The sequence below is a fragment of the Bos taurus genome, chromosome 20 (assembly GCF_002263795.3).
Source record: "Bos taurus isolate L1 Dominette 01449 registration number 42190680 breed Hereford chromosome 20, ARS-UCD2.0, whole genome shotgun sequence".
NCBI classification, from domain to species: domain Eukaryota; kingdom Metazoa; phylum Chordata; class Mammalia; order Artiodactyla; family Bovidae; genus Bos; species Bos taurus.
Window position 1 is genome coordinate 285,611 of NC_037347.1, and position 66,251 is coordinate 351,861.

The 66,251-nt window shown below is 40.7% G+C and overlaps 1 protein-coding gene and 1 non-coding gene across 2 annotated transcripts; both read right to left on the reverse strand.

Moving 5' to 3' along the window:
- Positions 1-20,043: 20,043 nt before the first annotated feature.
- PANK3 (pantothenate kinase 3) lies at positions 20,044-41,857 on the reverse strand. Its single transcript, NM_001075463.1, has 7 exons — positions 41,515-41,857; positions 35,019-35,371; positions 30,610-30,863; positions 28,464-28,640; positions 27,377-27,500; positions 22,561-22,686; positions 20,044-21,188 (listed from the first exon to the last, which is right to left on the reverse strand). The coding sequence occupies exons 1-7, from the start codon at positions 41,540-41,542 to the stop codon at positions 21,138-21,140; spliced, it is 1,113 nt and encodes a 370-aa protein (NP_001068931.1). The 5' UTR covers positions 41,543-41,857; the 3' UTR covers positions 20,044-21,137.
- Positions 26,929-27,000, reverse strand: MIR103-1 (microRNA mir-103-1). Its single transcript, NR_031265.1, has one exon. It is a non-coding gene; the product is annotated as a microRNA mir-103-1 (primary transcript).
- Positions 41,858-66,251: the final 24,394 nt, after the last annotated feature.

Below are 66,251 nucleotides of genomic sequence, written 5' to 3' on the forward strand. Positions count from 1 at the left end.
CACCAGTTTATGTGTCATTATCACTCTAACAGCATTTCTATTGCCCCATAGTCTCACTTAAATTTAGTATTGTCAGACTTTTTAATTCAATGGTCATGTAATAGTACCTCATGGTGGTTTCAATTTGTATTTCCTGATTACTGAGTTTAGTTAACTTTTTGTTTGTTAGCCATTTGCATTTCGTTTTCATGAAGTGCCTATCTTTTGCTTCAGGTTATTGATATGTAGGAGTTCTTCATGTATTCTGAGCACTGTGATGATTATGAGTTGCAAATATTCTCTCTCACTCTGTGGTTTGGCTTTTTTACTTTTCTGCATTTCTTTTGCTGAACTGAAATTCTTAATTTCAATGTAGTCCAATTTATTAACCCTTTCCCTTTTAATTGTGTCTATGTTTTGTTTAAGAAGCCCTTACCTATATCATGGATAAAATTATTCTAAAGTGCTTTAATTTCTTGCTTTTTCACCTTTATTTCTCTAATCTCTCTGAATTGGATCTAGACAGAGATTCATCGGAGTATTGAGGTTGGTTGTGCAAGGATTCTGTAATTATGGATATGTTCATGTCCTTTTCCCATGTCTATGCTTTGAGGGTACTTTTAATCTAATAAGAAAACTATTAGAAGTTTTATATAAAAAAATAAAGATGATAGAATGAAAGAAGTATTGCACAAAGAAGGAAGTGATTCTGTATCCTAACTCATCTGGTTCCCAACTGCTCCTTTACAAGGTGGAGATAGTAATTTTCTTCTGGACCAAGGACCAATGCTCAAAGTTTCTCTGGCTGTCTCTGCTAAGGTCTTACTGCTCTCTGAGAAGTAGGAACAGATTAGATGAGACCATTCGAAACAAACCAGAAGCAAGCATGGCCAAAAAGGAAGAGAACAATAGCAAATAATCTAAATATAGAAGATGTCTGGAAGTTGGGATCATGGATATTTTGAAAGTAAAAAAGAAAGATAATTGTATATAAAGGAGAAAGGTGTACCAGGTCAAAGTGAAGTAGAGAAGTGAATTTATTGTCATCATACCATCATCATTATTATTCTTAAAATATTTTTCCATAAACCTGGTCAATGTAGAAAGTAATTTTTAAAATATGTCAACACAAGTAAAGGCCTCATACAAAGATTCATCATAGAAATGTCACAGTCAGTTGAGTGTTCTTTTCTAACAATTACAGTTTTCTCGGGGAAACCATGAACCACTAATCATATTTAACTGTCTTCTCTGAACAGGAAGGCACTCTGTACAGCATTTTAGTTGGCACTGGCCTGTTATGAAGCTTCATTCTGAGGAAGAAGGTGCTAATGTTTGCATTCTATTTTAAAGAATCTTTATTTAAGAGAAATGTACCATTTAGTGATTCTCAGACTTTTCTGAGGAAATATCATATTTTGCTTATTTATATCTTTATCTTTTTTCTTAATCTACCATATTAGTCTTTTCCAAACACTGGATTTGGGTTTGTTAATCTTGACTATTTTCTTTATCCCATCGCATGTCCTTGTCCTTATTCCATCTCCTTAAGGGATGTCCTTATTATTTCATCTCCATGTCCTTGTTTGGAGCCTATCCCCCACTTTTTAGTGATTTGTTCTGCTTTTTCAATTTCTTGAGTTGAATCCTTACTGTGTCTATTTTTAAATCTTCTTGTTTCCTCAAAAAACATATTAAAAGCTATAAATTTCCCTTTACAGACTATGGATGGAGATCATAGATATTCATAGGAAATGCTTTCATTATTATTAATTTTAACTTTAAAAATTATTTTTAAATTACTTCTTTTATAACTCAAACATTATTTTAAGCAAGGCAGTATATATACTGGTATGACACTAAGTTTTGTTTTTTAAATGATGCATAGATATCATACGATGTTTGTTAGTATGTTTGACATATTTCATAGGAAAAAACTTATAAGAAAAGAAAGAAAATATGCTTCTAGACCAGAAAATTTATTTATAGACCCTATAGAAATTCTTGCACATGAGCAAAAGTAGACTGTATGATATATAATATTCTTTGCAACTTTGAAATATTTTGGGAAATAAAACCTAATCTATTAGTGAAGAATAGATAAATTGGGCTATATTTATGAAAACTAATAATATATAAATTAAAATGAAGTAAATTTACATATATCAAGATGCAGAGACTTTTTTGGACATCTTTGGTCATAACTCTGGGCTGGTATCAATTATTATATCTAATCAAAAGAAGAACATTTTCTTATTCTAAGAATTTTAAATTACAAACTTTAATAAAACTAATTATCTAAAGTTTTATATATCAAATGAATATAGTATTTACACAATTATTTTCATAGCACTATCATTTTTTGTTGATTTTCTTATATATTTCTGTCAACAGTAAAATGCTATTTAATATTCTAACATATTTAAACTCAGTTTTTTAAAAGAGACAATTCTCTGAGGAAGAAAAGAGAGTGGCAATTTTAACCAGTCATTGTATTCCACATATATTGCTGTCACTTGTGACTAAATTTAGCTTTTCCAATAGTGTCTTTTGAACACACCATATTTAAAAAGAGGACATTACCACCTCAAGTAAATACACCCAAATGTGCCTATAGCCTTTTAAAATTAGGGTACAGGTATATTCAAGGGAAGCATTATATCTATAATGGCATTTTTTGGATCCCACACACTGCAATAAAGATCGAAGCTCCTGTGTGCCCAACAAAGATCCAGTGCAGCCAAATAAATAAATTTTAAGAAAAGAATAGGGACTTCTCTGGCAGTCCAGTGGTTTAGACTCCACACTACCACTACAGGAGGCCCAGTTTCAACCCTTGGTTGGGAAATTAAAATCCTGCATGCCTCGCAGAAAAATAAATAATTGGTTTATTTGAAATCTCTGTTTTCAAAAGATGAAACCTGTATTAAGTATAAAGAGAGAAAATTATTTCTAGGCTTTTTTTTTTTTTTTTCCATTTTTAAATTCCTAGGCTTTAAGGACTTTACCCTTTGGTTCATTAGCTATTTAGAGTTCATTTAGTACATCATGCAAAATGCCCCGCTGGATGAATCAAGATTCATTCACAAGCAGGAATCAAGATTGCTGGGAGAATATCAACAACCTCACATACGCAGATGACACCACCCTAATGGCAGAAAGCGAAGAGGAACTGAAGAGCCTCTTGATGAAAGTGAAAGAGGAGAGTGAAAAAGCTGACTTAAAACTCAACATTCAAAAAACTAAGATCATGGCATCTGGTTCCATCACCCCATGGCTAATACATGGAGAAAAAATGGAAATGGTGACAGACTTTATTTTCTTGGGCTCCAAAATCACTGCAGATGGTGACTGCAGCCATGAAATTAAAAGACACTTGCTCCTTGGAATAAAAGCTATGACAAACCTAGACAGTGTATTAAAAAGCAGACACAATACTTTGTCAACAAAGGACAGTCTAGTCAAAGTTATGGTTTTTCCTGTAGTCATATACGGATGTGAGAGTTGGACCATAAAGAAAGCTGAGCACCGAAGAATTGATGCTTTCAAACTGTGGTGCTGGAGAAGACTCTTGAGAGTTCCTTGGACTGCAAGATCAAACCAGTCAATCCTAAAGGAAATCAACCCTCAATATTCATTGGAAGGACTGATGCTGAAGCTCCAATACTTTGATAACCTGATGCAAAGAGCCTACTCATTGGAAAAGACCCTGATGCTGGGAAAGATTGAGGGCAGGAGAAGGGGGCAACAGAGGATGAGATGATGGGATGGCATCACCAATGGACATGAGCTTGGGGAGACTCTGGGAGATAGTGAAGGATAAGTTCTGCAGTCTTGGGGTTGCAAAGAGTTGGGCATGACTGAGTGAATGAACAACAGATTCATAAGGAGACCCTATTCAGATTTGAATTTTACTGACTGCATTGCTTATTTATGGTAATTATGGTTTTGAATTGGGATTTTTACAATGGATACTACCTGTGATTATTAGGTATTTAGATGAAAAATTGTGAAAACAAAATTAGACAGGATGTCTAATAACCTGGGGAACTGAATTAGAATTCAATGTGACCCTAAAAAATAGTACTAGTGAGGTGAAATTTATGTAAAATATACTTAACTGGAAAACTAAAACAGGAATAAGAATAGAGTAATTTGCTTACAGGGGCTTCCCTGGTAGCTCAGCTGGTAAAGAATCTGCCTGCAATGCAGGAGACCCTGGTTCAATTCCCAGGTCCAGAAGATCACCTGGACAAGGGCATGGCAACCCACTCCAGTACTCTTGCCTGAAAAATCCGCATGGACAGAGGAGCCTGGTGGGCTACAGTCCATGGGGTGGCAAAGAGTTGGACACAATTGAGCAGCAAAACACAAGAACAAGCACAATATGCTTCTGAAGGAAAAAAAGGTTTAGAGGGAAAAAATGAGGGGGAAATGCTATTGTATCACATCACTTGAAATATATTTTGGGTGATTCAGAGATCTTGTATAACCATGTTGAAGTAATGTGAAGTAAAAACCTATTTAATACTAAAAATATTGCTGTCATCATTCTAGATGCTAAGAACATAAGCCCAACAATATATCCATCATTCAAAAACAGCCACAATTAATGATGTAATATATTTCATCCCAATCTTTTTGTCTATTGATTTTATTTAAATAGCATAATACCATATATTCAACTTTTGGTTACCTGTGTATGATATATATTTTTTCTGTATTATATACAGAAAAAAATTATCACAGTTCATGTTTTCTTTCATAATAAGCTAAGCTGTTAATTGTTATTTATCAAAAACTATAAATAATTTTAATTTACTTATAAATTACCTACAATCTTGCTGTGGCTTCTCCTTTGTCTTTAGACGTGGGGTATCTTTTTTTGGTGGGTTCCACCATTCTCCTGTCGATGGTTGTTCCACAGCTAGTTGCGATTTTGGTGTTCTTGAAGGAGGAGGTGAGCATGTCCTCCTGCTCCACCATCTTGAACCAGCAGCAGACTGCCTGCTTTTGTTTTGTTTTGTTTGTTTATTTTTGGCTGTGCTGGGTCTTCATTGCTGTGCATGGGCTTTCTCTAGCTGTGGGGGGAGCTTCTCTTCATTGTGGTGCATGGCTTCTCTTTCTTGGCTCTAGGCACGAGGGCTTCAGCAGTTGCAGGACACGGGCTCAGTAGTTGTGGCACAAGGGCTTAGCTGGTCTGCATCATGCATGATCCTCCCAGTTGCTGTTATTGTTCAGTCATTCAGTCGTGTCCAATTTTGTGACCCCATGGACTGCAGCACACCAGGCTTCCCTATCCATCACCAACTCCCAGAGCTTGCTCAAACTCATGTCCATCGAATCAGTGATTCCATCCAACCATCTCATCTTCTGTCATCCCCTTTTCTTCCTGCCTTCAATCTTTCCCAGCATCAGGGTATTTCCCAATGAGTCAGTTCTTTGCATCAGGTAGCCAAAGTATTGGAGCTTCAGCTTCAGCATCAGACCTTCCAGGAATATTCAGGACTCTCTTGGTATCTGAGGGACTCTCAACAGCCTTCTCCAGCACCACAGTTAGAAAGCATCATTTCTTCAGTGCTCATCCTTCTTTATGGTCCAACTCTCACATCTGTACGTGACTACTGGAAAAACTGTAACTCTGATTGTACGGACCTTTGTCTGCAAATTAAGTATTAGTTGCTCAATTGTGTCTGACTCTTTGTGACCACTAGACTGTAGCCTGCTGGGCTCCTGCATCCATGGCAAGAACACTGGAGTGGGTTGCCAATACCTTCTCCAGGGGAACTTCCCGACACAGGGATCTAACCCAGATCTCCTGCATTGCAGGCAGACTCTACTGTCTGAGCCACCATGGAAGTTCTACAAAGTAATACCTCTGCTTTTTAATACGCTGTATAGGTTTGTCATAGCTTTTCTTCCAAGGAGCAAGCGTCTCTTAATTTCATAGCTGCAGTCATCATCTGCAGTGATTTTGGAGCCCAAGAAAATAAACTCTGCCACTGTTTCCATTTTTTTCCTCTATTTGCCATGGGGTGATGGAACCAGATGCCATGATCTTAATTTTTTGAATGTTGAGTTTTAAGCCAGCTTTTTCACTCTCCTCTTTCACTTTCATCAGGAGGTTCTTTAGTTCCTCTTTGCTTCTGTCATAAGGGTGGTGTCATCTGCATATCTGAGGTTGTTGATATTCTCCCAGAAATCTTGATTCCAGCTTGTGCTTCATCCAGCCTGGCATTTCTCATGATGTACTCTGCATATAAGTTAAAGAAGCAGGGTGACAATATACAGCCTTGACGTACTCCTTTCCCAATTTTAAAACAGTCCATTGTTCCATGTCTGGTTCTAATTGTTGCCTCTTGATTTGCATACAGGTTTCTCAGGAGGCAGCTAAGGTAGTCTGGTATTTCCATGTCTTTAAGAATTTTCGACAGTTTGTTGTGATCCACACAGTCAAAAGCTTCAGCATAGTCAATGAAGTAGATGTTTTTCTGGAATTATCTTGCTTTTTCTGTGGTCCAGTTGATGTTGGCAATGTGATCTGTGGCTCCTTTGCCTTTTCAAAATCCAATTTGTACATCTGGAAGTTCTCCATTCACATACTGTAGAAGCCTAGCTTGAAGGATTTTGAGCATTCTCTTGCTAGCATGTAAAATGAATGCAATTGTGTGGTAGTTTGAACATTCTTTGGCATTGCCCTTCTTTGGGATTGGAGTAAAAACTGACCTTAGAAGAAATGGAGTAGCCCCATTTGTCAACAAGAGTCTGAAATGCAGTACTTGGGTGCAATGTCAGAAATGACTGAGTGATCTTGGTTTGTTTCCAATGCAAACCATTGAGTGTCACGGTAATCCTAGTCTATGCCCCAACCAATAATGCCAAAGAAGCTGAAGTTGAATGGTTCTTTGAAGATCTACAAGACCTTTTAGAACTAACACCAAAAAAAGATGTCCTTTTCATCATAAGGGACTGGAATACAAAAGTAGGAAGTCAATAGATACCTGGTGAGTAAGGCAAGTTTGGCCTTTAGAGTACAAAGTGAAGCAGGGCACATGCTAACAGAGTTTTGCCAAGAGAATGCACTGGTCATAGCAAACATCCTCTTCCAACAACTCTCCCCATGGAAACTTTCTCTAAATCCACTTTATTTATTTATCCACATTATTCAGTTATAATGTTCTACCCAAAGTCTTAGTTTTCCTTAATTTATTGAAACTGAAACAGAAGTCTCCTACTAATCTATAGTCAGAAAGGCATGCACATTAAACTCTTCCGAAAGTAACTGGTGAAAAAGTGAGTTTTGCACAGCGACTTCCTTCCAAAGAATGAAAGGGTCAGAGGACAGTCACTTTCCAGTGGAGAAACCTGACTACAGTTTGATCCCTGCTCTGGGAGGATCATTTACCAGGGTCCAGCCCCGGCAGGATCCAGGGATACCCTCAGCAGGAACAGCATTGGTGAGAGAGGAAAGGTAAAGGGGAGAAAAAGAGGCTTGATCTTCCTTGGTTTACACAGAAAGCCAATAAAGTCCGTGACACGACTTGCTCTGTTCATGGAGGCCACAGGAGCCCTCTCGGTGGGGTGAAGACACAGGGCGTTCCCTCCCCTGAAGACGCTAGGCACCTTCCTGATCGAGTCTTAGAAGCCTGGGCAGATAAGTGAACTCAGAGAGCCTCTGTGCTCCAAAGAGTCATCCTGAAAAGAGAGAGAGAGAAAAAGAGAGAAAAGGGAAAAAAAGAATGACACGGAGAGACCAAGCTTCGGTGAGCAAGGCCCATAACTTTATTTTTAAAAGGAGCTTTTATACCCTCAGTTGTACATAGAGGATAATACAGAGTGTGGAGTCATGCAGGGTCAGCAGTCCTTGACCCTTATCGAGACCAGGCTTTCTTTCTGCAAACCTATCATATGCAAGAGGCTTTAGGTGATTTACATCATCTTCTGGCCAGGAGGCCTGTTAACATTTTTTCTCTGATAAAGGTTAGTTAGCCAAAAAACTTATTTTCTCTAAAGGTGATTTTTCTAAAGTTTGGCGCCACCCTCCAAAAGCACTAGATGAAGTTGCATTCCTATAGGACAAAGGTGCAGTGGGGGATAACAAGGAAAGAATTTATTAACTCAAGGGTCTAAGGTTAACATCAAGGCTACTACTTTTTTTCTCTATATACCAACTATATCAATTAATATACTCCCAGGGACACGGTAGGTAAGGGATATGGAAACTTGGCAGCAAGCATTGGCTCAACAATGAAATCCTTCACCAGTTCTATTCTAATAATTTTTAACTCCCTGAAAAGCTCTATATTGTTAGAATGTCTTAAGCTTTCCGTGCCTCTCGTGGTTGGGAGGCTGTAAACAATCACATGCTTAGTTGTAAGAGTCCGGATAAACCTGTCAGACAAGTTAGAAAGCCATCTGAGGGGTTTGAATTGGAACACTCCTATTATGCCCAGGAGACTTATTAACTAGAGCTCTAAGTTGATTTCCTTCAAAGAAAGACAGTCCGGGATAGCCCCTGTTAATGTCAGAAGAGTTGGTAAAAGGCATGATATAATAAACAGTAGACAGACAGATTTTGGTATCCGGGTAGATGCTCGAGCAGATCCAGGGAATCCCTCAAGTCCTGATCCGCCTTTGCCTGTCAGGTCTTCTCCGCATGACCTTTGTTATGGGTGGGATCTCCCGTGGTGGCTCCCGGCAATCATTCTTTGGCATTGCCCTTCTTTGGGATTGGAATGAAAACTGACTTCCCAGTCCTATGGCCATTGCTGAGCTTTCTAAATTTGTTGACATATTGAGTGCAACAGTTAAACAGCATCATCTTTTAGGATTTGAAATAGCTCAGCTGGAATTCCATCACCTCCACTAGCTTTCTTCATAGTAATGCTTCCTAAGGCCCACTTGACTTCACACTCCAGGATGTCTAGCTCTAGGTGAGTGATTATCTGGGTCATTAAGACTTTTCTTGTATAGTTCTTCTGTGCACTCTTGCCACTTCTTCTTAATATCTTCTGTTTCTGTTAGGTCCATACCACTTCTGTTCTTTATTGTGCCCATCTTTGCATGAAATGTTCCCTTGGTATCTCTGACTTTCTTGAACAGATTTCCAGTCTTTCTCATTCTATTGTTTTCCTCTATGTCTTTGCACTGTTCACTTAAGAAGCCTTTCTTATCTCTCCTTGCTATTCATTGGAACTGTGCGTTCAGATGGTATATCTTTTCTTTTCTCCCTTGCCTTTCACTTCTCTTTTCTCAGCTATTTGTAAGTCCTCCTCAGATAACCATTTGCCTTTTTGCATTTCTTTTCCTTGGGGATGGTTCTGATCACCACCTCCTATACAATGTTACGAATCTCCATCCATAGTTCTGGCACTCTATTAGATCTAATCCCTTGAATCTACTTGTCACTTCCATTGTATAATCATAAAGAATTTGATTTAGGTCATACCTTAATTGTCCAATGGTTTTCTCTACTTTCTTCAACTAAAGTTGGAATTTTCAATAAGGAGTTCATGATCTGAGCCACAGGCAGTTCCCAGTCTTGTTTTTGCTGGTTGTACAGAGCTTCTCCATCTTTGGCTGCAAAGAATATAATCAATCTTCTTTTGGTATTGATCATCTGGTGAAATTTATTGACTAATGCTATGGCCTATACATGATCAATTTTTGTACATGTTCCATGTGTGCTTGAGAATAATGTGCACTCTCATTGCTGGGTGCCAAATTCAGCTTAACCCTGCTGTTCAAGCCCATATTTCACTGATTTTCTGTTTTCTTGAACTAGCAATACTTGAGAGAGGTGTTGAAATCTCTCACCATGGTGACAGTCTCATGCCTGAAAGTTTCATCACTTTTACATTTATCTTCTATTTATTTAGCCATTTAATTACTTGCATATATATTTTAAACTGTGATTGTCTTCTTGGTTCACTTTATGGTTACATAATGAACTCATCCCCTCTGATGGCTTTTATAACTACATAAACTGAACCAATAACTTCCAGATGTTCAAGCTCGATTTAGAAAAGGCAGAAGAACCAGAGATCAAACTGCAAACATCTATTGGATCATGTAAAAAGCAAGAGAATTCCAGAAAAACATCTACTTCTGCTTTATTGACTATGCTAAATCCGTTGACTGTAAGGATCACAACAAACTGTGGAAAATGCAGACTACCTGACCTGCCTCCTAAGAAATCTGTATGCAGGTCAAGAAGCAACAGTTAGAACTGGACATGGAACCTGGACTGGCTCCAAATTGGGAAAGGAGTACATCAAGGCTGTATATTGTCACCTTGCCTATTTTACTTATATGCAGAGTACATCATGTGAAATGCCAGGCTGAATGAAGCAAAAGCTGGAATCAAGATTACCAGGAGAAATATCAATAACCTCAGATATAGAGATGACACCACCCTTATGGCAGAAAGCAACGAGAAACTAAAGAGCCTTTTGATGAAAGTGAAAGAGGAGAATGCAAAATCTGTCTTAAAACTCAACATTCAAAAACTGAAGATCATGGCATCTGGTCCCATCACTTCATGGTACATAGATGGGAAGTGACAGACTTTACTTTCTTGGGCTCCAAAATCACTGCAAACGGTAACTGCATGCATGAAATTAAAAGACGCTTGCTTCTTGGAAGAAAAACTATGACAAAACTAGACAGCATATTAAAAAGCAGAGACATTACTTTGCCAGCAAAGGACCGTCTAGACAAAGCTATGGTTTTTCCAGCAATGATGTATGGATATGAGAGTTGGACCATAAAGAAGGCCGAGCGCTGAAGAATTGATGCTTTTGAACTGTGGTGTTGGAAAAGACTCTTGAGAGTCGGAATGCAAGGAGATCAAACCAGTCAAATGTAAAGGAAATCAGTCCTGAATATTCATTGGAAGGTCATCACCTTCCAATGAGCTTCCACTGTAGGTGAAGCTCCAATACTTTGGCCACCTGATGTGAAGAACTGACTCATTGGAAAAAGACCCTGATGCTGGGAAAGATTGAAGGCGGGAGAAGGGGATGACAGAGGATGAGATGGTTTGGATGGCATCACCGACTCGATGGACATGACTTTCCACAAGCTCCAGTAATTGGTGAAGGACCGGGAAGCCACAAGTCAGATATGACTGAGCACCTGAATTGAAATGACTGAAGCTTTCTTTTGGTTAGTGTTTGCATTATTTATTTATTTACTTACCCTTTTGATTTCAAACTGTCCAGATCCTTTTACTAACATCTTTTACAAAAAGCTTACTGGTTTTACTTTTTTTTTTTTTTTTTTTGCAGCACCCCATAACTAATAGTATCTTAGTTCCCTGACCGATGGTCAAACCACACACCTTGCAGTGGAAGTGCAGAGCCCTAACCACTGGGGTCTGCCAAGGAATTCTCGCTATTGTTTCAGTTTCAAACCCAATCAATTTCTTTTAATTGGCAAACTTAGTCTGTTTATATTTGTTTAGGGAGATATTTATATTTTATCTGTGATTTTTCTAGAGTACTTACAGTTTTTCTATTTTGATTTCTCTTTGGATATTATAACCTAGTTATTTAAAATTTTTTATTTGTATAAAACTCTGCTGCTTGCCCAACAGGAAGAGGATTTTTTTTTTTTTTTAAAGCACTGTAATGGGATGAGAGACAGTTATGTTTTGGTTCTGCCAGGTACCTGTATGTGACATAGGACAGTCTGACTTCTCTGCACTTTATTTGTCCCTATAAAATCGTGAGCTTAAACCAACAGTCTGAAAGTCCTCCTAACTCTTGGATTCTCTATGCCCAAACTCAGCTCTTAGTGTATGAAAAGATTCTAGGACATCTCTAATCTGAATTTTGATGTTAGACTGCTTTTTAAAAAAAAAAAATTCCAGCTTTATTGAGTTATATCTGAGATGCAAGATAGCCTTCCTTTCTTCACAGCACTGGAAGATTTCAGATTAAAGTAGCATTATGGAAGAAACCCATGAAAGCACAGTAATGAGTTTTCTTAAGTGTCCAGAATTGGCTGAACTATAAATTTCATTGAGTCAGGAGAAGGAATAGGATATGTTGACATAGTGTGAATGGTTATTTTTTTCTAAAAGCCATTAGGAACATTTGTGATTCATGGCAAAGGCTCAAAATATCTACATTAACAGGAGTTTGGAAGTTGATTCCAATCCTCATGGATGACTTTGAGTGGTTCAAAACTTCAAGGGGTGGGGAGGGGAAGTAACTGCCAGTGTGTATAAACACCATGTGTGGAAAGAAGAGAAACAGAAGTGGAGCCTGGAGATGGGACTAAATCACTGAACTCTCATGATAAAATGTTGATGCAGAGTTGCTTCTTATGGATGAGGAAAAAGTGGTTTCCTTAGATAGAATCTATTCCTAGTGATTACTCAAACCACAACCAAGCATTCAGAATTATTACCTAGTTGATAAAGCAGTGGCAGGGCTTGAGAAGACTGATTCCAACTTTAAAGAAATTTCACCGTGGGCTTCCCTGATACTTCAGTTGGTAAAGAATCCACCTGCAAAGCAGGAGATCCTGGTTTGATTCCTGTGTCAGGAAGATCTGCTGAAGAAGGGATAGGCTACCCACTCCAGTATTCTTGGGCCTCCCTTGTGGCTCAGCTGGTAAAAAATCCGCCTGCAGTGTGGGAGACCTGGATTCAATCATTGGGTCGGGAAGATCCCCTGGAGAAGGGAAAGGCTACCTTCCTTCAGAATAGTCCAGTATTCTGGCCTGGAGAATTCCATGCACATGGAATTGCAAAGAGTCAGATTCGACTGAGCAACTTTCACTTTTCAGAGTGCTACCAAACTTCCGTTGTCTTATTTTAAGAAATTGCCAAGGCCAGCCCAACCTTCAGCAACCACCACACTGATCAGTCAGCAGCCATCAACATTGCAGCAAGACCCTCCACCAGCAGATTATGACTCAGTAAAGATGCAGATGACGATGGTTAGCATTTTTCAGCAATTAAGTATTCTAAAATTAAGGTATTCACACTTTTTTTTTTTGACATAATGCTACTGCACACGGCACTGGGGAAACAAAATTCATGTAACTTGCTGTGTTGCAGTTGCCTAGGAAGAACCTAAAATGTCTCTGAGGTCTGCCTGTAGTAGCTCTAGAAAGCCTTAGAGGTGGGAGGAATGGAGGACTGGGAAACGAAAAAAGGGTAAATACTGTACAAGCCCACTTACATGACAACTGTAGAGAAAATCAACTGAATCTAGTAACAGAGCAGATCAGTGGTTGGCAGGCGATGGGGTGGCAAAGGGACTGCCTAGGACAGAGGCCAAGAGAACTTTTTGGAATGATGGAAGTATCTTGGAGGGCTGGTTACGTGAGTACATAAACTTATCATATTCACTTAATCGTAAGAAGTGAAGTATTACTGTACTTCAGGAACTTCCCTGGTGGTCCAGGGAAGACTCTGCGTTCTAAATGGGAGAGGCCCAGTTGTAATCCCTGGTCAGGGAACCAGATCCCACATGTTGCAACTAAAGATCACACATGCTGGTATAGCCAAATAAACATTTATATATGCACACACATATATATTATTGTACTTAAAACCATATCTCAATAAACTTGATTACAAAAAAGAGATCAAAAACTAAACAAAAACCAGTAGTTTAAAATTCACTGAAATACATTTTTTGAGGTATTAAACAGTTGTCCTGAAAACCTGAAGAGGTGTCTAAGAAATCTGAAAACACAGGGGATCAGGACTCTTTATTAAAATTGTTAAAATACAGGAGTCAGGTTTTCCAAGTTTATTTTAGAAAACAAAACTTAAAAACTCCTATAACCAGAAGCATAGCAATATTTTAAAAGTTTATTAAGCTTTTTGCATAGGAGATTATCAAGACTTTTAGGTGCAGAAAAATTAACCATATTCAATACACAATACAAGCCTTTAAAGAACATGTCAACAGAAAAGAGATGTCTTCCTTTCAAAATGTATACAGCTATACATATAAAAGCCAACATAAGACCTTTCTTTCCCTCCTGGAATAAATTTATTTTGAATGAAACACTTAAAACTATGTATGTAGCCTTCAACTACAGATGATCTTTGTAGTTAATTTCAGTTAAAACCTTGTATTTAATTGAAGTAGAAATGTGGGAGTAAAATACCTAAAATAAAGAAACAAAAAGATAACATGGTAAATAACTTAGAGAATTTATTTGCCAAGTAGGAAATAAAAAGCATGATTTTAACATTTATTTAGAATATGAACAATACTAGAAAAAGTTAAACTATAGAAAAGAAGGTAGAGAGTACTTAAGTTGGCCAATTAATACAACAAGCAAAACCCAAGTTTCCTTCATGCAGATAAGACTTAAGGAAAAGAAAAAGGGAATGTTTAAAGAACAGATCACAACAAATATTTTAAATTTTTACATAAACTGTACATAAATGAAAAAATAAATTAGATGATTTACAAGAAATGTTTTATAGGTTACAATAGGCTATAACTTAGTTTATTATGAATAAAATTTGTAGCACATCATACATTTTTACATCACAGGTTCAGTGTTAGAATAATTTCAACATAACAGAGGTTAGACTTGGCAAGAACAATGCAATAGACAGAATAAGGCAACTGAAATGGAAATGGCTTGTATAATTAAACATATTCTAGGTATGATTCGACTCTGTAAGTGGACAGAATTAAGACAAGTACCATTCAACTTCAGTTAAAAAGTCAAATCATTATATCATTTCACTTTAGTTCAAATAAAAAGTCAGAGCACACAATGTATTTTTAAAAAATGACAAAACATCTTAACCTGACTTACATCCATATTCCATTAATTACGTTTGGGACAAGGAGACCAGAATATGATGTTAGGTCTATATAGTTATCTTTTGTTTCTAAATGTTAACTAAAAAGGGCACCTCAGAAAAAAGCAGCAGATTTCAAAATGGCTTAAAACCTGTGCTGACTACCTACTTTGCTAGGAATGAGATCCATGATTCAGATACGATGTATAGCTAAAATAATCTCAGACGATCTGCATTACTGATGTACATTCCACAAACTATACAAAACTGAAATGTTTTCTCTGAAAGCTACTGAAAACTGTAAGCACTGCAATGTATGGAAGATGTTAAGAAATAGAAAAAAAAAAAAAAAAACAGCAAATCTTGAAACATAGTTGCATATTTATACAATTCAAAATCTTGAATTTTAACTTTATTCACTCCTTTGAAAAATATATTCCTCATTAGTTCTTTAAACACAAAATTAACGGCAGCTACAGCAAAAAAAGACTGAAAATCTAAAAAGAGAGATAACCTCTTGACTACAGAAAGAGCCAGAATGTTAAGACTTAGGGGGTTTTCTTAAGGAAAAAAAAAATTGACTTCCTCTCAAACACATCATTCAGTACCAATTGTAGTACCTGAAGTCCCAAAATCAACTCACTGCTAAATTTATTAAGCTGGAAATGTCAGATACACGCCCAGTCTGATTATTCTCAGGTAATCCAAAAGATAAAGGTATTTTAGGTCTTTATCAGATTTGATGTAGATAACTATAATCCATTATATTTCAACTCACAGGTTATTAACATTGCGTTTTATAAATCCCACTATGAATTGTGTTTGACAAAAGCAATAAATAATTCTAGGAGGGGTTTATCCCACATCTGTATCCACTCAAAATGATCAAAAATCTGGTGGCTCAGATGGTAAAGAATCTGCCTACAATGCAGGAGACTTGGGTTTGATTCCTGGGTCGGGAAGATCCTCTGGAAAAGGGAATAACAGCCCACTCCAGTATGAATCCCATGGACAGAGAGGAGCCTAGTGGGCTATAGTCCAGGGGGTTGACACTAAAGAAAAGGATTACTGAAGAAAATCCCAAATGTATTTAACATTCAAACATCCATAAATTTAGTGGTATGTTTCTTTTTGTACAATGTAAAAGTTCTAATAATGCCCATATAATTTTGAAGTTATAGCACAATAAAATCCTAGATAGCTTTACAGATTAAAGCACACACACACACACATATACACACGTTTATATATATATATATATATATATATATATATATATATATAAAACCCCTTGATAGTACTTTAAGGTGTATCTATTACTTGGCCATTACAGGCAATAACAAAACTAATACCATTCTGTTAGTGAGAATCCAAAAGTTAGTATCTCTTAACAGATACAAATAAAACAAACTTTATAAAACATGATGCCACATAGCTGAACAATCTCAAATGCTGTCATCTCAAATGCTTCCATGAATGGAGCAACTATCTTTCTCAGGATCCTGATGATTATCCAGTCATTCCCCAGTGTTAACAAATTAAACCTTCATTTCACAAATAAGATAACATTCAAAGACGTTACATCAGCTCCTGGTGCTATTTCTAATACAATGCCAAGTTATGATCCCACACCCACTGAAGACACGAGATAGATAACGCATTTAAACTTGTGGAAGTGGAACTCACTGAACATGTATATGTGTCTGACGTGTACCCCAATGTTCATCGCAGCACTGTTTATAATAGCCAGGGCATGGGAGCAACCTAGATGCCCATAAGCAGACAAATGGATAAGAAAGCTGTGGTACATACACACAATGGAGTATTACTCAGCCATTAAAAAGAATACATTTGAATCAGTTCTAATGAGGTGGATGAAACTGGAGCCGATTATACAGAGTGAAGTAAGCCAGAAAGAAAAACACCAATACACTATACTAACGCATATATATGGAATTTAGAAAGATGGTAATGATCACCCTGTATGTGAGACAGCAAAAGAGACACAGATGTAAAGAAGAGTCTTTTGGACTCTGTGGGATAAGGTGAGGGTGGGATGATTTGGGAGAATAGCATTTAAACATGTATATTACCATATGTGAAACAGATCGCCAGTCCAGGTTCAATGCATGAGACAGGGTGCTCAGGGCTGGTGCACTGGGATGACCCCGAGGGATGGGATGGGGAGGGAGGTGGGAGGTGGCATCACGATGGGGGACACATGTACACCTGTGGTGGATTCAAGTCAATGTATGGCAAAAAACACCATAATATTGTAAAGTAATTAGCCTCCAATTACAATAAATTAAAACAAAATTATATGTCTGAAAAGATGGAGTGGTTTACTTTTCATGGAACCATTATTTTCAATAGGTTATTAAAATATCTTTAAAAAAATTACTCATTTTTTGAGGCCTTTGCTAATCTTTTACTAGGCTCAGTAGAAATATAAAGCAACTGTCTCAAATACTGAAAACAGGCAGTAATATAGATAAAGCACATTACTTTCTGAGATTATTATCTCATGACAGAAACACAGTTGGCTGAATTCCTTCCATATTACAATAAAACACCCTAATCAACCTTATTGGGAAAATAGGACATCAGAGACATTTCATGAAAATCATGTTAAATTAAGGTCAAAAGTATTATTACAAAAATGCAGTACATTTCTAATATTTTGCTTATACATACCACAAAACAAATAAGTTAAATACAAAATAATACATACTCATTTTTCTAGTGATTATCCTTTATCGGTTTTTACATGGCTTTTAGAAGAGAAAAACTTTCTAAACCACTCTCAAATGCAACAGACTAAAAAGCATAAAGTGCTCAACAGAAAAAAAATAAACAAGATATAAAAAACTTTGCATATAATCAGCAGAGTGGTTATAAAGGACATTTGCAAACTATTGCCTCACTAAGCTTTCCACCCAAGAATGTAATCTTAGAAATCAAGGCAAGATGTGGTGGACTGCTCTTAGAAGGCAAGAGTACCACTGAACATAGAAGAAACCTCTTCCCTCTGAGCTACATAATTTTTCTTACAGAAATGGTCTTTCAGGAACTGGTACTTAAAGTACAACAAACACATTTGCACGCAAAGGTAAAAAAATTCAGGAATCTTTATAAAGTCTAACATTTGGCAAACAATCTGAACCTCTAGAAGGACTGTCAAGACACCACATGTATCACTGGCGATGGCACTAACTTTATCTAAACTAACAGTCCACCTATTTAAACTACAGCAGCTGAGTAGGGGACACCCATGTCAAGAAACAAGGAGGTCTACAAGTACGCTGTCTTGGGAGAAGTTAGGGTGTAGAACAGAAGGCCATTAATTCTCCAAGTCGAGTTAAAAGGTAATCTTCTATGGGAAGGGATGGTGGTAGTGGTGGTGGAAGGTTCAAGACCTTGTGCTCTTCACGCAGCCCCAAAACAAGCTGGCAGTGCCCCCTGCATTTGAAAATGTTACTGCCGGGGTTTAAAAACGAAAATCAAAGACAAACTTATAAACACGATTCTCTTTGTGTGTACAGAACTCAATGAAGAACTAAAAGGGTCTGTTTTTAGTTCTTTAGAATTGGCTTCTCAAAGTTCAGTTAGACAAGATGTCAGGGGTGGCGGGGGGGCGGGGGGAGTTTAAGACACTGGAATCATCACATTTACTTCAGTGAAGGAAATACATATTTTGACAGACTGATGACGATGGCAGGCATGTGTCTTGGGTTATTTTATTAGTATCATTAGAAGACTGATACATACTATAATGAGATGGCAGGATACAATGTAAGATAATTTTTGGAATGGTCAGAAATACAGCCTGAGTAAAATAAACTAGGCCAAACAAGGTACTTCTTTTCCCTCTTTTTGTTTTTTAAAAATTAGGTTCCCATATTCATAGTTCTAAGAGCTAGTTCCAGAAACTACACTAGTACAATAACCACTACTCAAATGTGGTTACTGAAAACTTGAAATAGGTTAAACTGAGTTGTGCTATAAGTGTGAAGTATATGCTGACTTTGAAGACTAAGTAGCAACAATCCTTTAAAAAACTCCTAGGTAACTTTTTAAATGTATTACATGTTGAAATGGTAACATACACTGCATTAAATAAAAATATTTAATTTAAAAGAATCTCATCTGTTTCGTTTTATTTTTTAAATGTGTCTACTAGACATTGATTTCTCATATTGATTTCTATTAGCACTGTTCAAGTACTTAGGAGCTCTGCAGCATTAAGTTGACTGGGATTAGAACCAAACCTATTTACCACTGTATGCTTACAAGCATTTTCTTGGGATTGTAATAAAAAACTAGAATCTTGGCAGCCTTCATCACAACTCTATGTTCTTATTAGAAATACTTATTAGTTATTCCAGTCATTCTAGACTATACAAGAGAAAAGCCAAGTCGTTCACTTTATATGCATTTTAGAAGGCAGAGCTTCAGGTTCAAAAGACAAAAAGTATGAATCATAGTCCCAAATTAACCAAAGTATTGATCAAACTAAATTTTATATACTTTTACCATTCCGTTTCTTTTAAAGACAGCCCCAAACCTGTAACTGCTAACATACGATTTGTCACAAGTGTAAAACTTAAAGCTATCATTTTAAAGCAAAATCTTTTTGTACAGATACCCAAATCACAAAATTCTAAAATAAACAGATAGCTTTTGGCTGAAATATCTAGTCACAAAATGGAAACATTTAAGCAGAAAATGTTTAATCATTATAGATTTTCAAAATGACCACTGACTGAAATGAATTCAAAGTTCCAAACATTCTAAATTCTAAAAAATTACCTTCACATGCTTTCCCCTCTGAACATTACTCTTATTCATATGTTCATGTCTACAGAGAAAGAAAAACTGAATTTTAAGTATTTGAATGCAAAACTTGAGAAATATCTTTATCAAGCAGCTCTTGAGAGTCAACTGAAAATTGTTCTTTATGGAGCAAAACTGTACTGTAAAAACACACTGTAACATTTCTTCCTTTCTGTAAACAAGTTTTAAACTCTTCAAAGTACATCCAGATTTTCAAAATACATCCAGATTACATCCAGATGTAATTTAAGGAAGTGAATTATTTTTTCCTAATTTCCCCAAGTCTTTCAACTACCTAAAATCATCACTAACAGTCTCAGAAAACTTCGCTGAACTATTATTGGATCTCCAAAACGTTACTGCAAAAGTAAACATCTGAAAAAATTTATAGCATTATTTAAAAATGACTTCAAAATATAGAATTCCAAGGCAAATGGATATACAAATTTTGGAACTATGTTTTTATTACCAGAATATACAATGATCCTTTCATAATTCTGCAATACTGCCTCAGATTCCCAGTTTCAAAACCATTGACCTTTAGATTTCCTTAACATCCATTTAGAATAAATGATTTTGTTGCTGCTCATAAAAGAAGAAAGTCTTTAGCTTTGATGCTTCAGACGTAAGTAAACAGAAATGGCTAACTCTGGGCCTAAGATAGATGTGGTGTAGAAAGAGCACAGAACCCTACCAATACACATAAACTAACTACGCCCCATTTGAAGCATTCTGGAACCTCAACGAACAGATTTTCAAGTAAGTAATTAAGCCTCCAATTAAAAATCATTTTTAAATGTACTGATAAACATATATATGTACTGATAATCAAAATACAAAAAATGCAGTATCACCAATTATGTGGTGATTTCCTAGGGTTCACTCTGAAATTCCAGGTAAAGTTTAACAATAGTATTTCTATTAAATTATGGCATTTGAAAGAGCTTATACTTCTGGGGGTAGATCACATAAACACACTTTTTGGGAGAAGATATGTTTGGAAAACAATAATGAATAATTAATATTTCTTTAACATTTCTAAAATCACATAAAAACGATCATTTCTAATTGCCATTTCAGTAAGATTCCACACAGGGTATGTTACTATCCATGTATTAGTAACCAAAACACACACAGAACAGATTTGTAACAAATATTCAGAATCAATTATTTTCATGAGTGAAACATTTCTGAGACTTTAAGATTCATGTTTGAACATACAGTACTGCAATGCTGGCTACATAAAATAAATAGAAAGTCTTTTTGAGAGGAAGCTCAATCATCAGAGGCTGTATTGCATTTAAGGATTTAACACTGGCTATATACAGAAAGAAAAGCAATCCAATTAGAAATATTTCATGTTACTGGAGCTCTCTTTTTAACATGGCAACATTTAGCAGCTTACCATTCTGACATTTAAAAATCAACAGGAAGAGTGCTACTCTTTTATCCTTTGGTTCCCAGTGAAAAATAACTCAGTAATAATGCCTCTGGTTTTCAGATCCTCTTGAATGACATTAGCAGAGATAAACCTGATACTTTAGCTGAAATTTGGCAGACCAAGAAGTGCACCGACTGCTCCAAAATATCCCTGTATAATTTAAAAACAATTATTCATGTAGTGCAGCTTTAAATTAGCATGTACTATTAACCGTTATTATAAACACATATTTGGTATAATCTATTTAAGAACATCAATTCAGAAAGGACGGCTTCCTCGGGGTGTGAAGAAAGGTAGTGGCTATAATGCAAGGAACAAGGGGTTTTAAGCAAAGGTGTATGTTCTGTTATCCTGAAGATTTCAAGGGCATTTATGACAGTAATCAAACATCTTAACAGCTGACAGGCAGCTGGATGGATGCTTGGGATAAAAGAACAGACAACTTATTTTTTTTAAAGCTTATTTACTGGCTGCTGCTCCACAGCTTGTGGGATCCCAGTTCCTGTAGCAAACCCGTGCCTGTAGCAATGGAAGCTCAGAAGCCTAACCACTGAACCACCAGGGAATTCCCCAACTTTCTAACAAATGTTTATACACTTAAAGAAAAAGAATAAAGAAAAAAAAAGAAGAAAGCTACCAATCTGTTATCAGATACTGAAAAAAAATTTTTCTTAAAGCCTGTATTCTCAAGATATAGACCTCTGAAATATATAAACAGTGACTTCTAGTTATTAAAGCTTCCTGGACTATTATGGCAATTCTGTGCTCTCCTTGCTTTTCCTGAACAAAGTTCCTGGGGCTCTGCTTGCCAACAGCACAGGGCATGCCAGGTGGACCTGCACAGGAGTGCCCGTTCTCACGTGTACAGCAAGAGCTACGGCAACAACACATGGGAGCTCGTGAGAGCACAGACACTCAGAATCTGTATTATGAAGATGATTAATAAAGTATCTAACTGATCAGAAACAAACCAATTCAAGGTACGTTTACATAATTCAAAACATTTTGTGAACTGGTATTTGGCCAGGTCAGAAAGTAACTGGGTATAGTGAAAGAAAAAAAAAAAATCTTAAAGAATGAACTCCAAAAATGTCAACAGTGGTTGAGGTTACCTCTGGAGGTAGGGGTGAGGTTGTGGTGGGAGGAATAAAGAGATTTTCATTACTAAATTATATATGTATTTTTACTGTTCATATTTAACATTTGTTCTCTCAGGGAGAAAAAAACAAAACAATGTAACAAATCCACTAAGTATAAAAGCAGTCCCAGAATTTAATGAGCTCACAGATCTGACACTGCCCTCTCTTGGTCAGAACTGTGACATTCTCATCCTAAAGGGAAGCCTGCAAGGTGTCAGTGACCCCCACCCCCGAACGCAACTGAAGTGCGGGAACCATACACTATTCAGGTAAATCACATTTTTATACTTTACTTTAAAAGTACCAGGCAAAGAACAATATATGAAACCTGTATACAAAAGCATGCTATTAAAATTCACAAAACTTGGTTTTTCCTATCGTACCTCATGCTCCAGAAATAACGCTTTCAGTTGACCTTTTGACCAATAGTCCAGTGCATATGCCAAAAGTTTCATTGAGAGAGTATTGACACGCAAAAAGTTTCCAACAAAGACAACTCTGTTTATTTTCTAAAAGAAAAGAAGAAGGAAAATAACTTGAAAAAAGAATTATCAGGTAGATTTTACAATACAATACAGATGAGTATTTACATCTATTTACAAATATAAACAATTACTACCTTTTATTAGTGCCTTCTACATTCCTGCTATATGCCTTCATCATCCTGAACACTTAAATTATTTCAGGACAAGTCACTACACTTGTCAAAATTCACAGAATATACACTAAGAGTGACCTCAGAAGTGAACTATGGACTCTCAGTGAGGTTCACCAACTGCAACAAACGGACCAAACTGGGCTGGACACTGAGAGCGGGGGAGGCCGTGCATCTGCGGGGTCAAGGCTGCACGCGAACTCTGGGCTTTCCACTCGGTTTTGCTGTGAACCTAAACCTGCTCTAAAAACTAAAGCCTAATCAAAACAGAAATGGTTTAGAAAGTCTCTAGCTAAATGATCTAGAGACAGACTTGTTATTGAAAATGGCTATAAATAATACATCTAGCAAAGAAAGTAATTTGGAGAAACATTACTGATGAGACAAAAGGAGACAAACCAAAGAAAGTATTTCAGAGGTGTTTAATTTTTTAAAAAAGCTGTAAACTGGTCAGCATGTTGCAGCTTATGCTCAGCAATAACATGAGAACTTTATCTTTAGCACTGGAGATAACACAGACTGGAATTCTGGCATAGCCATCCAATTCCCAGGGTTCCAGCATTCTCTGTACCCGGCCTAACCCATCAAGTCACTCTTTAATTTGGTTCCTTAGGTACCTCTAAGATTAGAAAATCACTGATGGAGAAAGCAATGTTTGAATTTCCAGAAAATCTGTATCTACTGTCACAATAATAGAGTATACATTTTTGCATACTGAATTTGTGAAGAGTGAAAACTATGCCCTTGACTGGCTTCCCCAATGGCTCAGTACAGTCTCTATACAGTCAGCAAAAACAAGACCGGGAAATGACTGTGGCTCAGATCATGAACTCCTTATTGCCAAATTCAGACTTAAATTGAAGAAAGTAGGGAAAACCACTAGACCATTCAGGTATGACCTAAATCAAATCCCTTATGATTATACTGTAGAAGTGAAAAATAGATATAAGAGACTAGATCTGATAGACAGACTGCCTGATGAACTATAGATGGAGGTTCATGACACTGTACAGGAGACAGGGATCAGATCATCCCCAAGAAAAAGAAATGCAAAAAAGCAAAATGGCTATCTGAGGAGGCCTTACAAACAGCTGTGAAAAGAAGCGAAGCGAAAAGCAAAAGACAAAAGGAAAGATATACCCATTTGAATGCAGAGTTCCAAAGAATAGCAAGGAGATAAGAAAGCCTTCCTCAGTGATCAGTGCAAAGAACTGATCAGAAGAAAACAATAGAATGGGCAAACTAGAGATCTCTTCAAAAAAATTAAGAGATATCAAGGGAACATTTCATGCAAAGATGGGCTCAAGAAAGGACAGAAATGGTATGGACCTAACAGAAGCAGAAGATATTAAGAAGAGGTGGCAAGAATACACAGAACTGTACAAAAAGATCTTCATGACCCAGAAAATCACAATGGTATGATCACTCACCTAGAGCCAGACATCCTGGAATGTGAAGTCAAGTGGGCCTAATGAACCATCACTACGAACAAACCTAGTGGAGGTGATGGAATTCCAGTGGAGCTATTTCAAATCCTAAAAGACGATGCTGTGAAAGTGCTGCACTCAATATGCCAGCAAATCTAGAAAACTCAGCAGTGGCCAGAAGACTGGAAAAGGTCAGTTTTCATTCCAATCCCTAAGAAAGGCAATGCCAAAGAATGCTCAAACTACCGGACAGTAGCACTCATCTCACACGCTAGTAAAGTAATGCTCAAAATTCTCCAAGCCAGGCTTCAACAATACGTGAACTGTGAACTTCCAGATGTTCAAGCTGGATTTAGAAAAGGCAGAGGAACCAGAGATCAAATTGCCAACATCCAATAGATCATTGAAAAAGCACGAGAGTTCCAGAAAAACATCTATTTCTGCTTTATTGACTATGCCAAAGCCTTTGACTGTGTGATCACAATCAACTGTGGAAAATTCTGAAAGAGATGGGAATATCAGACCACCTGACCTGCTTCTTGAGAAACGTATATGCAGGTCAGGAAGCAACAGTTAGAACTGGACATGGAACAACAGACTGGTTCCAAATAGGTAAAGGAGCTCGTCAAGGCTGTATATTGTCACCCTGCTTATTTAACTTGTTTGCAGAGTACACCGTAAGAAATCCTGGGCTGAAGAAGCACAAGGTGGAATCAACATGGCCGGGAGAAATATTAATAACCTCAGATATGCAGATGACACCACCCTTACGGCAGAAAGTGAAGAAGAACTAAAGAACCTCTTGATGAAAGTGAAAGAGGAGAGTGAAAATGTTGGCTTAAAGCTCAACATTCAGAAAATTAAGATCATGGCATCCAGTCGCATAACTTCATGGTGAAGCAGTGGCTGACTTTATTTTTGGGGGCTCCAAAAATCACTGCAGATGGTGATTGCAGCCATGAAATTAAAAGACACTCATTCCTTGGAAGGAAAGTTATGACCAACCTAGACAGCATATTCAAAAGCAGAGACATTACTTTGCCAACAAAGCTTCGTCTAGTCAAGGCTATGGTTTTTCCAGTGGTCATGTATGAATGTGAGAGTTGTGCTATACAGAAAGCTGAGCGCCAAAGAATTGATGCTTTTAAACCGTGGTTTTGGAGAAGACTCTTGAGAGTCCCTTGAACTGCAAGGAGATCCAACCAGTCCATCCTAAAGGAGCTCAGTCCTGAGTGTTCATTGGAAGGACTGATGTCGAAGCTGAAACTCCAATACTTTGGCCACCTGATACGAAGAACTGACTCAATGGAAAAGACCCTGATGCTAGGAAAGATTGAGGGCAGGAGGAGAAGGGGACGACAGAGGATGAGATGGCTGGATGGCATCACCGACTCAATGGAGATGAGTGTGAGTAAACTCCAGGAGTCGGTGATGGACAGGGAGGTGTAGTATGCCAGAGTCCACGGGGTCACAAAGAGTCGGACACGACTAAGCGACTGAACTGAACTCAGTAGTAAAGTGGTAAATGGCTCAGTGGTAAAGAATCTGCCTATAATGCAGGAGATGAGGGTTTAAGCCCTGGGTCAGAAATGGCAACCCACTCCAATATTCTTGCCTGAAAATCCCATGGACAGAGGAGCTGGTGGGCTATAGGCCATGGGGTCACAGGAGTTGGATGTAACAGAGCAACTAAACACAGTATTTCGGAACCTGTGACTTGGTGTCTTGTGGTGTATGGCCTTAATTACTGTTAATTCGTCAGTAAAAATGGACCTGTAAGAGCTAATAAAAAAGGTCCCAGATTACTGTCAGCCCCTCAAAGTGAAATATTTCCCAACTTTAGGTTAAAACACCTGCTAGTAGCTCCCTCAACTAACTTACTACACTGTTATAAAGAAACTTAAAAGACAGAATTCTGATTTTAAATTTGGAATAATTCAGAGCATTAATTCAAGCTTTTGCATAGTTGTTCTCTCTCTTGGAGCCTCCCTATCCCCCAAGATCTGCACCCATGATTCTCTCACCTTATTCAAATCTTTGCCTAAGAGTCACATTTTCAACAAAGGCTTCCTTTAACTACCTAATTACTTAATTTGTCCTCTGCCAATCTTTGGTCTACTCACAATGCTGTTTAATTTGTTTAATTTTCTCTCTCTTTTTTTTTTTTTTGCTGCACCTGGCATATAGGATCTTAGTTCCCTGACCAGGGATTGAACCCACACTCCCTGCAATGGAAGCTCAGAGTCTTAACTACCTGACCCGCCAGGAAAGTCCGTAATTTTCCCTTTTTAAAAAATAGCATTTCCTACCTAATACTAAACAATTTACTTATTTACTGTATCACTAGAACAGCTGTAAGCTTCACAAAGTCAGGGATTTTTGTTTTCTTCACTAATTTACCTCAAGTGCCCAGAATAATACCTGGCAAATGATACTCTGCAAATATTTATTCAATGAATAAATGAAAGAGTGAACAAATGAAGAAGTCCTTCATAAAGTACAATTTCCAACTATATTTACAACAACTAAATGGGCACATATACCTACTACATGAAGGCAGAACTGTACGATCTTCTTTAACAAACATAACCAATTATGAGGTAAACCCAGCAGTACATGCTTTCTGTACGTGTCCACCACTCAAATGTCATGTGCAGAGCAGCCTCAGCGCCTTCATAGCCCTGTACAATGCTGCTTGATCCATATGCAACAAGGCAGCACTGTAAAGAAGCCGAGGGCAGCAAGGAACCTCCAAGTTCTCATCAAGTGCAACATTAACAGGAAGAAAAAACACAAAGCACCCACACTTTCAGGATTTAGTTACCTCAAAATGTTTTACTGTTTAGGGGGAATCTCTCTTTTACGATTTCAAGATATTTAGGCCATACATTTCCGAAAAGGTTGCTGGATAAATGTAAATATCTCTTTGTCCTAATTTCCAATTTGAATGATCTGCTCCTTTAAATGAAGTATCACAGTTGGGCAGGTAACATATATATTAGTGTACCTTGGGATTTAATGGATTAAGAGATCTAAATCCTAGAGGCCTCCTTAAGAATCCTGCTACATGTACAGAAAACTCCAACTCACATTTTTCATGTAATTAAAAAAACTTACCTCATTAACAGCACACATTCGTGCTATAGAACCAATGTTATTGGTGATAGTAACTAAAGTAGCTCTTGCTAGATCTTCTTTACTAACAGATTCTCGCTTCTCCTTATAAATCATATTCCCAAAACTGCAGAGAAATGAAAAACAAAATCAAATCTGCTGATTAACAAGCAACAGCTCATACATTTTGGAACTACAGCCTACAGATAAATCTACACATGTGCAAAATAAGGTATACATGTACAAAGTTACTTAATGACCCAAGGACCTGCACATAGCAGACACTGGGAACAACCCAAACATACATCAAACTGATCGTCACACAATGAAACACCATGAAGCTATTCATGAAAGAGAGAGAAGAAGGAGGGGACGCAGAAAAGGGAGGACAAAGAGGAAGACGGAGGCGGAAAAAGAGAGAGAGAGGTAAGGGAGCAGGCAAACAGACTAGGAAATACTGCTGTTCCAGACGACACAACCACCCCTCTTATCCATGAAGGACTGGCTCCAGGACCCTCCTTGGACACCAACATCAATAGATGCTCAGGTCCCTTGTACAAAATGATGTAGTATTTCCATATAACCTATATATATATATATGTATATATATATATATATATCATCTCCATATTACTTAATACAATATAAGCACTATGTAAATAGTTGCCCAGGCACAGCAGATTCAAATTTTGCTTTTGCAACTTTCGGGACATATTTTTAATCTGAGGATGGCTGATTGTGTAGGTGCAGGACCATGGTAAGGGGAGTGAACTGTATACTGTATGCTATAAAATGCTATATAATGGCATTTTAACGTTATCTTCTAAAAGTTACCTTTTAGAAGAGGAGGATAAGGATATGTATTTGTATTTGCATAGAGAAACACTAGACGGATACTCAAGAATGAATAGAAGTTTCCTACAACGCACTGAGGGGAGACTTCGTAATGTAAATTTAATTTTGAAATCACACAGATATTCAAAACTTATAAATGAACTGGGTAAAAGGAAGCCCCCTTACAACTTCCTGATACACTGCTTTCTAAAACCTAAGTAAGCAAGCTTAATTACAGTGTAAATGTTAAATTTACCTAGATGCCACGGCCCAGCCAGGCAGACCAAATCTTTCATAATCTCCCCCGTAAATATCACGGACGAGTTTGTCAGCTTGCGTGCTGTCACCTTTCGATGCCATTTCAAGAGCCTCTTCAAAACTTTCACAGCCAGTCAACAAGCTACATAAACCCAGAAAGGTACCCCCTCCAAGGCTAAAGAAAACAAACAAAATGTGGTAAGTTGCATTTACACACTGCATTCTTTCTCCAATGTAAAAGGATGGAGCACTCACTTATTCAGTTAAACACATGAATAGAAAACATTTACTAAACCTAAGAAAAATGCAAAGCAAAACCAAACTTATCAGATCAAAGAATAAACCAAAGGAAAAAAATCCTGTTGTGGAAACAACATGACACGGGAGACCTTCTGTGTCTCATGTCTTCACCTGGTACTGCACACTGTAACTGCTGAAAACGCGCGTCATTGTGTGCGTGAAAAACGAGTGTTTAAACAAAAGTTAGCACCACACAAATTAAAAGGAAAATTGTAACTCTAAGTCAACACATAAACATTTACATGACTCTGAAATGAATACAGTGAGATCATTTACAGACAGAAATTAACTTGGTTTTAATACTCTTTGAATATGCTCATAAAATGAAATCATGTTTCTCTAATCCTTAAAATCAAAACCTTTGCTCCTTTAATCTCACCTGAATTTCTAACAGATTCTACTCCTGAATCACTGTTGGAATCTAGTTAACAGACTGAATTTCTATCTTTTTGAATTGACTTAAGTAGGTAATACTTCCCTGTAATTCTCTGGCATAGAGTTACAATGGAGGTAGATTTTCAGTCACCATAGAAATAGAATACTAATTAAATTTAAGTACCATTCAAATAGGCGTACTATATTGAAATTACAAGTTTTTCTGGGGACTTCCCTGGCAGTCAAGTGGTTAAGACTCTGTGCTGCCAAAGCAGGGGCCGTGGGTTTGTTCCCTGGTCTAGGAGCTAAGATTTCACGTTACACCAAGAGGCCAAAAAATAAAGTGTTTTCCACTCCCACACCCTCGCTGCCACAAAACAACCTAATTTAAGAATCCTAAAATCTATCTTCGTCAAGTTTCCTTAAAAGTTGATGAAGTACATATTAGAATCATAAGGTAAATTTAAAAATCTCATTTCACATCTATATTTCAGGTATTATAGAAAAAAAGAAAGTTGCTCAGTCATGTCTGACTCTGTGACCCTGTGGACTGTACCCTACCAGGCTCCTCTGTCCATGGAATTCTCCAGCAAAGAATACTGAAGTGGGTAGCCATTCCCTTCTCCAGGGGATTTTTCCCAACCCAGGGATTGAACTGGTTCTTCTAAATTGCATTGCAGGCGGATTCTTTACTATCTGAGCCACCAGGTAAGAACTCATGTTAAATTCATCCTATTGAATTAATTAGAAGGTTGCTAAATACTTCAACTTAAAAAAAAAAAACACTATTATTTTCAGCTACACTGGGTCTGTGTTGCTGCATGGGCAACACCACAGAGGGGACGGCGGGGTCCACTCTCCAGTTGTGGCACACAGGCTGTTCACAGTGCTGGCTTCTCCTGATGCGGGGCACCGGCTCTAGTGCGCAGGCTTCGGCAACTGTGGCTCCCAAGCTCTAGAGCACAGGTTCAATAATGTGGTGCATGGGCTTAGTTGCTCAGCAGTATGTGGGATTTTCCCAGATCAGGGATCAAACCCACGTTTCCTGCATTGGCAGGTGGATTCTTTACCACAGAGCCATCAGGGAAACCCCAAATACTCTGCACTTTATTATGAATCAAATAGCAGGTGGTAAGCTTTAGGCTTAAATATATCTATATAAAAATGAGAAAAATGTTTTGGAAAATGGAAGTATTATTGGAATCATTCCAGATAAAAATTCATGCTTCATTATGGAAATTTTAATGACAACTGACACTAACCAATACAAACATTTCATGATTTTAGTTTGAGTCTACACACATGCCTTATAAAACAGTACTATCTGCAACACTACAACTTTTACTCTACATTTCTAGCTATTGCATAATACACTTTTTCTGATGAAGCTACCATATAGATAGATAAATTTCACAATTTCTAAGAATAAAACAATATGAATGCTGCTCTAAGAACAAAAATGCTACCACCTTGTTCCGGTTACTCGTTTATAGTTGTCTTTGGAATGGACTGCTAAAATACTGACTCCCGAACCAATGTTCACTACCAGGAGCGGATAGGGATCGTCCAGGTTAAAAGGCATCTTTTGGCACCTCTCAGGTTCTGAGGCATTAGCAAAATAATAGCACTCTGCTTGTCCATTGAAACTGACAGAGTCTATGTACAGCAAGCCCTTCACAAGGCAGTCAAGTTCATCCAGTTTGTGCAGGTGGAGGTTTCCAATCTGTAAACAAACCCCAAAACAAGTTTTATAAAGTGAACAAAGAACAGCACTCAAAATACTTAAGTATATAATTTTCATGTACTTCACAAAACTTCAAAACCAGCTACAACCCCTGCATTTTTACTTGCTTTCTTTTGTAAGAGATTTTGAAGCCCCAAAATCTCTTAGGGGCTTCATTTAGTCCAGTGGTTCTCAGGAGTGGTAGTATTACTTCTAGAGGCATTCTGAAAACCTGTCGGGACATTTTAGTTTTCATCAAGATGGGGAGGAGGGAAGAATCAAACTAACATTTAGTGGGCAGGGACTTGGGTGGGGTACCAGATATCTGGAGTGGGCGGGCAGTTGTGCAAAACAAAGAATTAACCCTTTTTCTGCATTATCTTTGAACATTCTGACAAGATATTTTTGTTCAGACAGTAGTAGGAAAATGTTTTTAATAACCTGAGCCTATGTAAACAAGTGTTTTATCTATCTATGTGTATAAATACAAGGTATTTTTTACACGGTTTTAAATACATCCTAAATTTACAAGGAATGCAACCGTCATATAAACTAAGAAGTGTTGCACTTTTGTTTGGAACTTTATCTTGTGTAATATCACAATAGCAACACCACTTACATATTTGACTCTCCAATAAAATTTACTGTATCGATCTAGCATGTGTGGCTTTAGAAATTAAGATCTATGTACACACGTAAGTGGGTGCTCAGGTGCTCAGTCCTGTCCGACTCTTTGTGATGCCACAGACTACAACCCGCCAGGCTCCTCTATCCAGGGAATTTTCCAGGTGAGAATACTGGAATGGGTGGCCATTACCTTCTCCAAGAGATCTTCCCGAACCAGGGATCAAACCTGTGTCTTCTGCGTCTCCTGCACTGGCAGGATTCTTTACCACTGAGCCACCTGGAAAGCCCTAATCTATGTCCATACAAGCATCTAAATCTAACTACTTCATTATGCCCTCCCGTGTGACCCTACCAGAGAATCTACCTACTTCTACTTACCGATATACAAAATTAATCAGTTATACCTTAATTTCCTATGTTTATATTATAGTTTCAGTACTAATGTGAAATTATTAAATTCATTTTTGGTTAGTAAAGAGTAGATTATATTTGCTATAAAAGATCTGAGCTTTGATAATGCTTTCCCATTCTCTAAGGACTTATGAGGTATCACTCCTGAGGATACTTATCAGGTATCCTCCTTGAGTTCCCATGGCATCTCTTTTCATAGCAATAGTATTAATCATAATGCACTGTACTTCTGTTTGTAATTCACTTAACCATGTGGTCTAGGAAACTGTACTCTTTGACAGCCTAGTCTGTGTCTTATTCCTAGCTGAGTTCTCAGTGTCTAGCACAATAACCTAATAAATACTACATGCTCAAATATTAACTTAATAAATGACTGAACACCAACAAAAACAAATATTATAAAACCTCATCACTAGAAAATACTTATATTTCTTTTAAGAAAAATTAGAACTCTCCAATTTGAATACCAGTATTTCCAATGGCTTGACAAGAGGTGGCTTCAAGGACACTCCTTTTGGCAAGAACACTGGCAACCATTAAGTATCACACATCCAAACAAACTGGTTTCAAATTCATGTAATTTATGGTCAGATTACTCAATAAACTGAATACAAATCAGTACTACTCATCATTTTTTTTTACTAAAAAAAAAAATTTTTAGTAAAAATTTATAGACTTTTAAGCTACCCCAAATTACAAGGTATTCACTTCTGTGAGCCATATAAGTGATCATTTATGCTCTATTAATAGATTTTTCTTAAATGACTTTGAGAAATTCACAGGCATATTTAAATGGTCCTCTTTCACTTTTCACTTTCATGCATTGGAGAAGGAAATGGCAACCTACTCCAGTGTTCTTGACTGGAGAATCCCAGGGACAGGGGAACCTGGTGGGCTGCTGTCTATGAGGTCGCATAGTCGGACACGACTGAAGCGACTTAGCAGCAGCAGCAGCGTGCATATTTTCAAGAAAAACAAATTTCAGTAAATCTAAGTATCAACTTGTTAATCTTTGTTCTAATGGGAAGGACTGGAATCTTGGCAAACCCCTACCAGCACAGAAATCAATACTTGCATAATCCTCTTGCTACATCCAAATGACCCCCTCCCCCCACTTCAAGATTCAAATTTGGTGGGGTTGATGATATAAAACCCAAGAAAAAAAGGGGTAACAGGAACTTCATTCAGGTGTCTATTAATCAAAACATACAGACTTTAGCTGGAGTCTGGGAAGATGGGTGTCCTTAGGAGAGATGACTAGATCAATACTCAAAAAACCAGGCAAACACAGAATAACAATATGCAAATATTTCAAGCCCCATTTATATCTGGCTTTGCACACTACCAAATTCACTGGAGTCTATGTCTACTGTAACTTTGTAGCAGTTCCTAAACTTACCAGATTTTACCAAATATTATGTATAACAGGCCCAACTCTGGCCAATTTTTACTCACTGTATAAAGGTTTTTAAATGGTTCAATCAAAAGTTAAGTCACGTAGATGAATGGATAAATTAAGTTGTACATATTTACAATGGAATATTACTCAGCCACAAGGAGGAAAGAATTTGATCAGTGGAGGAAGCACAAGCTGGAATCAAGATTGCCAGGAGAAATATCAATAACCTCAGATATGCAGATGATACTACCCATATGGCAGAAAGTGAAGAGGAACTAAAGAGCCTCTTGATGAAAGTAAAGAGTAGAATGAAAAAGTTGGCTTAAAGCTCAACATTCAGAAAACTAAGATCACGGCATCTGGTCCCATCACTTCATGGGAAACAGATGGGGAAACAGCAGCTAACTTTATTTTTCTGGGCTCCAAAATCACTGCAGATGGTGACTGCAGCCATGTCCTTGGAAGGAAAGTTATGACCAACCTAAACAGCATATTGAAAAGCACTTTGTCAACAAAGGTCCGCCTAGTCAAGGCTATGGTTTTTCCAGTGGTCATGTATGGATGTGAGCGTTGGACAAAAAGAAAGCTGAGCACCAAAGAATTGATGCTTTTGAACCGTGGTGTTGGAGAAGACTCTTGAGAGTCCCTTGGACTGTAAGGAGATCCAATCAGTCCATTCTAAAGGAGATCAGTCCTGGGTGTTTATTGGAAGGACGGATGTTGAAGCTGAAACTCTAATACTTTGGCCACTTGATGTGAAGAGCTGACTCATTGGAAAAGACCCTGATGCTGGGAAAGATTTAGGGCAGGAGGAGAAGGGGATGACAGAGGGTGAGATGGTTGGATGGCATCACCAACTCAATGGACACGGAAGTTGGTCATGGACAGGGAAGCCTGGCGTGCTGCAGTTCATGGGGTCGCAAAGAGTCGGAAACGACTGAGCGACTGAACTGAACTGAGTGAGGCAGATGAACCTAGAGCCTGTTTTACAGAGTGAACTAAGTCAAAAAGAGAAAGACAAATATCATGTATTAACACATATATATGGAATCGAGAAAAATGGTACTGATGTATCTGTTTGCAGGGTAGCAATACAGACACAGATAGTGCAGACTTGTGCACACAGCTGGGGAAGGAGAGGGTGGGAAGAACTGAGAGAGCTCCAATGAAACATGTGCACTGTGTGTGTGTTGTCGCCTCTGACTCTGCAGCTCTATGGACCATAGCCTGCCAGGCTTCTGTCCCCGGGATTTTCCAGGCAAGAATACTGGAGTGGGTTGCCATTTCCTACTCCAGGATCTTCCCAACCCAGGGACTGAACCCATATCTCTTGCATCACTTCCACTGGCAGGCGGATTCTTTACCTTGCCAATGTAAAATAGATAGCCAGCGGGAATTTGCTGTACAATATGAGGAGCTCAACCTGGTGCTCTGTGACAACCTAGAGGGGTGGGAGGGAGGCTCAAGAGGGAGTGGACATATGTACACCTATGGGGAATCAATGCTGATGTATGGCAGAAAACAACACAACACTGTAAAGCAAATATCCTAATACAAATTTAAAAAGAAAAAAGGGGGGGGGCAAGTCAATAATATATACTTCCTCTGTATCAGCACAGAGAACCAGTCCAAGGAACATACCAGACAGAAACCAGGCCCCATATTTTAAAAACTGAAGAGAACGGGTATCAATTTTTGCCTCTGAGTGAAATACCTACTGTGCGAAAATCTTTTTCAAACTTGTAAGCACCACCTCCTGTAGCACATAGCACCGTGTGTAATGTTGAGAAGTTTTTATCTCTCCCCATTTGGATAAAAGTAGGCAGGTCCTGGGTTGGAAATCTGATAAAGTGCAAGTTCCCTCTCCGGCCAAAAAGTGTTAAATCTTTCAGTTCAAGGTGTACATCCCGAATACCAGTGGATCCATATGCTACATTAGAAGTCAAATATTTCCGGATACTTTTTAAGCTCTCAACTTCTTCTTGTTCTTCCTCTGCTGTGATATCAATAGGTTCAAAATATGATAGCTTTACCAGAGTTCCCCCGATGTCCATGCCAAACCACGGGAAAGCTGTGGATAAAAAATTAAAATATATATCTTGATTTTGGAAATACAAATGAGGAACTAGTTAATTAACCACAAACTTTATTTACTGTGAACCATGCACTCAGTCAACTTATGAAGTAAGACACATCTTCCATGTGCAACTCACCCTTTTCCCTTCAAAGTGTTACTCTGTGCATTTTCTAAAAACCCTGAAACCTAGGATTCCTGGATCCCAAGGACCTTTTAATTCTTGCTCTGTGACAATCTAGAGGGGTGGGAGGGAGGCTCAAGAGGGAGTGGACATATGTATATCTATGGATAATCCATGCTGATGTATGGCAGAAACCATATATCACACACCTGTCACAAGTAGGCATTTCTTTTCATTTACTATATACTTATCATGTGCTCCAGGAGATTAAGACAAAAAATAGGACCAATTTTGTCTTAATAGTTGTATGTCATCACCTTTTGAAAATGTTTCTAAAAAGATTTTAATGTAATAAAATTGGTCTAGAATCATGTCAAGTAACCCAAGAGAAAAGAACCTCCTTATAAGAAACTTTTTCCTTTGCCCATTAAACTTACTAGGCTTCTTTAAGGGCCTCTGGTTAATAAAAATTAGCTGTTGATAACGTTACCTGGAGATAGGCACACTCGGGTAGGGAGCATCATCTGGACTTGGGACTTGGTACTCTTACTAACTGGGCTGTTTGACACTGGAGAAACCACTAACCTGTCAAAACCTTAGTTTCCTTAAGGTCTCTTTCTCTTCTCTGGGATCTTAATCATCATGACAGTGAATGAAAACTAATTTCATAGTTAAGATACATAGATTACAAAATGCCTAACAGCAGGTATTTAACAGTTCATTACGCATAAGTTGTCAAGGATAAGTAGTTCCCTCTAAAATTCCACTCTGTTTCTTCAGCATTTATATTTACTTGGTATGAGTGTACCGTTAGAAACTGGGAACATCAACTCAATGAGAAAGGATTCTGTACATTTCTCTGTTCAGGCACTATGCTCTTGTCACCTATAGATTTGTATAAACAACTAAGATGCTGAAGAAACTAAATTTTCTCTGTTTTGTCAGGTGGCTAGCAATGGAGGCCATCTTAAATAAGTAAAAAAAATAGAGTCAGCTCTTAAAGGAGGGGTAACTGGAGACGCTATAATGCAGAACATGATGTTTTAGTAACCATAACATACAAACTAGAACATGATAGCTCCCTGCTTTCTTGCAGAGATCCCTTCAGTTCAGCAGAGTTCTAGAATTTATTTCCTTATGCCAGAGAATCAATCACCATTCAAAAAGTATGGAGGAGGCCATCAGAATACAGAAAATACATGTTCTTAATTATGATCCACTCCTTTCATTCTAGCAAGTGATCTAACTGCCATTGCCATTAAAGCAAATATTTAAGCTGGTTACTTTGTCATTAACCAAAGGGAGAGGGAGAATGGCCACGAAATTAAAGTTTATTTACTTACAATAAAACTACAAAGTTAAGTACAACCACAGGCCTACTGATAGCTCCAAGAGGTAAGAAAAATATCACTTTCTAAAGAAATCAGGCAAATCTATCAATAGCTTTGTTGCTTCTAGCCTAGGGACAGGTTAAAAGTAGGTTACAGTACAAAAGCATCCTACTTCCTACATATAGCCTAAGCATTTCTCATTCTTTTGGGAATAAAACTCTGCACTGTCAAGGTGGGGGGAAAAAAAAAGAACCAAAATACACATCTAATGAACAAAATACACAATCTATAAATATAAATAACTCCTCTGATGATGGCAAATAAACATTATCTTCTCCAGTCTTTTGAGCATTTCCTAGAATCTCTCAAGATCTGTTTATGTGACCCTCCAAAAAACAGGAGCTTCTACTCTATTTCTGACCTAAGCCCAAGAGAACTGCTCTATCAGTCCCCCATAAGTAACAAAAATATCCAGAACCACCTTAAGCAGAGTGCTACCTACCAGGCAGATTATGTATGCAAAAGAAGAAAACTGAATGTCTTTTCAGATAATTAAACAGAAGATATTCTAGCCACAAGGGCAGACTGTTCATTTCCAAACAAGCTGTGCAGGAGTTTCCTAGTGGCCTACTGGTTAGGACCCCCAGCTTTCACTGCCATGGTCAGGGTTCAATTCCTGGTTGGGGAACCAAGCAAAGCAAAAAGCTGCTTGGTGTGGCCAAAACTAACTAACTAAATAAAAGTTTGGTCTTTCCTTAAGTGTTGGTAAGGGTAGGGGAGAAGCATTAAAAAGCTATTTAATTGAGACTGGCCCCATGTAGATTTTTGCCCAAAGGGATACTATGCCAAACTAGATTTAATTGTTCTTTAGCAGAAAGAGAAGGCAAAAGGTGAAAATGTTCAAAACATTAGTGGATTATTTTAAGGAACAAAATTCTAAACTGGACACGTGCACTAGTAAATTCCAGATATGGCTCAAGTTCTTGAATAAAAGGCATTTCACTCTTCCCAAGAATCATTCCAAATAAAAGTGCTGTTTTCAGACAGACTAAGAAAATAAACCATTTTCACACCTTCAGTATTATAATTCCTCAGACAAGCTTCAGAAGATATCCCCCATTTTGATAAATTAGTTACATCTCAGGGGATATCAGAAACTATCACCTTCAACTGCACCTTACCATCCATTTGAAGTGATTCTTCCTAAGTAGTGACTCAGTTTATAAACAGGCCAAATTACACAGAAGCAAACAGCACACATATGCTACATACCCCTCTCTGGTCTTGACAGAACCTTCAGGTATCTGACTGCTTGGATCAGCAAAGCACGCATACAAGCCTATACCGCACCACATTATAATATGCATATAAACGGGGCAGGGGCGGGGGGATGTACTGTACGGGGTCTTCACAGCGGGGTGTGGGATTAGTTGTCCTGCAGCAGGTGGGCTCTTAAGTTCCCCAACCAGGGACAGAACCTGGGCCCACAGCAGTGAAAGCCCAGAATCTTAACCACTGGACAGCCAGGGAATTCCTTTATATATAAAACTTTTATTATCACCTTGTTAATCATGTTGCATGCCATACAGGTAACCAAAACAAAGGCTGACCCTTAACTTAGAAAGTCACATGAGCTGAGATACAGAGGACCACCACTGTTGAGACCTTTATTACCTATTATTTAAGTAGAGTGAAGAACACAAGTAAAGGTAAAGCAAATATTGCCATCGTTTTGGTTTTAGCAAAAAACTTGCATTAATGTTTCACTTCATCCTTCCCCTGGAGTTAAATACACAATTTCAAATGCTCACCCTTTAGTTATACAATCTACAGGATGAATTCCTTTTCTTCTTTTCTGCTTAAATACATGCATGTGGTTTATAAGCTGGTATATTATTAGTGATGCATCAAAAAACCCAATGTTTTCTAACACTTATCTGTTAAGGAAGTGTGCCACACCAAAGTCACTTGCTTACCTAGTATGAGACACACTCTGAGTTATTAGTGCCCCTCTAAGGAGTAAACAACGCAACGCATGGACACATGCCTTACGTACCAGGTGCTCACTAAAGTTATAATCAAAGAAAGAAGCCCTACACAAGAACTCAAAACAAAACAAAATAAATATTTCTTTAGCTAACCCGAGTGGTTTGAAACATCAGAAATACTGTCCAGGGATTTCCCTGGCAGTCCAGTGCTTAAGACTCAAAGCTCCCAATGCAGGAGGCAAGGGTTCCATCTCTGGTCTGGGAACTACGATTCCACATGCTGCGCAGCTTGGGCCAAAAAACAAAGAAAAGAAATAATACTTTCCAGATATATATATATATATATGTATGTATGTATGTATGTATGTATGTATGTATGTATCCACAACAGTTCATAGTTGAAATACTTTCTTTACCACGGCACAAAAACAAGACGTTCTTTATATTTATTGTAAAGAACTGAGTAGACCTAAAGTCATCTTCTGCATATTAGAAACTGGCAATGTTATTTCAGGCTTCTAAATCATATTAACTGACTTTTTCAGCATAATTAATGGTCTCACAACGTACCACAATGTAGTAATAAGTAAATTACTTCTAAAAAACTAGGTGATCTTATGGTTGCCAGGGAAGGGGGAGAGGGATTCCTAGGGAGTTTGGGATGGACACATACACATTGCTGTATTTAAAATGGATAACCAACAAGGATCTACTGTATAGGGCATGGAATTCTGCTCAACGTTATGCAGCAGCCTAGATGGGAGGTGGGTTTGGGGGAGAATGGCCGAGCTGCTCTGCTGTGCACCAGAAACTACCACAACTTTGTCAGAGGGTTATACCCCACTACAAAAAGTTAAAAGATAAAAAAATAAACATATAAAAATAGGTTATTAGTCCTCAAACCTGTTTATTTTATAAACTCTAAATTATCATCTTTGCTAAATATGAAACACCTTTGACAGAGATGGTATCCACACCTGATTACAAGTTTGCCCAATCTAAGTAATCAAACTGTTGTGGCAAAAATAAAATACCACGGGGTCAGAATATATGCTTGTCAAGGTTCAACTCACTTTCCTAAATGGAAATTCTAAAACAGGCTGAGAAAACGTATGTGTTGAAGGAAGATGTCCAACTGTTCTACTTTACAGCATCTGTTTAAGATTCATTTGATTTAGCAAATGTTAAATTAGAAGTGTTTCTATATTACTGTCATTAAAGCCTTCACATCACTATTGTATACACTGATGAAGGAGAACTCTTTATCTACCATTCTTTTAAAAAAAATCATTGTTTAAAAAATGTTTTAGGGGACTTCGCTGGTGGCTCAGTGGTTAAGACTCTGCACCCACAATGCAGCAGGCCAGGGTCCAACCAGTGGTTGGGAAACTTGAGACCCAGCTGCAATGATGACCCAGAGCAGCCAAATAAACATTAAAAAAAAAAAAAAAAACGTGTTTTAGTTGGCAGATAAAACCACCAGATCAGAAAGGTTTGTGCTTCCTTAAGTATTCAGACTATGCCCTACAGGTGCAAAACAAAAAACAAAAAACAAAAAAACGAAGGACTATGAGTCAGGAGCCCGAGGGCATCGAACCTTATTTAGCATAGAGTAGGTCGGTGCAGCCTCGGAAAAGTTACTCCGGTGCCCAGTAAGTTCAATTTCCTCAGCATTAAATTAAAACTAAATTATCTCACATTTAAATGACAATAAGCAGATTTCAGAGAGCTTTGGTATGTTGACTCTCCACGGAGGTTTTCAAAAAACCGGAGGGGCGGTAAAAGGCAAGATCGCGCTCCGTTTTTACAGCAAGAGATTTCCTAGAACTGTTAGGAGAATCAAATGACACTGTAAAGTGGCAAAATACCAATACATTTCTAAGACAGAAGCATGCATCCCGTATTCCTAGTGGCCCTGAAGAATGGATTTCAAGTATGACAATGGCTGAGTGATTAAATAAGGCATTTATAGAAGTTTTAAATAGTCTAAAAATAAAAGGAAGCAAATAAAAGCGACCTACTCTCTTTAAATATAGGGGAAAAAATTTTACGTACATGCTCTATAGTCTTAAAAAAATCTGTATATGAGTAGTCACCAAAACATTCTTAGAGGTCTGCTCTGAGTGGCGGGAATACCGGTAGTTTTGCTCTTTTAACAACGAAGAACTATTTGTCATTCTAAATAAAAACACACTATGGTAATCACCCACCGGCAGGTTACACGCACGTGTGTTTAAAAGCTCTAATTGTAACAACAGTGACAACTCCCGGGAACCGTGGATTTCAAGGACACAAGCAAAAAACTCAAAGATTAAAAAAAAAAAAGTTATGAATGTCCCCGCGCAATTTGACAGCCGTGACCACCAGTTTGCAGCTTTACTTCAGAGGAAACTGGGAACGCGGACTGGTAGCTCTAATCTTGCCTGCCAAACCCCGAAACAAAAATTCCCGCTTGCACCTCCCAGATCTCAGGGAGGAAGTGCGAGAAAAGGCCAGGGGGGGCGGCAAGTGCTCGCCAGCCGAGCTTAGGGGGATGGGAAGAGAGCCTGGAACCTGGTGCTGAAAACGTCCCTCCGCCCCCATCCCGCGCGGTGCCGGCGGGAGCAACCCGTTTCGAAGCAGGCCGCCCGGCCAAGGGCTTTCGAGACGCGGCCTGACGTGCTCTCCCAACCCGACGAACCCAAACCCCCATCTTACAGGGTTTCTTGGCATCCTTGATCTTCATGGCGTCTGCCTGAGGGGCGAGGGGTAGCCTCTAGTCCGGCGCGCGGAGGGCAGTAGCTACGACTCCAGAGGTGGCTCTGGGCCGCGCGGGGAGGCCGGGCCAGTTCCTCCCCTCGGGCCGGGCTGGGCGGGCCAAGGGCGGGGCGGCGGCGCCTAAAGCTAGGCCCGGCCCAAGGGGCGGCCCCCCACCCCCTAGAGGGGCGGCCGGGACCGAGCAAGTAGGGGCAGGCCGCCGGCCTCGCCGATCCGGGGCCCCCGCCGCCGCTCCAAACAAAAGGCCCCGGTCCCCTGAGCCGCCGCCGCCGCACGGAGAACCAGCCCGCCCAGGCCCAGCTCCCACGTGATGCAAGCCCCCACTCCCTCCGCTCTCCGCCCTGCTGCTGGGGATTGTAGTTTCCCGAGTGGCGAGGACCCACTCTCAGGCTACAGTCCTGTAGATGTACTACAAAACCCAGGATGCATCGCGGGCCCTCCTCCGAGGCCCCTGCCCTTCCGGAGGTGGCCTCAGAGTGGTCCCAGAGAGAAGGGGGCGGGGCTTTAATCACGCCAGTGATGAGGCAACCAATGGAGACTGATGTGGGCGGGCTTCGGAAGTCCAGCTCGCTAGCCTCGCCCGGCAGGGGAGAGAGAAGGGGAAGGAACTCTTTGCTGGTCCTGTCATGGCTGTCCTGCAAGTTGCAGACTTCCCCTGGAGGCAGAAAATGTGGTCAGTGTGCCAGAAAAAACGCTATAAGTACAGGGCTCTAGAGTCGCTCTTTAAAAAATACCGCTGAATACATTTGTAAATTAAAGTTATTCACGAAGAAATCCGCTGGCTTAATAGACACTTCGAATGCTGGAGTTGGGATGATGATGGGAGTCATAGTAATGGCAATAACAATAATAAGTACCATTTACTGAATGTTTACCATTCAGTAACCATTCTACCAACAGTCATGCGCACTCTGCTAAGCATTTTGGGGGAATTATTTAATTCAGTATCTTTGTGAAGTGTGTGCAATTATTTATCACTCATTTTGAAGAAGAGACAGGATCTGAGAAGTTGTCACTTGCAGAGAAGGCGCCCTTTGCTGTGGTTCCATGTCCCCTCAGCTCCCTTCTTCCAAAGGGAAGACTAACTTCCAGAGAAAAAAATGCCCTTGTTTGCACTCCTTCCCCTGTGCCTTCTAGGTTCTGAGTCCTCTGGAATGGGAAGGGACAGCTTGCGGGGGAGGGTCTTCTCCTGGCCTCCCCTCCCCCAATTAGCTGATCAGGAATTTAGTGATTGTGGCAGTAAATGATTTGAGAGTTGGCAATGGAGGACTGAGCCTTACTGCACCTTCTTTGTGGAGATTATGACAAGGATTGTGAATAAGAACTGGAAGGGACACAAACCATCATTTAGGGAGCAGATACGAAGAGATAGCACTTTACAAGTTGCTTTTCTTAAATTTTAACTTAAGTTTAATCCTTATCACCCTTTGAAATATAATGATTAAAAATTCAAACTTGTTCACTTCTTGGTTCTACAAATTGATTATAAATGTGGACAAATTACTTCATCTCTTTGATTCTCCTTGGGAATGCTGCTGCTGCTGCTAAGTTGCTTCAGTTGTGTCCGACTCTGTGCGACCCCCTAGACGGCAGCCCACCAGGCTCCCCCGTCCCTGGGATTCTCCAGGCAAGAACACTGGAGTGGGTTGCCATTTCCTTCTCCAATGCATGAAAGTGAAAAGTGAAAGTGAAGTCGCTCAGTCGTGTCCGACTGTTAGCGACCCCATGGACTGCAGCCCACCAGGCTCCCCTGTCCATGGGATTTTCCAGGCAAGAGTACTGGAGTGGGGTGCCAGTGCCTTCTCCGCTCCTTGGGAATAATGATGCCTAAAAAATAGGATAGGGATGAGGGCTGAGATGGAAGAAGGCATGTAAAATGCTTACCTCATTATCTGTCCAATAGGAAGTGATCAGCAAAGGATGACTGTGTTTTTATTGCCATCATTATGCTTATTGTAAAGATAAGGGAGAAAGGTTAAATATCTAGACTCTTTGTCCAAGGTAATTACTTAGAATTGGATTCCAGGTCTGATTGGTGCTTTGCAGTTCCTTATCTTTTGTTATTTTGATCCCTGTTTCCACGTTTATTACTTAGAAATATATTTTTATGTGTATTTTTAGTAGATACATTTTTCTGAGCTCCCAGATATGTGACCTGGTAACTTAGAACCTTGAGTAGTAGACTTTAACCTCCCCCACCCCCCATTACACACACACACCCCTGAGGTGATCTTCCCTAATAATTCAGCTTGTAAAGAATCCACCTGCAATGCAGAATTCTATACAGAATAGTCCTGTTTTCCCACTTTTTTTTTTTTTTTTTTTTGAGTGAGAGCCATGACTTCTGGTTTGACATGGTTCCAAGGAGTGTTCACTATCTAATATGATTCACTGTCTGCTTAAGCCTAGTGTGCATACTGTTGTCTACCAACAGACATCTTTCGTTGGTTCGGGCCTTATTTTGTGGCATCAGCTTGGAAGTCAAAGGGGAAGTGACACCTTTGCCTTGTGATAGGCTGCCCATGGACCAGAAGGAAAGTGAGCTGGAAATGAGAGTCATAGGAATTTGGATACAGGCTTTTGCTAGTTTCTGTGGCCATACATGGATGGCTTAGTTTAATTTAGCTTTAACATTAGGCTTACATTTGTGATGTCACGTGTGAGAAAAACACTTGACTTTCAAATACAAGTAGAATTCTAGTCTTAGATCAGCCTTGGAATTTCTGTATGACCCTGGGAAAGTCCTTTCTCCTCTCTGGGTTCAAGTTACTCATCTGTAAAATGAAACAATTGTTTGAGATTTCTTCCCTCTCTGAATTAAAGTTCACTAACATATATCCCTTTTTTAGGACTAATAGGAGGTAAGTTCCACTATGTTTTTCTTTTACGTTTTCTCCAGTGTTACTGAAACTGAAAGGTCATGTTGCTTCAGTTTCTGGCCAGAATCTTCTGCAGCCCCTTCGGCTGTTGGCCCCAATCCCTCCCTCGGGCTGTCGGGTTCACTGCATTTTCTCTTTTCCCTAGCGTGTCCTCAGCACCCATCCTGGCAGAGTAAGTGCAGGAGCTGCAAGGAAAATCTAAAGGGTCCAAGAGAAGTTCTTGTTTTTTAATATTTGTTTATTTAATTTGGCTGTGCTGGGTCTTTGTTGCTCTGAGCAGGTTTTCTGTAGTTGTGGCAAGCAGGGGCTACTCTTTACTTATGTTTCACAGGCTTCTCATTGTGGTGGCTTCTCTTGTTGCAGAGCACAGGCTGTAGTGCTCATGGGTTTCAGTAGTTGTGGCTCCCGGGCTCCAGAGCCTGGGCTCAATAATTGTGGAACAAGGGCTCAGTTGCCCTGCAGCATGTGGGATATTCCCAGACCAGGGATTGAGCCGGTGTCCGCTACATTACAAGGCGGATTCTTAATCACTGGACCACCAGGGAAGACCCCAAGAGAAGTTCTTGACCTGAGTACTTCCTGTCTCAATATGTATATGTGTCCCGAAAACAATCCACCCCATCATGCAGCGTGATAGAGGAGACCTGACACACCCTCATCCTGCTTTAATGAGTGTGTCTCCATGGAGACAGGTGGTAGGTGGTACCTAGTGATGATTATGGGGTCTCCTGGTATGAAGAAAACACACACACACACAAATACACACACATTCTAGCTGCAAAGCCCAGACCAAGCTTGTAACAATGGATTCTGTCTCTAATTAGATGGTTAAGAACAAGCTCCAGTCAGTCCTTGAATCTACAGAATCAAACCAGCGTCTCCCTATGCGGAGCATCATTTGTATGAGCGTCATCGGCATCACCATAATCACCATCATGATAGTGGAAACACAGTTCTGTCCAACAAATATTAATTGAGTTTTGACTATGTTCCGAATACTGCAGTACATGCTGGCTGAGGGGGAGGTAAGAAAGAGAGAAACAATAAGTTAAATCAGTAAACAGGAATATGCTGTGATAAGTGATGTGAAGGAAGTAACCAGGATAATGTGCTGGAGGGTGCCTGGGGTTTCAGGAGAAGAGGAGGGCTGCATTTTAGTTCGGATGGTCAGAGAAGGCTTCTCTGAGGAGATGGCATATGAGCTGAGATTCCTGTAAACTGCTCGGGAGGACAGAGTTGTAGATGCTGCTAAAGATAGTTTTGGTTGGAGAGACAGAAGCAGAATGTGGGGAGTAGAGAGCAAGAAGTAAAGTGATCAGAAGTGGAGTTGGAGACATGGGTGTGCTGGGCCTGGAGGACCTCTGGAGGACTTTAAGCAGGGGAGTGACATGACCTATGATTATAGAAGGCTACTCTGAGGGCTGCTTTGTGAAAAATGGGTGGATTGGAGACGTGCCATGACTTGTAAAGACTGGTCACCTCAAGCTTCTGGAATCATGGAATCAGTTACCAAGTCTATAGTGGAGTGGGGAGCTCCCAGAGCACTCTGGGAACCGTAGGGGAGGATAAGCTTGAATCTGTGGTGGCAGCAAAGAGGGAGAGAAGTGCTCCAATCAAGAACTTCATTTAACCAATGCTTATGGAGCTCCTACAGTGTGCCAGGCACAGTTCTAGCAGTGAGGGATACAGTGAAGATCAGGACAAAGCCCCCATTGTCCTGGAGCTTATACTCTACTGAGGGACATAGACGGTAAACAAGGAGGTTGCTATATAGTAGTATGTTCATGAATATAACTTTGAAAGTATATTTAAATAGTATGGATCTTCCCTGATAATTCAGCTTGTAAAGAATCCACTTGCAATGCAGGAGACTCTGGTTCAGGGGTCTCCAGATTTCCCTGGGTCAGGGAAATCTGCCAAAGAAGGGATAGGCCAACCCACTTCAGTACTCTTGGGCTTCTCTGGTGGCTCAGATGGTAAAGAATCCGCCTAGAATGTGGGAGACCTGGATTGGACCCCTGGGTTGGGAAGATACCTTGGAGAAGGATATGGCTACCCACTCCAGTATTCTGGCCTGGAGAAATCCATGGACTGTGTAGAGTTGGACATGACTGAGTGACTTTCATTTTAGATAGTATAAATGCTATGAAGATACTAACACAGTATGAGGGATCGAGAATGATGGGCTGTTTGAGACAGAGTGGTAGTTGAGGATAAATTAGATGAAGTGGATAGGGAGAAGGAAAAGGGAGGCTTGAAGGGCTCTGGGGTGTATGGTAGTGTCACTTTCAAAGAAAGGGGTCATGAGGAGTAAATGGATGAAAAATTAGGAGTTCTGCCTTGGCCCTATTGATCCTCCAGGATCATCCTCTCCTCAGATGGGAGATGTAATGCAGGCTTTGTTATAGGTTTTAGTAGTTGATGGTTTGCATTTTAGAGGCTTCCCCAGCTAGGGTGTCACATACTCCTGCCCTGCCCAGGGACAGGTCCTCCTGGGTATTTCCTTGTGGGAACAGGGAAGTGCCTTTCTCTGGAGCTCTGCTCTGCCTGCTGATCCCCACCCCCTGGCTCATTAACCTCAACAAGTTCAGATAGGAGCTCGTGATCCTCCTACCACCTCCTTTCTTGCCTGTTCACTTTCCTGAAGGCCCTGCCTCAGTCGGTGGTACCAGCTTCCACCCGCTCACCCAACACAGAGAGTTGGGAGTCATCCTGGACTCCTCTCTCCCCCGCACAGTCCACATCAGCCAGTCACCCCATCCTTTTGCTGTTATCCTCATATCTATTCCTTCCTGTCTAACCTCACTGCTCTCGCCTGAGCACCAGCCTCTCACATTTATACTCTTAAAGGTCCTTCCTGCCTCTTGGCTGGCTTTATCCCATCTGCCCTCCTTAGAGATGCCAGAATGAGTTTTCTCCAAAGCACACCAGACAGTTTTATTTTCGGGGCTTAGAACCTTGCCTGTCCCATGGTGCATTCCTCTGGATAAAATCCTATCCTAGGACATAAGACGCATTGTGATGCTGGGAACCTCTTTAGCTGTATCTCTTGCATCTGCGCAACCCTCACTATATATTCTGATAAGACAAAACTGCTTGTAGCAAACCGAGTACATGCTGCTGCTCGACGCTCTGCATGTATAGCCTCTCTTCTTGAGTTCCTATTGACCACCTATTTATACTTTAAAACCCAACCCAGAAATCCCCTCCTTTGGAAAGACTTCCTCTTTGCTACTTCCAGTCCCTGTACAGGCTTCAGTACAATAATACAGTGATCCATTTACTCTCCTGTCTATTTAATGCCTGATGAACTCTTCAAGGGCTTGGGTTGTGGCTTATCCTGCTTAGTATCCACAAGCCTAGCATGGAGTCTCATCCAGAAAGTTGGCTCACAAATAATTAGACTGGATGAGTTTGGGTTTAAGTCCTTCAGATGCAACCTAGGAACTCTCATTCTTCTAGAAACTTCCAGCAACCAAGAATTATTGGCAACAAAGGCAATTTAGTAGGAGTGAATCATTGTACTTTATGAGGGAGAAGAACATATGGCCTGGGAGCCATCATGTATTTCCTAACACTGTGTTTAATCAGGGCCAACTCTAATTACAGATGGGTCTCTTCCAGGCCTGGGACACCTACGCAGGGGTATTCATCAAAGCTTTTTCGAAATTAGAGCAGAGTGCAATGGTTAAAATCTAGATATCACAATCCAACAGGGCTAGGTCCTGATCTCTAATTGGTTGTGAAACTTGGGAGTGGCAGTTTTTCCTCTCTCTGTCTTGGTTTCCTCATCTGTAAAATGAGGATAAAAATGACTCTCAAATCTCTGGATTAGGACTCCGCTGCCCTTTTACTGTCAGAGGTGCAGGTTCAATCCCTGGTCAGGGAACTAAAATCCCACAAGCTGGGAGGCAAGCCCCAAAATAAATGGTTCTTCAGCCTTTGTGAAAATGAAGTGACTTTCTACATCTAAAGTGCTTGACACAGGAGAGCTTTGTTGGTGACTATTAGAAGGACAGAGCATTCATGCTGATAGTTAAGTCTTTGTTTAAATGTCTCTTCTGGCTTCCCAGGTGGCCTAGTGGTAAAGAATATGCCCACTAAAGCAGAAGACATAAGAGACTCGGGTTCGATCCCTGGGTCAGGAAGATCCCCTGGAGGAGGGCATGGCAACCCATTTTGGTATTCTTGCCTGGAGAATCCCATGGATAGGGGAGCCTGGTAAGCTATAGTCTGTAGGGTCGCCAAGAGTCGGAAACAACTGTGGTTTAGCAGTCACATTGCTCTTATTGGTGAACACAAGCAGACTAGACTAGGGTGCCTGTTTGGCTATCTTAGAAAACTTTAGGACTTTTGTTCATAGCATTCATCATGATACTATTTGCGTCATATTTCATCTGACTTCCTCACTCAGCTCAGAAAGATCCCAGAGGGCAAGGACTATATCTGTTAATCCTTAAGACGGTTCCTCACACAGAGGAAGCTCTCACTGAATATTTGAATGAGAACATCTTTCTTACTGGCACGCTACCTTGGCGTGGAGTGTGTGTGTATGTGTGTGTGTGTGTTTTAGAAGAGAAAGCATGGGTAGAAAGTCCACAGTGATCAAGAGGAGGGGCAGGCTCTGGTTAGGGAGCTCTGCACCAGTATAATGAGAGACTAAGAGCACTTAAGGACAGGCACCAGCATCACAAGATTTTTAAAGCTGTCACTGCCTTAGACTGTGAGGCCAGTGTGTATAATAAGAATAGTTTGCACAGTTCTGCTTCAGAAATCAGAGCTCTGACTCAGAGCTTAGCCAGCTAGCCAGCAAGAATAGCTTTCTGAAGATTGGAGCCTCGTGAAAATTCCAAAACTGGGGAATTATTAAAAAAAAAAAAAAAGGTTTATTTGCTGTCTTTGAAAAGCAGGATTAAAAAAAGAAAGAAAGAAAAAACCTTCTCAATATTGTCTTCATCTGCAATACAAATGATCAGGCACTTCCTGTGCACAAGCCCACAGATGAGAGGAAGCAGGAGCAAGGAATAAACCAGGTGCTTCATAGGAAGTTATTGGCTAAGACATGAAGAGTAAGGAGTTCAGTGTGGTCACCAGACTAATGCTAATCTAAGTGTGGGGCGCAGGTGGGTGCCAGTCCCATCTGTCTGTGATGAATTCCCAATGTGATAGGAGCTTACTGCAGAATGTACATCAACTACACTGCTAGGCACACTGTTTCTGGTTCAGTGGATATTTTTTTTCATAGCAAGACATGCTCAACATGCTTCCCTGATGGCTCCATGGCAAAGAATCTGCCGGCAATGCAGGAGACACAGGAGATGTGGGTTCCATCCCTAGGTCGAGAAGATTCTCTGGAGGAGGGAATGGCAAACCACTCCGGTATTCTTGCCTGAAGAATCCCATGGACAGAGGAACCTGGAAGGCTACAGTGCAGAGAGTTGCAAAGAGTCAGACATGACTGAGCGACTGAACAATCACGCACAAGCTTGATGAAGGTAGCATTGTACTGTTCCCCATTTGGGCACAATCTGTCACTGCCTTAGGCTTATACCAGTAACAAGTTGTTTGTTGACCTGCTGCTTTGAACAGCACTGGTCTAGATCCTGGATTTCAAAATCAGACTTGGCTCACTGCTGCTTTAAGTGAATCTCCTAAGCTGTCTGATTCCAAGTCTGGAAAATGGAAATTCAGTCATGCCCAACAAAATTTTTGAGCACATACTCTATGCTAAGCACTGTTCCCTGAGTTGAGGATAACGCAGTGACCCTGACTGATAGGATTCCTGCATTCATGGGGCCTGCAGATAAAGAAGTGAGATAATTACAGCTTATAATAAGTGCTTTTGTTACTGAGTCCAATTTCACTCTGCTCGCTGCACCACAAGCCAGTGAATCCAAGAGGTGAGCTGTTGAGACAAAGAATATGACTTTATTCAGAAAGCCTGCTGACCAAGAAGATGGCAGACTAATGTCTCAGAGTAACCATCTTGTTGGGGTCTGGATACTAGTTTCTGTTACAGAGTCTGAGAGAGAAAAGCAATGAGGAACCAAAGTGAAAAGGCAGAATAGAGAGGGAGAAACAGTGAAGAAGTAAAGTAAAAAGGGTCTTTAGTCTTGCAAAACATCTCTAAGAAGGGTTAGCCATTGAAAGGGGTGTGTTAATCTCTTTTTTTGTTGTTGTAGCTGTACACAGGTGGGTAGGGTCAGATTATCTCTCTAAGCACTTCAGTTTACAGTCAGGCAAAGGGGCAGGGTCCTTTGAGGCAAGCCATTATGTAGGATTACAGTAACAAATGTGATGAAAAGCAAGTCCAAGAAACAGTTTCCAACATGGAGTCATAATTGTCTTCTCTGGAGCAGAGTCAGAAATGGCTCCTATGCAACACAGTTAAGAAAGTCAGCTGACTCTTTGATGTGTGTGTAACAGATTGCGTGGTTTGGAAGGTTTAAGAAGGAATCAGCTATGCAAAGAACTCAAGAAAAAGTTCTCTAAGCAGAGATGAGAGCCAGTGCAAAGGCTCTGAGGCATGTTAGGGAAAGAAGATGGTCAGTGTGTCTGGAATTGAATGAGGGAGGGGAGAAAGAATGTGGGGAGAGGTGAGGTCAGAGAGGATCCAGTTCATTTGGGACCTGGTAGGATGCAGGGACGGAGAGGGCAATGGCACCCCACTCCAGTACTCTTGCCTGGAAAATCCCATGGGCGGAGGAGCCTGGTGGGCTGCAGTCCATGGGGTCGCTAGGAGTCAAACACGACTGAGTGACTTCACTTTCACTTTTCACTTTCATCCATTGGAGAAGGAAATGGTAACCCACTCCAGTGTTCTTGCCTGGAGAATCCCAGGGACGGGGGAGCCTGGTGGGCTGCCATCTATGGGGTCGCACAGAGTTGGACACGACTGACGTGACTTAGCAGCAGCAGCAGCAGGATGCAGGGACAGAGAAGGTGATGGCACCCCACTCCAGTACTCTTGCCTGGAAAATCCCATGGATGGAGGAGCCTGGTGGGCTGCAGTCCATGGGGTCGCTAGGAGTCGGACACAACTGAGTGACTTCACTTTCACTTTTCACTTTCATGCTTTGGAGAAGGAAATGGCAACCCACTCCAGTGTTCTTGCCTGGAGAATCCCAGGGACGGTGGAGCCTGGTGGGCTGCCGTCTGTGGGGTCGCACAGAGTCGGAGACGACTGAAGTGACTTAGCAGGGTGCTGGGAAGAATTTGGATTCCATTCTAGAAGCAAGGGCTTCCCCAGTGGCTCAGCAGTAAAGAATCCACCCGCCATACAGGAGACACAGGAGATGTGAGTTTGATCTCTGGGTTAGAAAGTTCACCTGAAGAGGGGCATGACAACTCACTCCAGTATTCTTGCCTTGGAAATCCCATGGACAGAGGAGCCTGGCAGGCTACAGTCCATGGGGCCAAAAAGAGTCTGACTCCACTTAGCAACTGAACACACAAACACATACTCAAAGCAATGTGATACCATTGGAGGGTTTGAAGCCCAGACTGTAAAGTTTTTTTTCTGAACTGTGTTAAAAAGTTTGGACTTTGTCCAAAAAACAGGGACCCACCAGAGATTTAAAAGCTTGGGAGTGTCAGGATTAGAATCATATTTTATAAACTCTACTTGGGCAGAGGTAAAGGTAACAGCTTAGGTGGGACTTGAGACAAAGAAACCAGCGAGGGAACACATTCTGGAAGTGGAATGAGTGAAGAAATGTTAAGAATGACTAAATTAACATCGAACTGGATCGTATGCTTCCTTATGTTATGAGCCCCACTGTCTCTTGCTTTGGACGTTCTGTGACATAAACTTTAGGACTTTGTGAAAATTCAATATTTAATTGAAGTTCTACTAGCTTGTTTCAGGAAAGAGCCAATTATGACTCCCTGTTGGAATGGTTTCTTTGACTTGCTTTTCTAATTTAATCATACATAATGGTACACATCAGAGAATCCTGCCCCTTTGCCTGACTGTTAAGCTAAAGTGCCTTTGTTCATAAGCCTGTCCACTGTAGACAGCAGGAAAGGAGAAATTAACACATCCCCTGCCTGAAGCTCCCCTGGTGGCTCAGATGGTAAAGAATCTGCCTGCAGTCGTGGGAGACCTGGGTTTGATCCCTGGGTCAGGAAGATCTCCTGAAGAAGGAAATGGCAACCCACTCCAGTATTCTTGCCTGGAAAATTGCATGGACAGAGGAGCCTGGCATGCTGCAGTCCATGGGGTCTCAAAGAGTCTAGTACAACTGAGTGACTAACACTATACACTGCCTGAGGCCTGCCATTCTGAGGTATTTGCAAGATTAATGGCTTTTTACTTTATTTCCTTACCTCCCTGCATCTCTGATCAATAAAAGAACCTGGCATCCAGACCCCATAGGACGGTTATTTTGAGACATTAGTCTGCCATCTTCTTGGTTAGCTGGATTCATCTCCTCAGCACCTCATTTCTGATTTATTGGCCTGTCGTGAAGCAAGCAGGGTGAGCTTGGACTCAGTGACAGCTGAATTGGGTAGCTAATGTAAAATCACACTAGATCCTCCATCTGCTCTTCAGAAACTGACTCCATTTGTACAGTGTTGATCTTGTCTGTGGTATAAAAGTCTGTCTCCTTTACCTTGCTCGCTTCTCACCTGTTTACTTTCATACCCACCAATGCTCAAGTACAGAAAGTGTGTCTATTTCCAGTAGTAACTGTTCAGGAGTGATTTCCATCTGGACCCAAACAAATGCCTAAGCCCTGTTTGGACTGTGTATTTCCAGAGTCTTCCAACCAGTGTTGCACAAGGCAAATTGGCACTTGGCCAGCCCACTTAAAAGAATTGTTAGACACATATGAAGTTCTTTGGGAGAGAGTTCCTACAGAACAGGTATCCAAGTATTAATAGCATTGTTAAAGCATCAAAACTAAGTAGAAATAAAATACATTCTATTAGCAGAAAAAAAAAAAAAAGAATTGTTAGAGCTCTTATATGAGAGAAGGCCTGTTCACTATGTCGACTGAAAAAGATGCACAACTTGAGAATTGTTAAGTTTTATTTGGGGAAAAATGAGGACTGCAGCCCAGGAGGCAGCACCTGAGAGAGTTCTGAGAGACTGCTCTGAAAAGGTAGTGGGGGGAAGTCAATATATAAGGTTTTGGTGAAGGGGAATGTCAGTGCAATCAAGCATTTATGTTACAAGAGGTTTTCTCCTAGTCACAAGGATCTGATGTCACCATGAAGAATCCCTTCATCCTTTAGTGCTGTTCTAGATATGAGGAGATGCAGGGATTGGGATCATAAAATCTTTCCCTAAAAATATCCAACTATCTAAGACCTGTCCCACCATATTCCCTGGGTCACAGAGTGCCTCACTCCACCCTCAACTCCCTCAGAGGTGCTGAAGGTCAACAGCTGCAGAACACAGGGTTCAGTCTCCACAGAGGCAAATGGCAAATCCCTTGTTGTTCAGTCATTGACAATGTTCTTGGCAAGTGCCAGTTTGTAGTTGACAATTACCAGAGGCCTATATATCCATCATGTTGGTAACAATGGTGATATTCCCAGTGAATGTAAGGTTCTTTCTTTGTGGAAAGGAATTCAGAGACAGTGCAGAGAGGTTAAGAAAGTAAAGTGGAAAAAAAAAGAGAAACTGAGAGCTTATTTAAGCAAAGATAACACTCTCAGAGGTAGAGTGGGCAGACATGTGAGGAGCTGCCATCCTGTTTCTTTTGCAAACTGGTTATGAAGGGCATACAAATGAAGGGGTAAAATATTCCTGGGGAAGGAGGAGTTTGGGGGTCATCTTCCTTGATTTTCATCCCAGCTCCATTTTTCCAAGGGGAAGAGGGATTTTTGTCCTTATTTAGCTTAAATCAGAAGTGTCATGGCCTTGGTGCATGATGGGTACTTCTGTCCTGAAGGCTTGTTGTTGTTGTTCAGTCTCAGTCGTGTTCGACTCTTTGCGACCCCATGGACTGCAGCACGCCAGGCTTCCCTGTCCTTCCGCATCTCCCAGAGCTTGCACAAACTCATGTCAATCGAGTCAGTGATGCCGTCCAACTATCTCCTCCTCTGTCATCCCCTTCTCCTCTCGCCTTCAATCTTTCCCAGCATCTGGGTCTTTTCCAATGAGTCAGTTCTTTGCATCAGGTGGCCAAAGTATTGGAGTTTCAGCTTCAGCATCAGTCCTTCCAATGAATATTTGGGACTAATTTCCTTTAGGATTGACTGGTTTGATCTCCTTTGCATTCCAAGGGACTCTTAAGAGTCTTGTCCAACACCACAGTTCAAAAGCACCAATTCTTCAGTGCTCAGCTTTCTTTATAGTCCAACTCTCACATCCATACATGACTACTGGAAACACCATAGCTTTGACTAGATGGACCTTTGTTGACAAAGTAATGTCTCTGCTTTTTAATATGCTATCTAGGTTGGTCATAGCTTTTCTTCCAAGGAGTAAGCGTCTTTTAATTTCATGGCTGCAGTCACCATCTGCAGTGATTTTGGAGCCCAATGAAATAAAGTCTGTTACTGTTTTCAGTGTTAGCCTGTAAGGCTAATCTTACGGTAGTAAAAGCACAGTGAGCAAAAGGTTGTATTTGGATGCAGGGAATTCCCACCTTCCCCTACGTTTCTTTGTCTGCTACTCTTATCACCCTCTGTTGTTGTTGTTGAGTCCCTCAGTCCTGCCCATCATCTTTGCAGCCCCATGGGCTGCAGCACTCCAGGCTTCCCTGTCCTTCACTATCTCCCAGAGTTTGCTCAGACTCATGTCCATTGAGTCCGTGATGCCATCCAACCATCTCAACCTCTGTCATCCCCTTCTCCTCTTGCCTTATCACACAAAATGTATGGTTTCCTGTCAGTTTAAAAGTTTCTGCTTTCATTTGTTTGCCTAAGGACCTCCCCCTCCCCCTTACAAGATGTGTGCTTTCCTGCAGCCTGGCCTCTGCCCCCATTTCTCTGTTCATACCTAGCTACCTGCCTACTGTAAATAGCTGTGTATTGAGCAACTATGTACCAGATACTGGGCTAAGGGATTTACCTTTATTCTCTGATTTTAAAGCTCACAATGACCTTAGACAATAGGTGTTCTTGTTCTAAACTATTTTAATGAGAAAGAAACTGGAAATCATAGAGGCTAAGTAACTTATCTAATGTTATACGTCTAACAGGATGCCAACTAAGATTTTTTTTAAAGTAATTTTATTTACTTATTTATTTTTGGCTGTGCTGGGTCTTTGTTGCTGTGTGGACTGTTCTCTAGTTGCTGTGTTGTGGGTGCTTCTCATTGTGGTGGTTTTGATCTCAGATGGCTCCAGCATGCAACAGCTGGTGGGGGGGTGGGGAGGCTTGAATTCCCAGCCAGAGATTGGGCTGGGTCACAGTGGTGAAAGCACCAGATCCTAGCCACTAGACCAGTGGTCAGTGAGAAGGGCCCTGGCCCTGGGCTTTGCAGAAAAGAATTTCCACAAGGACGAAAAGTAGTGAAATAAGTAAAGTATTTATTAACAGAAAAAAGGTGCAGTAAGTGTAGATAGGCACATGGGCAGACTCAGGGAGAGAAAGAGAGAGTCACTGAGTCACACCCTCATGGCAGTTTCAATTACTTTTATGGGGTATTTCTTCTGGTTTTCCTTTGGCTGATCATTTTGATTTGCCTAGTTCACAATCCGTATTTGGTGTATCTCAGGATCCTCCCATGTGTGTGCATGCATCTCTTAGCCAAGATGGATTTTACTGAAAAGGAGTCTAGGTAGAACATAATAACCCCCTTTTGGCATCCAAGGTGCTTTTCTGCGCATGCGTGGTCAGGAGGTCTTCCTGACTTCAAGAATGAAAAATATGTGGTCCTGGCAGGGCCCAGCCTCCTCTCCTTAATTGTCCTGCTGTTCTCCCCTTGGAGTTTCAGTCCATAGGGAATGAATCTCTAATCACTTTGCCCTGGTGGGCCCATCTACCTCCTGCCTTGGTTTCTCCTGTGGAGCACGGGCTCTGTGGCGCATGGCTGTAAGGCACACGGGCTGCAGAAGTTGACGCCTGTGGGCTCATCAGTTGCAGCTCCTGGGCTCTGGAGCATAGGCTCGGTAGTTGAGGCGCATGGGCTTAGTTGCTCCACGGCATGTGGGATCTCGGATCGGGGATCAAGCCTGTGTCTCCTGCATTGGCTGGCAAATTCTTTACCACTGAGCCACCAGGGAAGCCTGCCAACCAAGATTTGAACCTAATTCTTTCTGATTCCGAAGCATATCATTTTAGTACATTTTAATTTAGTTTTTAGTGACTTCTTATAATTTTTAAAGTTATTTATGCTCATTGTCACACATTCAAAAATTTGATATTATATAAACTACTGAAATTATTTGTTCTGGTTATAGATTGTTACTGTTGTTCACTTGCTAAGTTGTGTCTGACTCTTTGTGACTCCATGAACTGCAGCACACCAGACTCCCCTGTCCTTCACTATCTCCTGGAGTGTGCTCAAACTCATATCTATTGAGGCAGTAATGCCATCCAACCATCTCATCCTCTGTTGCCCGTTTCTCCTCCTACCCTCAATCTTTCCCAGCATCAGGGTCTTTTCCAATGAATCACCTGTTTGCACCAAGTGGCCAAAATATTAGAGCTTCAGCTTCAGCATTAGTCCTTCCAGTGGGTATTTAAGGGGTGATTTCCTTTAGGATTGACTGGTTTGATATCCTTGCTGTAAGATACACTTGACTTCTCCCTGTGGCCTGGGGCTTCCTCTAAATCTGATGTGTGGGATCTAAAAGGAAACAGAAACAAGTAGAAGCTGTTCATTTCTTAAGATCTGGACTGAAAACTGACCCAGGGCCACTTCTGCTATGTTCAGTTGATCAAGCCAAAACTGAGGAGAAGGAGCGAATGCCAGGAATGTCAAAGATTTTGAAAGTCATATTTAAAACTGCCACAATCTGCTTCTGACCGTGTGGTCATTCCATCCCGAGATTCTCACAATCATCTCATGCCATTCGGGTTCAGGCTTGAAGTCCAGGATTTTGTCTTTGGCTTCCAGGTATGACTGAGATGCATTGCCTGTGCTTTCTTAGTTACAGCTATTTAAGAATGAGTCTTCTTAAAGAATGAGTCTTCTCGATCTGAGTATCTGTGGATTAAAAAGACAATCTACCTGTCTTCCACATCCAATATCCAACTGTGGGCTAGGCATCTGAACACTGCAGTAAATGTATTGAGGGTTCCTTGATCAGGGTCTAGTTCTATTCAGTGTTTCTTTGCAGCTCTGCCTGTTATCTGAAATCTGGGTTTACTTCATAGTGAGTGTGGAAACCAAATGACATACCCAAATCAAAGAGTGGGAGAAGGAAAGACTTATTACTTGCAGCAGCAAGGAGAACACCAGGAATCTTCCCCAAAGCAAAACTGGGGAATTTTAAGCTTAGGGTACATGCATATTCATGAAGGGGCTTGAGCAGAGAATTGGGGCAGAGGTTGACAGAGCTCAAGTTTTGGTTGATTGAAGTCACAAGAGTCAGGGAAAGTCAGTATTCCTTAGGTTCTGACCAGTCTGGGATCTTAGCATCCCGTTACCATCCTCCACCTAAGTGGCTGCCTTAATTCCTACAGAACTCAAAGATATAGATCAGATTGTTATGTATATTGTTGCTACTGCTAAGTTGCATCAGTCGTGTCTGACTCTGTGCGACCCCATAGACGGCAGCCCACCAGGTTCCCCCGTCCCTGGGATTCTCCAGGCAAGAACACTGGAGTGGGTTGCCATTTCCTTCTCCAATGCATGAAAGTGAAAAGTGAAAGTGAAGTCGCTCAGTCATATCTGACTCTTAGCGACCCCATGGACTGCAGCCTACCAGGCTCCCGTCCATGGGATTTTCCAGGCAAGAGTACTGGAGTGGGGTGCCATTGCCTTCTCCGATGTATATTGTTATGTATCTCCTTTTTTCCCCTTCAAACTGATTCTAAAAAATAGGATTTTTAAATGATTTCCTAGAGTTCCTTACATGGGGGAAAAAGCCATGGCCACAGAACTCTTTGGCTCCTGTAAGTCCTTTTCTACCATGAATGCCTTTTCAGGCTGCCCTTAAGAATCTTAGACGTCTTTTTTCTAAGAGGTTTTCTAAATAATAGCAAAAAAAAAAAAAAGCAATCTTTTTTTCTTACTGTTTATGAAGAGAGATAGGGAGATACAGCATAATGCTCTTTAGAAGCATTTTATCTGTTTGGAACCGTTAGCTAGGTGCCTTCTTAGACATTTCTGAGCTCTTAATGAAAGACACTGTGCTCATCCTTTGCTGGAAAGCCATTTTAATTTGAGAATATTTTGCCCTATGGAGAAGCTAAGAGTGAGAAGTACTTTTATTTTCAAACCCAGAAAACTCTGGCTCTTTTACGTACCCTCTACATTTTAACTGAAAGCCAAAAATGTTCCTTTTTTAGCTGCTCTCTCTTCTATGCATTGGGGTCACAAAGAGTCAGGCACGACTTTGCAACGGAGCAATAACAATACGCAGGTTGGTCAGATCATCATGTAACAGGGAAGAGCAAATTCTGACTCCATGTTGGATCTGTTTCTTTTTACTTTAACCTTTGCTTTTCTTTGCTTTTATTATTATAATCTCTGTCTATAGCTGTGAGCATACAAAATGGCCTGCCACAGGGAACCGTCACCTGTGAATGGCTGCAGAAAAGAAATGAACACATCCCTTCCCTGATGCTGGCTAATAAAGGAGATAGTTTGCAAGATCATTGACCTTTTTACCTTATTTTCTCACCACCGCTCCCCCTCAGATTGTATAAAATAAACCAGCATCCAAACCCAATAAGATTTTTTTTTTTGGGAGACACTAGTCTGCCATTTTCTCAATCTGCTGGGCTTTCCAAATAGTCATGTTCCTTGCCTCACCACCTCGCCTCTCAGTTTATTGACCTGTCTTGGGGCGAGCAGAGCAAACTTGGACTTGGTAACAATCGTGTTTAAGAAATATGTTTCCTACTTTTCTATATTACAACAGACAGTAGTGTCTCCAAACTTTCCACCACCTGTAAGGGTCCCCTTTTCTCCAGCTCCCACTAGCATTTTCCTCTCTAAAGCCACTTTAGATGATCACTGACATGCTCTTTGTGGCCCCTCCAGCTTCTGCCTGCTGATCAAACCCAAGGATGATTGTGATACCGTGATTTATAATAAGAAATCTGTGTTTGGTCTTTAGATGTTGGGAGCAGAATTGTAATGATGTTTAGGTTTTTGTCATAGCAGCAACTTGCTTCCAATACCAAAATATGTTCCAATTATTGCTGTGTAATAAGTCACCCAAACATAATAGCTTAAAACAGGATTTATTATTTTTTATTGCTTATGGAGCTCAGGCTTGATCTCATTTAGCCAGTTCTCAATCCTGGTCTCTCAGGCAATTGCAGTTGTCTGGCTGTAGCCAAAGTCAGCTTGGATACTAGCCCAGGCTACATGCATCTAATCCATCTGGGAATCACTGGGTTGTTGTCAGATGAAGCCAATTAACTAAGGGCAGTCAAGCTGAAAGGCCATGGGGAGTTTTAGAGTCCAAGTGGAGCTGAGACTAGTATATTGGACCATATGCAAGATAGTCATGAAGAAAGGCATTTGTTGGGAGAGAAAACTGGGATGTAGAGATGGCTGAGAACACTGGGCACACTGACTCCTGGTGGCTTTCTTTATTTTTTAAATTAAAGGTCGTTGTTTGTTTTTTTTTTAATTTGGCTGCACCAGGTTTTAATTGCAACATGCGAACTCTTAGTTGTGGCATGTGGGATCTAGTTCCCTGCCCAGGGCTCAGACCTGGGCCCCCTGCATTGGAAGTGTGTGCTTAGTTGCTCAGTTGTGTCCGACTCTTTTGCAACCCCATGGACTGTAGCCCACCAGGCTTCTCTGTCCCTTGGATTCTCCAGGCAAGAATACTGGAGTGGGTAGTCATTTCCTTCTCCAGGGGATCTTCATGACCCAGGGATCAAACCCAGGGCCCCTGCTTGCAGGCGGAGTCTTTAGCACTAAGCCACCAGGGAAGCCCTAAGACTCTACATTGGGAGTGCAGAGTCTTAACCACTGAACCACCAGGAAAGTCCCCCTGGTGACTTTCTAAACCTATACGTTGTGTGTTTCTGTTAGAGAATCCAAGCTCAGTCTGCTTGCCTCACTGCTGCTACTGCTAAGTCGCTTCAGTCGTGTCCGACTCTGTGCAAACCCATAGACAGCAGCCCACCAGGCTCCTCTGTCTCTGGGATTCTCCAGGCAAGAATACTGGAGTGGGTTGCCATTCCTTCTCCAAAGCATGCATGCATGCTCAGTCGCTTCAGTCATGTTCGACTCTGTGTGACCCTATGGACAGCAGCCCACCAGGCTCCTCTGACCACGGGATTCTCCAGGCAAGAATACTGGAGTGGGTTGCCATTTCCTTCTCCTGCTTGCCTCACAACAGGCCAATAATCAAGAGAAGAGGTGTTGAAGCAAGGAACAGCAACTTCATCTGAAAAGCTGGGGTTTGGAGAAGATGGAGGGCTAGTACCCTAGAGTACCAAGTACCATCCTATCAGGGTCTGGATGCTAGTTTCATTTACTGAGTAGGGGAGGAGGTGAGGAAGTAAAGTAAAAAGGCCATTGTTGTTGTTCAGTTGGTCAGTTGTGTCTGACTCTTTGCTCCCCCATGGACTGCACTATGTCAGGCTTCCCTGTCCTTCACTAAAACTCATGTCCATTGAGTTGATGATGCCATCCAACTATCTCATCCTCTATCACTCCTTCTCCTCCTGCCCTCAATCTTTCCCAGCATCAGATCTTTTTCAGTAAGTTGGCTCTTTGTATCAGGACGCCATAAGTCTTGCAAAATATCTCTTGGCTAGTCCAGCATTGAGGAGGGGGTGTGTTAATTTCTTCTTTTCTGCAGCCATTCACAGGTGGGCAGGGTCATAAAGTCTCCTTGTGAGTTGAACAAAGGCACTTTAACATTCAGGCAGAAAGGCAGCTTCCCTGAGGCAGGCCATTATGTATGCTTCCAGCTATGGATAGCATCTGTTTAGTGATTATAATAACAAAAGCAAGGAAAGACGAAGGTTAAAGTGTAAGAGGTAGATCCACGAGGAGTCAGGTTTTGCTCCTCCCCATTACACTTTCCGTAATACCTTTGCATTCTCTCCATAAACTTCCATTTTGACTTGATTTAGCCTGGGGATATTGCTGTTTCCAACAGGTGACATACTGCCCTAACAGGTAGCCTGGAGGGATATGGTGAGGTTCTTCATTGTCAGTGGGAAGAATCCAGTGTGTGCTTCAGGGCCCTTAACTCCAAGGTTCATTTGTGCTCAGTCATGTACATCCCTTTGTGACCCCCTGGACTTGGCTTTTCTGTCCATGGGATTTCACTGTGGCTCAGGTGGTAAAGAAATCCTTTCAGTTCAGTTCAGTCGCTCAGTCATATCCGACTCTTTGCGACCCCATGAACTGCAGCATGCCAGGCCTCCCTGTCCATTACCAACTCCCGAAGTCCACTGAAACCCATGTCCATTGAGTCAGTGATGCCATCCAACCATCTCATCCTCTGTCGTCCCCTTCTCCTCCTGCCCTCAATCTTTCCCAGCACCAGGGTCTTTTCAGCTTCAACATCAGTCCTTCCAATGAACTCAGAGTTGGCATTTTGGGCTGGATGTTTCTTTGTGGAAGGCATTGTAGGATGCCTTTCTGATTTCTACCTAGCAGTATCCCTGATTTCTACTTAAAATATGGTAGTAGTGAAACCGTTTACCACAGATTGGAACTCGAACCCATGTGGCTGGGTCTCAAACCCAGCAAAAACTCTGCTTGGTACTTGAACCCACGTGGCTGGGACTCAAACCCAGTCAAAACCCTGCTTTGGACTTGAACCCACGTGGCTGGGACTCAAACTCTGCCAAAATCCATGGTACCTGGTTTCAGGACCTAACGAAGCTCAGGTTCTTGATATCTCATTGAATAAAGAATTCAGTGAGAGACAAAGTGGTAGGTAAGAAGTAGATTTATTCAGATTTGGAGAGAAGCACACTCCACAGACAGAGTGTGGGCCATCACAGAGGGTGTTTGAGGCCTGAAATTTGGCAAGGTTAGTTTTTATAGGCTGGGTAATTTCATATGCTAATGAGTGGGAAGATTATTCCAACTATTTTGGGGAAGGGGCAAAGAATTCCAGGATTTGGGCCACTGCCCACTCCTTGGTCTTGTAACAATGCCTTGGAACTGTCATGGCACCCCTGGGTATGTCACTTCACTTGCTGATTGAGGATCAATGTCTAGGCTTGTCTGCCATCTCAGTCCCATTTGATTCTAATTGGTTTATGTTGTATCCTTGGGCTATGCCATTCTTTCAAAAGTTGTGCCCCGAGCCCAGGCAGATTGGGGTGGGAAAAATTGCTCCCACTTGAAAATCACCACTTAATTTTTTTTTAATAATATATATCCATTTTTATCTGTGCTGGGTCTTCATTGCTGAATATAGACTTTCTGTAGTTGCAGTGAGTGGGGCCTACTCTCTAGTTGCTGTGCTCAGGCTTCTCATTGGTTCAGTTCAGTTGATCAGGCATGTCCGACTCTTTGTAACCCCGTGAACCACAGCACACCAGGCCTCCCTGTCCTTCACCAACTCCCGGAGCCTGCTCAAACTCATGTCCATCACGTCAGTGATGCCATCCAACCATCTTATCCTCTGTTGTCCCCTTCTCCTCCTGTCCTCAATCTTTCCCAGCATCAGGGTCTTTTCCAGTGAGTCAGCTCTTTGCATCAGGTAGCCAAAGTTTTAGAGTATCAGCTTCAACATCAGTCCTTCCAGTGAACAGCCAGGACTGATCTTTAGGATGGACTGGTTGGATCTCCTTGCAGTCCAAGGGACTCTCAAGAGTCTTCTCCAACACCACAGTTCAAAAGCATCAATTCTTTGGCACTCAGCTTTCTTCACAGTCCAACTCTCACATCCATACATGACTACTGGAAAAACCATAGCCTTGACTAGATGGACCTTTGTTAGCAAAGTAATGTCTCTGCTTTTTAATATGCTGTCTAGGTTGTTCATAACTTTCCTTCCAAGGAGTAAGTGTCTTTTAATTTCATGCCTGCAATCACCATCTGCAGTGATTTTGGAGCCCCCAAAAATAAAGTCTGACACTGTTTCCACTGTTTCCCTATCTATTTCCCATGAAGCGATGGGACCAGATGCCATGATCTTAGTTTTCTGAATGTTGAGCTTTAAGCCAACATTTTCACTCTCCTCTTTCACTTTCATCAATAGACTCTTTAGTTCCTCTTCACTTTCTGCCATAAGGATGGTGTCATCTGCATGTCTGAGGTTATTGATATTTCTCCTGGCAATCTTGATTCCAGCTTGTGCTTCTTCTGGCCCAGCGTTTCTCATGATGTACTCTGCAAACAAGTTAAATAAGCAGGGTAACAATATACAGCCTTGACGTACTCCTTTTCCTATTTGTAACCAGTCTGTTATTCTATGTTCAGTTCTAACTGTTGCTTCTTGACCTACACACAGATTTCTCAGGAGGCAAGTCAGATGGTCTGGTATTCCCATCTCTTGAAGAATTTTCCACAGTTTGTTGTGATCCACACAGTCAAAGGCTTTGGCATAGTCAATAAAGAACAAATAGATGTTTTTCTGGAACTCTCATGCTTTTTTGATGATCCAGCAGATGTTGGCAATTTTATCTCTGGTTCCTCTGCCGTTTCTAAAACCAGCTTGAACATCTGGAAGTTCATGGTTCACATATTGCTGAAGCCTGGCTTGGAGAATTTTGAGCATTACTTTACTAGCATGTGAGATGAGTGCAATTGTGTGGTAGTTTGAACATTTTTTGGCATTGCCTTTCTTTGTTATTGGAATGAAAACTGACCTTTCCCAGTCCTGTGGCCACTGCTGAGCTTTCCAGATTTGCTGGCATGTTGAGTGCAGCACTTTCACAGCATCATCCTTTAGTGTTTGAAATAGCTCAACTGGAATTCCATCACCTCTCCTCGCTTTGTTCGTAGTGATGCTTCCTATGGCTTACTGAACTTCACATTCCAGGATGTCTGGCTCTAGGTGAGTGATCACACCATCGTGATTATCTGGGTCATGAACATCTTTTTTTGTACAGTTCTGTGTATTCTTGCCACCTCTACTTAATATCTTCTGTTTCTATTAGTTCCATACCATTATCTGTCCTTTATTGAGCCCACCTTTGCATGAAATGTTCCCTTAGTAGCTCTAATTTTCTTGAAGAGATCTCTAGTCTTTTCCATTCTATTGTTTTCCTCTATTTCTTTGCATTGATCACTGATTAAGGCTTTCTTATCTCTCCTTGCTATTCTCTGGAACTCTGCATTCAGATGGGGATATCTTTCTGTTTCTCCTTTGCTTTTTGCTTTCTTCTCACAGTTGTTTGTAAGGCCTCCTCAGACAGCCATTTTGCTTTTTTGCATTTCTTTTCCATGGGGATGGTCTTGATCCCTGTCTCCTGTACAACGTCATGAACCTCCATCCATACTTCATCAGGCACTCTATCAGATCTAGTCCCTTAAATCTATTTCTCACTCCCACTGTATAATTGTAGGGATTTGGTTTAGGTTATACCTGAATGGTCTAGTGGTCTTCCCTACTTTCTTCAATTTAAGTCTGAATTTGGCAATAAGGAGGTCATGATCTGAGGCACAGTCAGCTCCCGGTCTTTTTTTTGCTGACTATATAGCTTCTCCATCTTTGGCTGCAAAGAATATAATCAATCTGATTTTGGTGTTGGCCATCTGAATGATGTCCATGTGTAGAGTCTTCTCTTGTGTTATTGGAAGGGGTGTTTGCTATGACCAGTGCGTCCTCTTGGCAAAACTCTATTATCCTTTGCCCTGCTTCATTCTGTACTCCAAGGCCAAATTTGCCTGTTACTCCAGGTGTTTCTTGTCTTCCTACTTTTGCATTCCAATCCCCTGTAATGAAAAGGACATCTTTTTGGGTGTTAGTTCTAAAAGGTCTTGTACGTCTTCATAGAACCGTTCAACTTCAGCTTCTTCAGCATTACTGCTTGGGACATAGACTTGGATTACCGTGATATTGAACTGTTTGCCTTGGAAACGAACAGAGATCATTCTGTTGTTTTTGAGATTGCATTCAAGTACTGCATTTCAGACTCTTTTGTTGACTATGATGGCTACTCCATTTCTTCTAAGGTATTCTTTCCCACAATCTTAGATATGATGGTCATCTGAGTTAAATTCACCCATTCTGGTCCATTTTAGTTCACTGATTCCTAAAATGTCAGTGCTCACTCTTGCCATCTCCTGTTTGACCACTTCCAATTTGCCTTGATTCATGGACCTAACAGTCCAAGTTCCTATGCAATATTGCTGTTTACAGCATGGGACCTTGCTTCTATCACCAGTCACATCCACTGTTGGGTGTTGTTTTTGCTTTGGCTCCATCTCTTCATTCTTTCTGGAGTTATTTCTCTGCTTATCTCCAGTAGAATATTGGGCACCTACCGACCTGGGGAGTTCATCTGTCAGTGTCCTATCTTTTTGCCTTTTCATAGTGTTTATGGCGTTCTCAAGGCAAGAATATTGAAGTGGTTTGCCATTCCCTTCTCCAGTGGACCGCATTCTGTCAGACCTCTCCACCATAACCTGTCCATCTTGAGTGCCCCACACAGCATGGCTTAGTTTCATTGAGTTAGACAAGGCTGTGGTCCATGTGATCAGATTGGCTAGTTTTCTGTGATTTTGGTTTCAGTCCGTCTGCCCTCTGATGCCCTCTCAGCACCTACCATCTTACTTAGGTTTCTCTTACC

Excerpts from the sequence above, each read along its gene's own strand:
- PANK3 (NM_001075463.1), bottom strand. The coding sequence starts at position 41,542 with ATGAAGATCAAGGATGCCAAGAAACCCT. Across the intron at positions 30,864-35,018 it reads TTGAAAAAGATTTTCGCACA|ATTGGAAACCTCCACCTGCA; the intron begins GTAGGTATTTCA and ends GTTTGTTTACAG. Across the intron at positions 21,189-22,560 it reads CGTTATTTCTGGAGCATGAG|GGATATTTTGGAGCAGTCGG; the intron begins GTACGATAGGAA and ends TAAATTATACAG.